The sequence below is a fragment of the Stegostoma tigrinum genome, chromosome 48 (assembly GCF_030684315.1).
Source record: "Stegostoma tigrinum isolate sSteTig4 chromosome 48, sSteTig4.hap1, whole genome shotgun sequence".
Taxonomy (NCBI): Eukaryota; Metazoa; Chordata; class Chondrichthyes; order Orectolobiformes; family Stegostomatidae; genus Stegostoma; species Stegostoma tigrinum.
In genome coordinates, this window is record NC_081401.1 from 2,245,077 (window position 1) to 2,310,214 (window position 65,138).

Consider the following 65,138-nt stretch of genomic DNA (forward strand, 5'->3'; position numbering starts at 1 on the left):
GTGGTATTTGAGACAAGTTCAATCCAAGCCCCAGGGAGGTGGTTATATGAAAAGGAATGAGGAGGAGGCAGCAGAATGGCTCGAGGCAAACTGCCCATCTGGAGAGCTGGTAAGGTCACATTGGCTAAACAGAGTCCTTCTGCAACCTGAGTGATCCCAGGGCTTGCATTGCCACAAATCTTGATGTTATCTCCGTCTAAGCCTGTTTTATTCCCTCAGAAAGACAGCTGTGAACGTTAGCTTGATCAGATCATAAGACGTAAGGGGTAGAAGTGGACTGTTCATCTTATTGTATCTGCTGCAAGGAGATTGTAGCTGATGTGATCATCCTCAATTCCACTCTCAGGCCTTCTCCCCATAACGTTTGATTCCTTTCCTGATGAAAAATCTCCCAATGATGGTAAATGTGAGATGCTGCACTCTGGGGGATCAAAAGTTAGGAAAACATATGCAGTTAATGGCAGGACCCTAAAGAACATTGAGGTACAAAGGGACCTTAGGGCTCAAGTCCGTAGCTCCCTGAAAGTGGCCACACAAGTCAACAGGGTGGTAAAGAAGGTGTAAGGCATGCTTGCCTTTACTGGTCGGGGAATTGAGTACAAGAGTCGGGATGTCATATTGCAGCTTTGTAAGACTTTGGTTGGGCTACTCTTTGAATGCCGCATTCAGTTCTGATCACCACATTATAGGAAGAATGTGGAGGCTTTCGAGAGAGTGCAGAAATGGTCTACCGGGATGCTGCCTGGATTAGAGGGTATGAGCTAGAAGGAGATGCCAGAAAAAAAATACTTGGCTTGTATTCTCTGGTAGAAATCTATAGAATTATGAGATGCAGAGATAGGGTTGATGGTCAACATCTTTTTCCCAGAGATGAAGTGTCTAAAACTATGGGGCATGTGTTTAAGGTCAGAGGGGGGAAATTTAGAGGAGATGTGAGGGGCAAGTTTCTTAGACAGAGGGTATTAGTGGTCTGAAATGCACCACCAGAGATGTTGGTGGAGGCAGATATGTTAGAGGCATTTAAGAGGCTTTTAGATAAGCACATGAATGTGCAAGGAATGGAGGGTTATGGACCAAAGGCAGACAGAAAGTTTGTTTTTAATCTGGCATCATGTCCAGTACAACATCTGAAAGGCCTGTTGCTGTGCAGTATGTTTCTATGTTTTTTGTTCTATGTCCCAGCCTTGACAGCCCTTTGCAGCAAACGATTTCACAGATTTACTCCTCTCAGAAAGGAGAAATCCTTTTGTATCCTTCTGGTGGTAGTGGAAGGAAAATATTCAACATTTTCTCCAATGAAAAACGTCCAAGCTCAGTCAACCTCTCTTCATAAGATAAGCCCTCCAGTCCAGGCAGCATCCTGGTAAACCTCCTCTGAACCCTCTCCAAAGCATCCACATCTTTCCTATAATACGGCGACCAGAACTGGACGCAGTATTCCAAGTGCGGCCTGACCAAAGTTTTATAGAGCTGCAACAAGATCTCACGACTCTTAAACTCAATCCCCCTGTTAATGAAAGCCAAAACACCATATGCTTTCTTAACAACCCTGTCCACTTGGGTGGCCATTTTAAGGGATCTATGTATCTGCACACCAAGATCCCTCTGTTCCTCCACACTGCCAAGAATCCTATCCTTAATCCTGTACTCAGCTTTCAAATTCAACCTTCCAAAATGCATCACCTCGCATTTATCCAGGTTGAACTCCATCTGCCACCTCTCAGCCCATCTCTGCATCCTGTCAATGTCCCGCTGCAGCCTACAACAGCCCTCTATACTGTCAACAACACCTCCAACCTTTGTGTCGTCTGCAAACTTGCTGACCCATCCTTCAATCCCCTCATCCAAGTCATTAATAAAAATTACAAACAGTAGAGGCCCAAGGACAGAGCCCTGTGGAACACCACTCACCACTGACTTCCAGGCAGAATATTTTCCTTCTACTACCACTCGCTGCCTTCTGTTGGCCAGCCAATTCTGTATCCAGGCAGCTAAGTTCCCCTGTATCCCATTCCTCCTGACCTCCTGAATGAGCCTACCATGGGGAACCTTATCAAATGCCTTACTGAATTCCATATACACCACATCCACAGCTCGACCCTCGTCAACTTTTCTAGTCACATCCTCAAAGAACTTGATAAGGTTTGCGAGGCATGACCTGCCCCTCACAAAGCCGTGTTGACTGTATTTGATCAAGCCATGCTCTTCCAGATGGTCATAAATCCTCTCTCTCTCTCTGTTTCTCACTCTCTCTCTCTGTTTTACTGATTCTACCTCAATCCTTGTCTCTGTCTCTCTCATTCTCTCTCACTTCGTCTCTTTCTGTGTCTCTCTTTCTCTGTTGTTCTCTATCTCTGTTTCTCTGTCTCTTACTGTCTATTTCTCCATCTCTCCTTTAAGACATTCCTCAAAACAAATTTTAAAAATTGAGCCACTTCCTGGTGACCTGTCCCATGAGCTGCTAATATGCCTCACAAACATTGTTGTCACATGCTTCTGTGAGGCACCCTGGGACATGTCTTGACATCCCTGTCTCAATATGAACTGGGTCAGGAATCACGCAACACCAAGTTATAGTCCAACAGGCTTAGCACCATTCTCCCAGCATTCTGGTTCCAATAGTTTGACCTCACTCAAATAACTGTGCACAGTTCTGGTCTCTAAATTGAAATGATCCCAGATTGTGGTCATATTGGAAAAGTAAGGTCTCAGACTGAAACCTGACTTGAAGGGCCATAATTGTTACTTTATTTTCTTTGTACTACCATTGAGAACTGTCAATGAACATATTCACATCACTGTGCGATTAACAAAAGAACAGGAAGGTAATTTTATAAGCAAAAAAATGGCAAATAACTATCTTACACAACACAAGGATCATTGGGAAGGTGTCATTTCAGTGATTAGAAAGTAAGTTCCGTCCCTTTGATGACAGAAATAATATGACAGATTATCACATCTCTGTGAAGAGTCAGCCCTGTCTCCACACTAAAGCTTCTCATTCACCTGACAGGTTGATTTGCATTTGGCATAATGGTGCATCTCCAGTTAATGTATCACTCCTGAAACCCTTAAAACAAGCTGCCAATGCGGCTCACTTATTCCTTAAGTTGGATTTCTGAAAGACCTTTTTTTCCAAAAGCATTTGATAAGGTGCCACTTATTAGGCTTCTAAATAAGGTTGGAGATCGTGGTGTTGTAGATCATACCTTAGAACAGATTGAGGATTGGCTAACTAACAAACAAAAACAGAATTGGAACAAAGGGGGCATTTTCAGGTTATACCTGTAACTAGTGGGAAGCCAAAGGATTAGCGCTGGGGCCAAATTATGTATTTTATATTAATGGCTTGAATGAAGGATGTGAACGCACCATAAACAAACAATTTTGTGAATGACATAAAAATAGGTGGGAAGGCACATGGTGAGGATCATGCAAAGAGCCTTCAGAGGGATGTAGAGAGGTCACCTGAATGGAAAAAAATGAGCAGATAGAACATAATGTGGGGAAATATGAAGTTACGCACTTTGACAGAAAGAATAGAGGAGCAGAATGTTATTTAAATAGAAAAAGATTGCAGAAAACTTTGGAATGGAGGAAGTTGAGAGTCTTTGCCTATGAACCTGAAAAAAAATCTAGCAACCAAGTATAATGGGTATGAGGAAAACACCTGGAACGTGGGCTTTATTTCAGTCGGAATGGAGTATAAAAGTGTGTGGTTTTGCTAAAATTATACCATACGCTAATCAGACTATAGCTGGATATTGTGAAAAATTTTGGCCCTCAACCAAAAAGTTATATATCCTGCCTTTGGAGGCAGCCCAGAGATCCCATATATGGAGGAACCATCTTATTAGGAGTGGTTGAGTAGATTAGGCATGTACTCTTTGGAGTTTAGAAGAGTGAGAGGAGACCTGCTTAAAGTATATAATACTCAGACAATTAGGAACACTTCCAGTTTCCATAGCCCCCCTTCGTAGAATCCCTACAGTGTGGAAATAGGCCCTTTGGCCCAACATGCCTGCACCGACCCTCAGAGCAATCCACCCAGACCTATTACCCTTTCCCTGTAACCCATCTACACAGCCCTGAATGCTATGGGACAATTTAGCATGGCCAGTCCACCTAGTCTGTGCATCTTTGGACTGTGCGAGAAAACTGGAGAACCCGGAGAAAACCTATGCAGACACGGGGAGAATGTGCAAACTCCACACACAGTCGCCCGAGGGTGGAATCAAACCCAGGTGCCTAGTGCTGTGAGGCAAAAGTGCTAACCACTGAGCCACCATGCACCCCCACACTTTGACCACACGTGGAGCTCTGTGCACAGTTCTTCACTCCATATCCATATTATAGACTATATTGCAAACTTCCCTAATCTATACCCCTTGGGTAGACCGGACTTGGAGCACTGACTGATGACAACAATGAGCTCTTGCTTTCTGTTTCACAGGTTTCTTCAGTGATTGTACAAGCTTGGGAGCAACTTGTAAACAAGCTCACTGTGACTCCAGTGAGATTACTCTCAATGGAATATGTGACAGGAACATGTTCTGCTGTTCGAAAAGCTGAGGAAGAGGAAACAGAATGTGTCGCAGAGCGAGGCATGTCTGAAGCCTGACTAATAACTCACTGCCATTTCTGAAATTCGGGCTCTGCTCGATTACGTAGACGCAATAGCAAATTGACCCACTGCTTTTTGAAAGGCGGGAATAAAACTCACTGCATGGATCACCGCCTCTTGTCCATCTCTTATTTCGCACTGGGGTCAGCGTGTGTGCACAGTGACTTGGAACTGGGAGGGGGGGGGGGAGAGGTCAGAAAGCAGAGGCGCGCATTGACATCTTGTTACTCCTACTCAGTCACAGCGTCATCTTCGAGCGCCAAAGTCCAAAGTTCAATCAATAGCATTGTTTGGTCTGTCCAGGTCCTACTGGGACAACAGGCTTAGACACAGCTCTCACCATGGCGATGTTCTGACCCGTCAGAGGGTCAGTGCTGAGGGACCTGCGCACTGTCGGAGAGTAAGTGCTTGGGGAGCATGCACTGGTGAAGTGTCAATCCAGAGGAAGCAGGCACTGTTGCAGGATCAGCGCTGACATGAACAAAAATAAAGTTGCTGGAAAAGCTCAGCAGGTCTGGCAGCATCTGTGGAGGAGAAAATAGTTACTGGATCGGGTCCGGTGACCCTTCCTCAGAACTGACACTGACAAGAGTGGGTACTGTCGGTCAGTCCTGAGGGAGCGCCGCACTGAGGGAGGGTCAGTGCTGTGGGAGCGCCGCACTGAGGAAGGGTCAGTGCTGTGGGAGCGCCGCACTGTCGGAGGGTCAGTGCTGAGGGAGCGCCGCACTGTCGGAGGGTCAGTGTTGAAGGAGTGGGCACTGTAGGATTGTCAGTGCTGAGGGAAATCGCACTGTCAAGTGGGTAGTGCTGAGGGAGTGCCACACCTTTGGAGGGACAATGTTGACGGAATGCCACACTGTTGGAGGGATTGTCCAATGAGGGGAATGAATCTATGGAACTTTTTTTACTGCAGGGGACTGTCGATGCTGAGTCATTCAGTATATTCAAGGCGAAGCAGGAGAGACAGATTTTTAACAAGGAAGGGAATGATGGGTTAGGGCGTAAAAGAGGAAAGTGGAATCAGATCATATTGAATGGCGTAACAGAGTTGATGGGCTGAATGGCCTACTGCTCCTGTGGTCTTAGACATTCCCCAGATCGCTTTCCCCAAGGAACACTTGTGGCATGGCGGTTCAGTGATTAGTAATGCTGCCACATTATGCCTGGGACCTGGGTTGGATTCTAGGCTCGGGTGACTGCGTGGAGATTGCACTTTCTCCCTATGTCTGCCGGGTTGTGTAAGCCTCGATCTGGCAGTCCGATGATGTGCAGGTTAGGGTGGGCTGGCCATACTAGATTGCCTCATAGTGTCACAGGGATGTGCAGTTGAGGCGGGTTAGCCATGGGAAATGCAGGGTTGGGGGTGGGTATGGGTGGGATGCTTTTTGGAGCATTAGTGTGGACTCGATGGACAGAATGGCCTGCTTCAATAGGGATTCCAAATACAAAGCTTTGGATAAACATCTCTCTGATGCAGTGTGGGAATGGGGAAAATGATCAGCAGTTTGACTCAGTGAAGGAGGTGGGAACATTTGGGCCACGAAATGCCAAGGCAGTGAGATGGGGCAAATACGGGTTGTTTCAGAGGTTGAGTACAGACACTAATGATTGAAACTGATCACGGTCTTCTGTGACTCAGGCCTGTTGAGCTCCACACTGCCAGGAATTCAGCCCATCAAGCCTGCTCCACTGTTCAGTCTGATCACGGCTGCCCCCCCTCCACGAGAGAAACAGACAGAGAGGCAGAACATCGAGACTCATAAACTAAGAGTAGAATTCGGCCATCTGGCCCATCCTGCCTGTTCCATCATTCAATATGATCAGAGTTGAACTTTTTTCCTTCAGATAGAGTGGGAGAGACGTACACCCACACAGCAACACAGACAGAGACATCAAAATGAATGAAGTTGTGGCAAGGAATAGGTCATTCAGCCCCTCACACCTGTACCTCACTTGAACATGATCAGGACTGATCATCTCCTTGAGGGACAGACAAACAATCAACTAGACTGACAGACAGATTGATACACAGACAGAAAGGGACAGGGAGAGAGACATGGAAGCTAGGAGCAGGAGTAGGTCGATCAGACCCTCGACCCTGTTGTGACATTCAATATGCTGCTAGTTGCTGATACCTCATACTCCTACTTGCTCCCCATACCCTGTGACGCCTTTAAAATAATTTTCAAAAGCTCCCTCTTTCTTGAATTATTGTGGCCCCAGCACTGATCCCTACAACATTACCGTGCTCACCCACGTTTGATGCCAGTCTGGGCAGCCCCCTTGTGAAGAGGTCAGAATCACTGAATTAGATATCTGGATGGAGGCTGGAGAACAGAACACGTGAGAGCCAGAGACTTGTTGGAGGATCTGTGGAGCAGTTTAGAGGTTCAATTTCTGGGTGTGGGGGCAGACCTATGATTCCTTGCCTCCTCATTCTGTCCTATTCCAGAAAGCCAGGTCCAGAGTTTAAAAACCTTTCACACATTCACCACCATTTGGATGTTCCAACCATGTGCCTTGTCGTAACCCAAGCACAGCTTTAAACACGGAAATGTAGGTAATAGGAGGAGGTCAATCAACCCTTCAAATTCCCTCTGTCATTCAAAAAGTTGATAGCCAATTGTCCAATTCAGTCCTTTGATCCCGTTTCCCCAGCAGCATCCTTTAATATCTTTAGCCCGAAGAACCATATTCTCACTCCTTGTAAACATTCATTGCTTTGGCCTCAACTGGTTTCTCTGGCAGAGAATTCCACAGGCTCATCCATTCTCTCAGGGTGAAGACATTTCTCCTCATTTCAGTCTTGCTCCATATTCATAGACTGTGATACATGGCTCTGGACTCCTGAGTCACCAGGAGCACCGTTCCTGCCCTTCCCCTGTCGAGTCCTGTTGGAATTTTACCATTTTCTGCAGGATTCCCCAACTGCCCCAAACAGTCTTCTAAACACTAATGAATATAACTCTAATCGATCCACTTTCTCTTCTTATGTCACTTCCATCATTCCAGAGAGCAGTCGAGTAAATCTTCACAGCACTCCCTGCATAGTCAGAACTTCATTCTTTAAATAAGGAGACAGAAAACTGCACACAATACTAGAGGTGTAGTCTCACCAAGGACTTGTACAATTGCAGCAAGACATGCCTGGTCCTGTATTCGAAACCTATGATGATGAAGACCAAGATAACAAAGTGTGGGGCTGGATGAACAGAGCAGATCAAGCAGCATCTTAGGAGCACAAAAGCTGATGTTTCAGACCTAGACCCTTCATCAGAAGCTTTTCTGATGAAGGGGCTAGGCCGGAAACATCAGCTTTTGTGCTGCTAAGATGCTGCTTGGCCTGCTGTGTTCATCCAGCTCCACACTTTGATATCTTGGATTCTCCAGCATCTGCAGTTCCCATTATCTTTGATGAAGACCAACATTTGTCTTTCTCAGTGACAAGTGTACCTGCATGCTTAGTTTCAGCAACTGGTTTATGAGGACACCTGGGTAGCATTGCACATCCCCCTTTCTACTTCTTCAATCTATTGCCGTTTACAAAATAATCTGGTCTCCCCTTTTGTTTTCAAAGTTAGTAACATCACATTTGTCCACATTATACTGTATCTGCCATGCGTTTGCCGACTCTCTTAGCTTGTCAAACTCCCACTGAAGCATCTGTACATCCTCCTCACGGTTCCTCCACCCTCCCCAGGTTTGTGTCATCCATCAACTTGGAGACATTACCTTTAGTTTGCTCAACTAAAACATTGCCATGGTTAATTCATGTACATTCATATATTCATTATCTTGTCCAACTCCAACCTGATTTAACTTTCCAAAATGCAACACCTCACAGGTCATTGAGTACATGTAAGACTGACTAACAAGGGGATCAAGGGTAAAGGGCAGAATGCTGGAGAATAGGGTTGAGCAACTTATCAGTCACGATTGAATGTTGGGGCAGAGTCGTAGGGCCAAATGGACTAATTTCTGCTCCAGCGTCCCATGGTCTTATGGCCTTATATTTATCGGTTTCTATGAGAATCCACCACACCCAATTCTTCCAAACTCCTGTGAATATAATCCTAAACAATCCAGTCTCTTTTCATAACAGCAGCCCAGTGAACCAAGGTATCAATTTGATCATCTTACAAAAGTCCAATTTTAGTGCTTGATTTCTCTGGGAATGACAGCTTTTTTTAAAAAAATAGCTTTGTTCATTGCTGACTGAATTTGGAGGATTTAAAAAGGGCCATTTTATAAAGGGAAAAGGACTGAGCAGGAAATTGCTGCCCTGTTAAAGCTAAATGACTGAAACTCATTGTGAGTTGTGTTTCCATAGTTGCTTTGCAAACAGTGTGTGGGGGTGCGGGTTGTGGGAGTGGAGGCGGGAAGATGGTTTGGAGTCGGCCTTGTGCATGTAGAGAGTGAGACTCATTCAGGCATAATGTACTCATTGGTTTGTACAATTTCGGCCAGTTAGTGATACAGGGTATCAGCCTAATAACAGCTCTCCGATTGAATCGTGGACAGCTAGATTAGATTAGATTAGATTCCTTACACTGTGGAAACAGGCCATTCAGACAAGTCCACACTGCCCCTTGAAGCATCCAACCCAGACCCATCCCCCTCTAACCCACACACCCCTGAACACTATGAGCAATTTAGCATGGCCGATTCACCCAAGCACTGCACATCTTTGGACTGTGGGAGGAAACCGAAGCACCCGGAGTAAATCCACGCAGACGCTGGGAGAATGTGCAAACTCCACACAGACAGTTACCCAAGGCTGGAATTGAACCCAGGTCCCTGGCGCTGTGAGGCTGCAGTGCTAACCACTGAGCCACCGTGCCACCCGTAATGTGTGAATGACACAGAGGCAGAAGACCTCCAGAGCGGAAGAAGCAGAGTCTATGTCTATCGCTCTGCTGGAAAATTACTCAAAGCCTGGCGTCATCCAGTTATTCTCATGTAGCATTTGCTATTAGCTGTTGACTGTGGCAAGGGACTGTGAAATCATGTGACTTCAAACAAACGACTCAACGAAACCACAAGAGCAGAAAGTCAGGAATGAAAGCTAACACCTCATTGAATCATGGGGGCTGGTGTAATTGAAATGCGATTCCCCAGTATTTTTCTCCATTAATCTTTTTCTTGTTTCTGACATTCTCTTTTCATAGAAATTTAATGTGTATGAGTCTGGGACTTCATCTAGTAAGAGTTGTAGGTTAATAGTTAAAGGGTTTGTATACTTGTAACAACAACTAACTCATTTGTAATAATTAGGAATTCTTGTTGTAGACCCTTACAGCACGGAAACAGACCCTTCGACCCAGAGTTAATTGTCATTGTTTTCTTTCAATGATGGGGGATTTCACGACTAGGGAGGCACATATTTAATGTGAGGGGAGAGGTTTTAAGAAGACATGAGTCATTTCTTTCTTTGCATAGACGTTGTTTGCGTGTGGAATGAACTTCCTGAGGAAGTGATGGATGCAAGTACAATTATAATGTTTAAAAGAGATTTGGATGGATATGTGAATAGGAAAGGTTTGGAAAGATATGGGCCAGGAGCAGGAAAGTGGCACTAATTTATTTTGGGATTATGTTTGGCAGGGCTGTTTAGACTGAAGGGTCTGTTTTCGTGCTATATGACTGTATAAAATAAATGAATGAGTTCATGAATCCAATTGGATCCAGATTTTCGATTCAATGACTGTGCTCTGTTTGTCGGGTTTTGTGTAAGTGAACGAATATATTTGCCCAGGAATCCTCGTAAGCCGACTGAAAACATCAAGAGCACAAAAATGATACAACTCACTGAGAAAAATACGCCCTGCTAATGTGAAGGACACCAGGTAAAGAAGAAAGTAAAAATTAATTTCTCCTCAACGGGCCACTGTGAGGAGTTGGGGCACCGTCTGGATATTCATGGTGATCTGAGAAGAAGAACCTAAAGAAAGGCAACTCAAACAGACACAGTGACCAGCCAGCTCGTCCCCGCCTCCCTAACCTGTTCTTCCTCTCACCTATCCCCTCCTCCCACCTCAAGCCGCCCCTCCATTTCCTACCTACTAACGTCATCCTGCGTCCTTGACCTGTCCGTCCTTCCCGGACTGACCTATCCCCTCCCCACCTCCCCACCAGTACCCTCCTCTCCACCTATCTTCTCCTCTATCCATCTTCGGTCCTCCTCCCCCTCTCTCCCTATTTATTTCAGAACCCTCTCCCCATCCCCCTCTCTGATGAAGGGTCTAGGCCCGAAAAGTCAGCTTTTGTAGTCCTGAGATGCTGCTTGGGCTGCTGTGTTCATCCAGCTTCATACTTTGTTATCTTGGATTCTCTAGCATTTGCAGTTCCCATTATCTCAGACACATTGAATGCCTGGCAGCATCTGTGGAGAGAGTACTGCGTAAACACTGCATATTCTGAAAAAAAAGTCAAATTATTGATGAAGCTTTAACTCTGGTTCTTTTGTCACTGATTCTGCCCGGCCTGCTAAGCTTCTCCAATATTCTGTTTTTCTGATGAAGGGTCTACGCCCGAAACGTCAGCTTTTGTGCTCCTAAGATGCTGCTTGGCCCGCTGTGTTCATCCAGGTCCACACTTTGTTATCTCAGTTTCTCCAACATTATGTTTGTTTCATTTCTGCAGTATTTCCATTGTTTTGTTTTTGGTGGAAATGTGACTGGGCTGCTCGAGGTGTTTCACAGGCAAGGGTATGCAATTTATGTTTCCCACAGCAATTAAAAAAAAATTACTTGGGCAGCTTCAGAAATTTACATTATAATGTGTGAATTATTACCAATAAGAATTGGGAGTGCGCTGTGCGTTCTGTTCCACAGAGACACGGCTCTCTCTTGCGTCACCTGGCTCTGCTTACAATCAGTTCACCAGATGGACCGCATAGAGTCGTCGAAGGCAGAGGGCAGAGGGGTCTCCTTCCTCATCAGCACCATGGAGTGCTTGAGTGTGATCACCCTGGCGAGTTACTGAACACCAGACCTAGAATATCTAACGGTGAAGTGCTGCCTCTACTACCTGCTGCAAGAATTTACTTCTGCTTTCCTGACAGCAGTTTACATACCACCTCATGCAAAGGAGGAATGCACTTGATGATACATGCCCCACCACAAACAGTTCTCAGATGGAATATCTTGAGGTCTTCTTTTTTGTAGCCGATGACCTCGGCCAGACCAACCTCAGGAGTGTGCTACCAAGATACCATTAACATGTCTCATCCACCACCAGAGGCCCGAACACCCTTGGCCATTGTTACACATTGTTCCACCTCCGCCACTCACATTATGGCGAATTAGACCACAAGGCTGTGCTCCTTCTCCCTGCCTACAAGCATAAACTGAAGCATGAGCAACCGGTACAGAAAGTCATACAGTGATGATCTGAGGTAATGTATGAGCTCCTATCTGACTGCTTGAAGTCACTGGATTGGCCCATATTCAAGGACTCAGTGGTCAACCTAAATGGCACTGCGACTACTGTCACAGACTTTATCAGTAAGTGTGTAGAGGAGCGTGTGCCAAAGTAGTTAATCCAAGTGTTTCTGAACTGGAAACCATGGGCGAACTGAGAGATCCACTCCCTACTGAATTCAGGTTGGAGGCATATGCGTCAAGTGACTTACACTGGAAATCTTGGTTTGATCTTCAGAAAGCTATCAGGGATGCTAAGAGACAATACCAGTCCCAGACTAACCACATGAACACACACTGGCAGTGGCCAGGTTCACACAATATTACACAATAAAGAAAAGTCGAGTAGAATCACTGACTGCAATGTATATCTCCCTGATGACCTCTATGCATTCTGTGCTCATTTTGAACAGAAGTGGAATGACGTTACCTGCCCTGACAGCCTCGGGTGTACCACAGTCACCGCTGCAGATGTCGGATTGGCCTTCTTGAGGACGAACCCCCAGAAAGCGATTGGTCCAGATGGAAGTCCCAGCCAATGCACGAAGATCCTGCGCTCGCCAGCTGGTAGGTGCATTCACAGACATCTTTACCCTCTCCTTATTCCAATGTGAGGTTTCTACCTGCTTCAGAAAGATCATTATCATCCAATTGCCAAAGAAAAATCAGGTAACGTGCTTTAATTACGTCTGCCCAGCGGCACGGGCATCCAGCATGATGAAATGCTTCAAGAGGTTAGTAATGGGACACAATGACTCCTGATACTCGTAATACATTTGCAACTGTGAGGCCTAACTCAATTTACAAAGATGCTGATGACACCACAACAGAAAACCGAACATAGAACATAGAACACAGGACATAGAATGGTACAATGCTGTGCCAACCTATTAACCTACTCTAAGATCAAACTACGCTGCATACCCTAAATTTTACTGTCATCCATGTGCCTGCCTAAGAGTCATTTGAATGTTCCTAATGTATCTGATGCAACTATCACTGCCTGCAGTGCATTCCACACACCCACTACTCTCTGTATAAAGAACTTTCCTCTGACATTTCCCCTGAACCTTCCTCCAATCGCCTTAAAATTATGCCCCCTCATAATAATCATTTCCGCCCTGGGATAAAGTCTCTGGCTATCCAATCTATGCCTCTCATCTGCTTGTACACCTCCATCAAGTCACCTCTCATCTTTCTTTGCTCCAACGAGAAAAGCCCTAGCTCCCTCAGCTTTTCCTCATTAGATCTGCTCTCTAGTCCAGGCAGCATCCTGGTAAATCTCCTCTTCACAATCTCTAAACCTCCCACATCATTCCTATAATGAGGCAACCCAAACTGAATGTAATAGTCCAAGTATAGTCTAGACAATTTTTTATAGACCTGAAGCACAACCTCACAGCTCCGATATGCAATTCCTCTGCCAATGAAAGACAACACACCATATGCCTTCTTCACAACCCTATCAACTTAGGTAGAAACTTTGAGGAATCTATGGACATGGACTCCAAGATCCGACTGTTCCTCCACAATGCCAAAAACTCCTGCCATTAACCCTGGAATCTGCATTCAAATTTGACCTTCCAAAATGAATCACCTTACACTTTTCTGGATTGAATTCCATCTGCCACTTCTTTGCCCAGCTCTGCACCCTGCCAATGTCCCGTAGCAACCAATAACAGCCCTCCACGCTGTCTACAACTCCATCAACCTTTGTTTGATCAGCAAGAGTGCTAACTGACCCTTCCACATCCTCATCCAAGTCATTTATAAAGATCAAAAAGAGCAAAGGTCCTAGACGAGATCCCTGTGGAAAACCACTGGTTACCAAGCTCCAGGGATGAATACTTTCCATCTAGTACTCCCCTCTGTGTTCTGTTGGGCAGCCAATTCTGCATCCAGAAGTTTAAATGTCCCCGATTCCTGTGTCTCCTTACTTTTTGATAACTTATCAAATGCCTGGCTAAAATCCACGTACACTGCATCCACTGCTCTACCCTCATCAATGTGTTTTGTCACATCCTCAAATATTGCAATAAAGCTGGTCAGGCACGACCTGGCCCTCACAAATGTTCTAGAACATGCTCTAGAATTAATGGAATTTATCCCCCAAATGCAACATGTAAAAAGGAAATGCTAAGAATGGATCAGTGGAGGGCAGTCATTTTGGCTACTCCATTGAAAATTGTAATATCATTTATTTTATCAAAATGATAAACATTCAGATTGATAGCTTTCCATTTGGAAGAGGCCTTTTTTTGGGCCAGATTCTGGAACAAAGATTTGCTGACAATATGAAGGCACAAATCAGCCATTATCCTGTTCAATGTCAGAAGCAATTTGGCAGGCTGAATAGACACCCCCATATCTAATCAATATTTTAGCAGGTTGATCACTGACAGACCGTCAGGAAAAACAAAACAAAACATGATCGCTTTTGTTGATAATGAAAGATGCTACCAGCATCAAGGTTGTGAGGTTCAAGAGCAGTGCTTTGAGCTCCTCAGAGGTGCAGTGAGATGGTACATGGACATCTTTTATATGTATCTCAAATGAATCTCTCATGACTAATCACGCAGGCACTGTGCAGATTGGACTCCAACCTTGGTCATATGAATAGAATAGTTCACTGGGTTACTTTTCAGGAGAGTCATTCTTCTTTGCTGCAAGCCATTCAGCTCATCATGACCATGTGGGGTGTGAAAAAGAGTTACAGATGCCCATACAATCTCTTCTTACTGATTGCCTCACGCCTAGTATTGCAGTCACAGAGTTCTCACTGCTACCCTGGGACCAATAGTTAACCAGTGACAAGCAATGTAAGCATAGTTCTTTCCAAATATTACAATTTTGATGCTTGTGAGTGCCTGCTGTGTGCAAATTGGTTGCCATGAGCAATGATCACACTTTGTCAAAAGTTTTCCTGATTAGAACTCTGGTGTCCTGGGGCTGTGTTAGATACCAAGCCAATTTCTACCTTCTGTTCTTTATCTTTTCTGACAGATTTCTCTCTACCTCTTTCTCTTTTCATTTTATGCACTCTCTCACTCTTAATACTGGTTCTGTCTCTCTCTATCTCTCAATTTCTGATTGTTCCTTTTCTTCCCCCTCTTTCTTAAATCCCCCATCTCCTCCTCTCACCTAATCTGTCATGTCGCTTTCTCTATTTGCTATCTTCCTTGGTTTCTCTAGTTGTGTCTTTTCCTTCCTCCCTCTCTTGCTCCATTTTCTACTCACACTTTCACCATATACTCTTGTGTGCGTATTGTGAGTGTAAGTGTACGTAAGTCTGAGAGTGTACATGTGCAAGTCTGCTTTCTCTTCCCATAGCAACACATAATGCAGTGGATTGAACCTTGAAAGTGGAGTCGAAGGTAGATAGGATAGTGAAGAAGCTGTTTGGTATGTTTACCTTTCTTGGTCATTGCACTGAGCATAGGAGTTGGGAGGTTATTGCTCGGCTAAACAAAACATTGGCTAGGCCACTTTTGGAACACTTCATGCAATTCTGGTCTCTCTCCTATGGGAATGATGTTGTGAAAGTTGAAAGGGTTCAGAGAAGGTTTACAAAGATGCTGCCAGGGCTGGAGGTTTTGAACTATAGGGAAAGGCTGAATAGGCTGCGGGGAGCTATTCTCCCTTGAATGTTGGAGCCTGAGGGGTAACCTCATAGAGATTTCTCAAATGATGAGTGACATGGATAAGGTAAATGGGGACAGTCTTTTCCCTGGGATGGGGTTGTCCCAGAAAAAGGCATAGGTTTAAGGTGAGAGGGATTTAAAAGGGATCTAAGGGGTAACTTTTTTTTATGCTGAAGGTGATGTGCATATGGAAGGAGATGCTAGAGGAAGTGGTAGCGGCTGGTACAATTACAATGTTTAAAAGGCATCTGGATGTGCATGTGAATAGGCACGGTTTAGAGGGATATGCACGAAATGCTGGCAATTAGAACTAGATATATTAAGCCTATCTGGTCTGCATGGACAAGTTGGACTGAAAGATTTGCTTCTGTGCTGTACATCTCTATGATTCTATAACACTCAACACCAAGAGCTTATGCACTGTCCCTGTAAACAGGCAGTGAGCTCTTGGCTCATATTCAGCACCAACACATCCTTTGCAACTTAATTGAAGGGTGTCAGACAGGTTGGTGATCGGCAACAGGACAGTTTTGCTTCTCAGGTAAATATTTAACAAACCAGGAATTGACTGTAAACAAGAAGCTTGGGCTGAAACTGGCAAGGAACATTTGCACTATACAAATGCCTGGCAATGTCCATCTTGATAAGAGACTATAGAACTGCCACTTGGTACTCAATGGCATCACCACCATTGAATGCCCCCACAAGCAACATCCTCAAGGATACCTTTGAGACAGAACCTAATCATCACGTCTTAGGATTCAGTGGCATTATCATATTTGAAATCCCTCATGATTAACATCTTGGGAATTACCATTGAGAGGGAATGTAATGTTGCTCCTTGACATTCAGTGGCATCACCATTACTGAAACCCCCACTTTCAACATGGTGGGGGCTTCCATTGAGAGAAAATCAAACCATAACCCATTGACATTCAATGGCATTACCATCATTGAACTCTATCACGGTTAAAAACCTAGAGTTTACCATTGACCAGAAATTGGACTCACCAAATTAGTGCAATTCCTACGAGTGCAGGTCGGAGGCTGGAAATCCTGCAGTGAGTAACTCACCTCCTGACTCTCTCCCTAAAGCTTGTCCAGCAAGGTGCAAGTCAGGAAGGTGATGGAATCTCTCCATTTGCCTGGATGACTGCAGCTCCAACAATACTCAGAAAGCTCAACACTATCCAGGAGAAGTCAAACTGCCTGAAGGACTCCACATCCAACAAGCGTCCTTAAAACCAAGCCTGTTGGTTAGCAACAAACACAAAGTGAAATTGCTGGAGAACTGTGCCAGTCTGGCACCATCTGTGAAGGGAAAACAGAGTGTATGTTTCTGGTCCACATCCCTAAGTATCCATCTATAAAATACAGTGCATAAATTCACCAAATATCCTCAGACAGTGTCTTCCAACCCAACAACCACTTCCATCTAGAAGGACAAAGGCAGCAGATACATTCGAACAGCAAGTTAGAACATAGAACATAGAACAGTACAGCACAGAACAGGCCCTTCAGCCCACAATGTTGTGCCGACCATTGATCCTCATGTATGCACCCTCAAATTTCTGTGACCATACACATGTCCAGCAGTCTCTTAAATGACCCCAATGACCTTGCTTCCACAACTGCTGCTGGCAACGCATTCCATGCTCTCACAACTCTCTGCGTAAAGAACCTGCCTCTGACATCCCCTCTATACTTTCCACCAACCAGCTTAAAACTATGACCCCTCGTGCTAGCCATTTCTGCCCTGGGAAATAGTCTCTGGCTATCAACTCTATCTATGCCTCTCATTATCTTGTATACCTCAATTAGGTCCCCTCTCCTCCTCCTTTTCTCCAATGAAAAGAGACCGAGCTCAGTCAACCTCTCTTCATAAGATAAGCCCTCCAGTCCAGGCAGCATCCTGGTAAACCTCCTCTGAACCCTCTCCAAAGCATCCACATCTTTCCTATAATAGGGCGCCCAGAACTGGACGCAGTATTCCAAGTGCGGTCTAACCAAAGTTTTATAGAGCTGCAACAAGATCTCACGACTCTTAAACTCAATCCCCCTGTTAATGAAAGCCAAAACACCATATGCTTTCTTAACAACCCTGTCCACTTGGGTGGTCATTTTAAGGGATCTATGTATCTGCACACCAAGATCCCTCTGTTCCTCCACGCTGCCAAGTTCTACAGATTCCCCTCCAAGCCACTCGCCATTCTGACTTGGAAATATTTCACTGATCCTTCATGTTTGCTGGGTCAGAATCCTGGAATTTCCTCTGTAATGACATTATGGATCTACCTATATGAGCATGAAATGCAGTGGTTCAAGAAGGCAGCTGCCTATGATCTTCTCAAGGGGCCATTAGGAATCGGTGATAAATGCTGGATCCACACATTTAAACATCTGAGGCAGCTGGATATCTCAGGGAGAGAGAGGGGGATGGAGAGAGAGAAAAATTTTGAGGGACAACATGAGGAGAAGACGGCGAAGCAGAGAGAGAATCAACTTGTGAAACTGCAGAAGATTTCAGGAAGGAGAAAGATAGGTATAGTCGAAAAACAGATAGGGAGGGTGCAGATGTGGGAGGGAGGAGAGAGGAAGAGAGATTCTGAGAGAAGGATGTGAGCATAGATAGAAACAGGTAGGGAGAGAAATAGAGATAGGTAAATGTAAGGATGGGCCGAAGGGTTAAATGTTAATGATGATATTCGAGAGCTGCATGGGATAATAAATTGTACAGGATGGGAAACTAGGCTGAGAAAGTTTAGAATCATGCGTGACAAGCTGTGTGACCTTGAATAAGACCTGTGAGCATTCCTTTATGAGCCAAAGATGACACCTGCACTTGTTTCGCCATCTTGTGTTGTCTGTGCCAGTCAGCAGTTTTGTCTATCGTATCTGGTGTTTTCTTGACTGTTTGTGATATTGTTCGAGTGAGAGAGTTTTGTCCCAAACTGCTGCTGCTACTATTAATGCTGGACTTCACCTCGGCTCAGAATTGTGAACAATATCAAAATGATAAGATTCTTGGTAGTGTGAATGAACAAAGAGATCTCGGTGTCCATGTGCATAGATCCCTGAAAGTTGCCACCCAGGTTGACAGGGTTGTTAAGAAGTTATACGGTGTGTTCGGTTTTATTGGTAGAGGGATGGAGTTTCGGAGCCATGAGGTTATGCTGCAGCTGTACAAAACTCTGGTGCGGCCGGACTTGGAGTATTGTGTACAATTCTGGTCGCCCCATTATCGGAGGGATGCGGAAGCATTGGAAAGGGTGCAGAGGAGATTTACCAACATGTTGCCTGGTATGGAGGGAAGGTCTTATGAGGAAAGGCTGAGGGACTTGAGGCTGTTTCTGTTAGAGAGAAGGAGGTTAAGAGGCAACTTAATAGCAACATACAAGATGATCAGAAGGTTAGACAGGCTGGACAGTGAGAAGCCTCTTTTCCTCAGATGGTGATGGCTAGCAGGAGTGGACATAGCTTTAAATTGTGGGGTGATAGATATAGGACAGAAGTCAGAGGTAGGTTCTTTACTCAGAGAGTAGTAAGGGCGCGAAATGCTCTGCCTGCAACAGTAGTAAACTCGTCAACTTTAAGGGCATGTAAAGGGTCATTGGATAAACATACGGATGCTAATGGAATAGCATAAGTGAGATGGGCTTCAGATTGGTTGCACAGGTTGGCGCAACATTGAGGACCGAAGGGCCTGTAATGTTCTCTGTTCTATGTTCCAGGCCAGCCACCGATTGAAGTGTCCCTGAGAGACAGAAGAACATGAGACTTGTTGATTTTTCTAGAAAGGTGTGAGAAATGTTGCTTCTTTTACCCCTCTTTTCCATTTATTGTTACCAATATAAAAATTTATTATTGTCATTGTAACTATTTATTATTCTTTAATAGACATTTATATCTAAGCACATTGCAGTTGTTGATTTGTCTCTTAATTATATTTACCTAAATCCACTCTGAGCACTTTTGTCGAGCTCTGACAGCCAGACTCTGCCTATGGCATCTGGTGTCAAAACCTCTTCCTCCACCAAGTTTCTTCCTCCACCCAACAACACAATCCAAAATGAAGGGTTCAAGCTTGTTTTGAAATGCATAAATTCAGGGGGATCAGCCAGAACACACAAAGGTTGGGCTCAGCCACATCAACCTAATGAATGTGGAAGGAAATTATCTTTCTGATCTGGATGGGCAACAAACATGGGGGTCTTTGGTCTCAGAGTTGAGGTGTTGGTCAGTGAGTGACTGGTGGCTCTTGTTGGTGACCCACATCTTTGACTGGGCCTTGCCAACGGGCACAGAAAAGGACAAAGTGATACACTTGGAGATGTGTGTATCTTTGGGGCACAGATTAGATTCCCTACAATGTGGAAACAGGCCCTTCAGCCCAACAAATCCACACTGCCCCTTGGGCATCCCACCCAGACCCATCCCCCTGTAACGCACACACCCCTGAACACTACGGGCAATTTAGCATGGCTAATCCACCTAGCCTGCACATCTTTGGACTGCGGGAGGAAACTGAAGCACCCAAAGGAAACCCAAGCCGACGCGGAGAGAATGTGTAAACTCCACACAGACAGTTGCCTGAGGCTGGAATCAAACCTGGGTCCCTGGCGCTGTGAGGCTGCAGTGCTAACCACTGAGCCACCGTGCCGCCACTAAAAGATAGATAAACCCATAGATTCACAGTTGAGTAAAAACAACATTTGCTTTTCTCTCCTGCAGCCTCAATGAACCTGTTCCCCTCTGGCTGGCAGGGAAGAATGAAGGAGGATCGGCAAAGGGGTGTCCTCTTCCCATTCAATCCAACCTTTAGAATGGAAACTGGTTCACCTCCTGCCACTGTGGGATGTTCACACTCTCCGCATGGACCTCAACACCGTCTCCATGATAGAAGCCTTTCAAAGTCGCATGGGATATTGGGAGGAGAGACTGTCATTGTTCCATCCACTGTGTGGCCCCCTCCATCACCTAGATATATTAGGAGACACCTCTAGACTAAATTGAATTTAAAATAGGACCTCCTGGCTCAGAGATTAACAAAATGGGAAATCGCTGGAGAAACTCTGCAAGTCTGGCAGAAAACAGAGTTAATGTCTTAAGTCCACATTCAAAATCAATCTACTCCCACCACCACTGATGTACAGTACCAACATTATTAACCGATATTATGCACTGCAGAAAATCACCAAATCTCTTTAGAGATCTCCTTACAAAGCCAAGATAAGATGAATTGTCAGAGGCCTGTCAAGGAATATAGGATGGTCTGAGAGGATTATGCATGAGGAATATGCCACACTCTGATTTTAGAAATTGCAGTTAAATTAAATGCCAACTGCACCACATAGGTGCCCAGATTGGAGATTCCAGATTGGTTCGGACTCTTTCTCATTTGGCCCAATGACTGTACCCAACAAGAGAAGTTTGTCCTTCAAAATGAAGGCAACATTTCATCTTCACCAGGACTGAACAGTGTTCACTTCTACCAATGATGATGTGGGCAGATGTATCCAAGGCAGGAGGATTTGTAAGAAGGAAGGCAGGGGTATTTTTCCCTTTCTGCTGCTTTCCTCACCAGGAACCGCAGGAAGACTTAGTCTTTCAAACCTCGATCAATTCAACCAGTCGCGGAACTGCTGAGACTTCCATGGTGATGGAGATTCAAGACCAAAAACGGGAATGGATTCGGTGTGCTGGGTCCTCTCCTCCAGTTTATCACTGCTGTTTAATATTGAAGAGGACAAGAACTTCAGCTGAAGGAGGGTGGTAGGTGGGAATTAGCAGGAAGATTTCTTTACCACATCTTGTCTCAGGGCAGGGCATCCCTGGGGATGGTGACAGATGGATCTGACTGATAGGTATGATGCTGTCAGGGTGGCAATTTTGGAGCTACAAGATATGGATGATTCTGCCTGTTTCTGACCTTCCCTCCCTCCGATCAAATGAATGAAAAATGTGTGTCATGGACAAGAGGCAATGCAATGAATTTTATTGACATGGTTCAGAAAGCAATAGGGCAGGGGTCATTTGATCCACACAAGGAAACACAGATGACCTACAGAAATGATGGTTAGCATCAGTTGGTGTCTCAGATGGGTCTCATTTTAGAATTTTTTCGCTGTACATCCATTTTCTCTTGCAGCAGTATAGCCCAATGGTACAAATCGCATTGTAAGGGATTTCATGCGGATCACAAGGTGATCGCTTGCAAATTCCTCCGCGGAATCCACAAGAGTTGAGTAGGCCTGTGAAACAGAAAAGAATAGTTCAATGATGTCCCCAGACAGCATGCCATCATACCACTGTGCACAATGCTTCCAGTGTGACTTAACCAGTGGAGTTGGAGACGAGCTCTGTGCATGGTGTTCCATGTATGTTGTAACTAATTGATATGGAGATAGAAACTATGGGTTGTGTTTCAAATGGGCTCTAATGGAGAGATAAAGAGAGAAGAGCTTCTTGAGCTCCTCCAAATGTGCTTGATCTATGCTCTCTTAGCACAAGCACTGTGAACATCAGAATGACACAACTGAAATCAGTCTCTGAATGTGTATATCCCACCTTGCAGCACAGGAACACAACGGAAAATTTCAGACAAAAATAAGCAAGGAATGTATGAACAGATTTACAAACACTCTTTAAAGTGTTTCGGTTCAAGGACTGTTTAAAGTACAAAAGAATTGACTGTGTTTATACAGAGATAATTCCACAGCTCTTAGTCCAGGCAGCTAAAGAAATTCCCAATAACGGCAGACTGTTTGATCTCTTGGAATTCATCAGAATTAGAAGGGTGTGGGTATCTGGAATTGTTACCGGGGACTGGATAAGATTGCAGAGATCAGGAGGGGCGAGTCAAAGGGAAATTTGAAAATTTGTCCCTGTTCAATGTGTGAATGAACCAATTAAGGACAGCTCCATTGTGGATAGTTTTCAAGTGTGGATAATTAGAAAATTAAACTGAACACTCTTCAAAACCTCTCTGAAATGAGGTGATAACTCTTCATTTGGAACTGGCAGGAATGGGTTCAGCCCCAAACGGGAGTGATTGCATGAAGGTAAAAGAAATCAGTCAAAATTCAGTTGTAAAACATCATATGCTTGAGGAGTTGAATGGCCTCTTCCTGTACCTGTGAATGGTTCTACAGTTAGCTTTCACAGAGATGTACTAACCAGAAAAAAACCTTGGCCTCGATTCTCCATCGGCAGTGATAGGCTCGACGAGTACCAGGTTGATTAGCAGCAAAAGCAGTGCTTTCATCTCTCTCTGCACAGTCCTTCAGAGTCTTGGTGAGATGACTGGAACATGGGAGGCTCTTTATAGGAAATAAGAGACTACCTGTAGTTAATAATTACAGATGAACATTGAGGATTGGATCCATCTTGTGCCTATTATAAAGACATTTCACTAACTGACACCAAATGTAACTGGAATCAAAAGTAAGCGTTTCTGTTAATCAGTTATTTATCAGTGAACAGAAAGGCCTAACTGGTTGAAGTGGTGAAGGTTTAAAGAAAATGTTCACACAAGCTAAGTAGGTATTGCTTTGTAGTTAAGAAACCCACTTGGTCTGCAGTTCCTCTGCTGGCTCTTTAAGTTTTGTCACAAAGAGCTAGCAGTGGCATACTGGGCTGTATAACCAGGTATTCCTCTGTTTTAATGCTTCTTCCACCTCATAAATTTGAATTTAATTCTTAAATTCAAATTGTCAGCACTGCGTGCTGATGCTTCAGTGCAAAATGCTCCGTTACATTGAACTAACACAAAATGGTGTGCATCAAGCCATTTCAGCCTGGGATCTGACTTGTCCTGTGTGAACTGAAGCTAAAAATGAGAGCTGTCCCTTCAGCCATTCCAAGTTGGGGCCAATCTCAGTGAGCCTGGGGTGATTACTATCTACAGTGTACTCTGTGCATTTCTCATGAGCTTCTGTGCTCCAGGATCCCATTGTGGCAGTGATAAGAGAAAAGAATGAGGAAGGTGAGGTCTGTTCTCCTTGGGTGCCTGACCCTGAGGTGCCGGTGTGGCTCATCATTGCTGATTGAGTTGTGCCTTTGGTTGATTTTCTGGATGTGAGTATATCTCTGTGCACTATCGATAAGAACATCCTGAGAAATGCAGGAGGCCATTCAGGCCTTCATACCTGTGCAATATAGAATATTATTATGGTTAATACACTTTAAAAACCTCAATGACCTCTCTCCTTTGTCTCCATTGTTAACTGCAGCTCAAAACTCCTCCCTGATATCGGTACTCCTCCAATTCTGGCTTCTTGACCATGCCCAGATTTTCCCCAATTCACCATTGGTGGCCATACCTTCAGCTCCCTGGGACATAATCTGCAGATCTCCCACCATCACACTATCACCCTCTCTCTCCTCTGTCAAGCCTATCCGTAATTCCTTCCTCTGTAATAAAGTATTTGGTCTCTTGCCCCTAATATCTGCTTTAGTGATTCAGTATGAAATTAATTTTCATTATTTTCCCAGTATGAATCATTTTGAGACAGTGTAACTTAATCAATAATGATCTGATTTGTCTCAATCCCCTTTTTGGCACCTATGTCTCATGTAACTTGAGTACAGCACACTTGGAGCACCCATCTGCGCCTGATATATTTTTGGTAGACCCAAGGAGAAGCACTATGTACTCTTATGGTCCCATTCTAGCTTGGGTAGACAATACTAGGAGCACTGTGCACTCCTCAGAACCCAATCTACATGAGGCAGACTACATTGGGAGCACTAGGCAGGCCTCATGTCCCAATCTACCTTCGGTAGACTATACTGGGAACACTATTCATTTGTTTGGATCACAACCTGCCTTGGGAAGACTACACTGGCGACACTGTTCTATCCCCTGGTCGCAAGCTACCTAAGATAGACTACATGTGGGGAACTGTGCACTTTTCAGGTTCCAATTTACCTTGGATAGATCACAGTGGGAGCACTACACAAACATTTGTCTCCTAAATACATGGGCAAGACCACACTGGGAGCACTAGATCCAATACATCAACATATTTCATAGCCAGATGGGAGTGTACTGAAATGCTCCTTGCTGTTCTCTTTAATGTGCTTTTCATTTCTGTCCACCAGCATTAATTATGAGCACTTGTGAGGAGAATAGAGGAAGCTTTTCTTTTCGCTACAAGTAACGACAATGAGAAACCAAGTAATCTGCAATGTTAGGATTGTGACGATCATTTCACCAAATAATGAGTGGCACAACACAGAATGTGAGACCCTATGTGATCCCTCTAACCGTCTGAATTACCCTGACAGTAGATTTTGTCATTCAGGCACTGCTAGATTGGGTGGATCCCTTGGTCCTTGAATGATGTGCATCAAGCTTGCTGCAATGAATATTGCCTCTCATCTGTGCCTGCTTTATAAAGGGGACTGACATGTCTCTATACAAACAGAGAGGGAGCTCAGAAATTCTCAGGTTCCCGTTGCCACATTACAGCTCCAATTCATGATTGTTACAGAATCACACTTTACTGCTGATGTATTAGCCTTGCCCATCACCATCCCTGGGGATGTCCTGTCATTAGTGCAAACTTGATTGATTAGAAATAGTCAGCACGATTTAGTGAGAGGCAGGTCATGCCTCATAAGCCTTACTGAATTCTTTGAGGATGTGACGAAACACATCAGTGAAGGTCGAGCAGTGGGCGTGGTGCATATGGGTTTTAGCAAGGTATTTGATAATGTTTCACATGCTAGGCTCATTCAGAAAGTAAGGAGACATGGGATTCAGCGAAATTTGGCTGTCTGGACACAAAACTAGCTGTCCAATAGAAGACAGAGGGTGGTAGTAGATGGAAAGTATTCAGAGTGGAGCTCGGTGACCAGAGGTGTTCCACGGGGATCTGTTCTGGGACCTCTGCTCTTTGTGATCTTTATAAATACCCTTGGATGAGGAAGTGGAAGGGTGGGTTAGTGAGTTTGCTGATGACACAAAGGTTGGTGGAGTTGTGGACAACATGGAGGATGTTGTAGGTTGCAATGGGACATAGACAGGGTGCCGAGCTGGGCAAAAAAAAAGTGGCAGATGGAATTCAACACAGAAAAGTGCAAAGTGATTCATTTTGGAAGGTCAAATTTGAATGCAGAATACAGGGTTAATGGCAGGATTCTCAGCAGTGTGGAGGAACAGAGGGATCTTGGGGTCCACATCTATAGATTCCTCAAAGTTGCTACCCAAGTTGATCGAGCTGTAAGGAAGGCGTATGGTGTGTTGGCTTTCATTGGCAGGGGAATTGAGTTTAAGAGCTGTGACATTATGCTGCAGCTCTATCAAACTCTGGTTAGACCCCATTCAGAATATTGTGTTCGGTTCTGGTCACCTCATTAAAGGAAAGATGTGGCAGCTTCAGAGAGGGTGCAGAGCAGATTTACCAGGATGCTGCCTGGATTGGAGGGCAGGTCTTATGAGGAAAATTTGAAGGAGCTCGGGCTTTTCTTATTTGAGTGAAGAAAGATGAGAGGTGACTTGTGGGAGGTGTACAAGATGATGAGAGGCATAGATAGAGTGTATAGTCTGGGACTTTTTCCCAGGGCAGAAATGAGTATTATGAGGGGCCATAATTTTAAGGTGACTGGAAGAAGGTATAGGGGAGATAACAGAGGTAGGTACTTCACACAGAGAGTGATGGGCGTGTGGAATGCGCTGCCGGCAGTGGTAGTGGAGTCAGATACTTTAGAAACTTTTAAGCAACTCTAGGCACATGAAGGATAGTAAAATGTAGGGTGTGCAGTGTACATTGATCTTAGTAGGATAATAGGTCGGCACAACATCTTGGGCCAAAGACCCTGTACTGTGCTGTACTGTTCTATGTTCTTTTCCCACTGAGTACCAACTGCCTCGCTCCCACAGGCGAGAAACATCCTCCTGATAAACATCACTCAGAACAAGTACTGAGTTTTATCAAGGGCATTGGCTAAAGGGTTATTATTGTGCCTGTGTCAGAGCACAGTCTGCTGAGGTCTGAGGGAGTAACACTGCCTGTGTCAGTTTTGAGTGAGGACCAGCAGGAGGCAGAGACCTATTTGACATCGTCCTGCCTTCATACCTTTGTTAATGTCAGCACTGGCAAGGATGGACTTCTTGAAGTCTTGGTGAAGGTAAAGTCTCATTGTCTTCACAGGGAGAATGCACTCATTGTGCTGTGTGGAAATGCCAAGCAGGACGGGTTCATGGCACATCTCAGAGGTGGGACATTCAGTAACCGGAAGAAACAGAGTCAAGAGAATTGAAGGGAGAATTCATCTGGAGTTGAGGAGAATTTCTTCTGACCTGTAGAATCATAGGAGTGTAGGACCATCCAGAATACGTCCATCAACCCATTGAATCTGTACTATCTAAATACCCCATGACTTACACAGATCCCGGACTAGGCTCACAGACAGTTGTGTCATCTGGAATGTGATGCTTGGAAGGACAATGGATACAAATTCAACAAAAACTTAAAAATAAAAGAATTGTATTAATAATTGATAGGGAAAAGAACATCCAGATTTATCCAATTCCACTTTTCTTTTGATTTTAGTTATTGCCGGTCAAAGTGAGTGAACTGCCTGTGTGTGTGTGTGTGTGTGTGTGTGTGTGTGTGTGTGTGTGTGTGTGTGTGTGTGTGTGTATGTGTGCGTGTGTGCCAGTATGTGTGTATGTGTGTGTGCGCATTTGTGCATGTGTCTGTGTGTATGTGAGAGTGTGTGTGATTGTGCATGCGTGTGTGCATGTATGTGTGCGTGTTTTTGTGTGCGTGTGCATGTGGGAGAGTGTGTCTGTGTGTGCGTCAGTGTGCATGTGTGTGTTTGCGTGCATGTGTGTGTGCATGTGTGCGTGTGTGTATGTGTCTGTCTGTGTGTATGTGTCTGTGTGTGCGCGTCTGTGTGTGCGTGTGTGTATGTGTGTATCAGTATGCATGTCTATGTGTGTGTGCGTGTGTCTGTGTGTGTGTGTCTGTGTATGTGTGTGTGTGAGAGAGAGAGAGATAAAGAGAAAGAGGGAGAGAAACTTCTAATGACAGAATATAAAGAGCTGTCTTTCAGCGAGCACATGCAGCAATGAAGACTTCAGCAGAGAATGACGAAAGACCTGCTTATTCTCCTTCGAATCCTGGTGTTGTTGCAGCCCCATCACTGTTGGAGGAATGCGTGCAAGATACTTTATCTGATGTGACTGTATCTCTGTATCCACGGGGATGCTCAGTAGAAGAGGTGGGGACCATCCAACATTCTCACATCCTATGGTGACTTCCATGTAAATTGAGTCTAAATATGCGTCCTAATCTGACCCGCAATCTTTGTCAAGTAATCCCTACAAAGTGAGCTTTATGCAAGTCATCAATCACAGTGTTGCAAGTTCCCATATGATTGTTAATCATACGGCTCCACTTCATACACACCAAGGAGTTAGACTTACCTGTCAAGAATTCCCATCTCCTGGTGATATTGGGGATGAATCAAATACATCTTTTCAAATCCCTTCACGGCCACTCTCTCCTGTCTTTTTAATTCCCTCCATCGCAGGTAACCACTTTCCGAAAAGCTCTGTGTTCCCATACCTGGGAGTTTTATGTCCCATCTGAGACCGAATCTACTCACAATCAGTGGCCATGCCCTCCAGCTGCTTTGGCCTTCACTGAATCATCCTCTCCATCCTTCCTTCCTCCTTTATGTTTGTCCATTAAACCCCCTCCTCCCATGGAGCAAGCTTTTGGTTGCTCCTCCAGAACTCCTATTCCTTATGATCTTAAAAGCTCACTGGGCCCCGATTGGCAAAAAGAAATTGGACTTCCTCCCAAGTGATTTGGAAATTATATTTGCCCATCTAACTGTGAGAGAGGGAGTTTCGGAACCCCAGAAATTATGAGGACATCAATGATGGATGGAAGATGATGGAAATTTATTTTTAAATGATGAGTTGCTAAGAGTGGGAAAGTGCTGACTGAAAGGTCACTCAGCACAGAGTTTAGTTGCTGAATGTGACCCTGGGGACTTAGGGGTGGAGTGGGTTAGAATTGCCAGGGTGAGGATGGTGGTAAAAAAGCCAAGATTTGAGTTTCAGAGTTGGAGATTCCTCCCTGCGTCTTATCATTTAACAAATTCACCCAATCATGTGGTGGGGTCTGTCATCAGTATCCTTAGCTGCTCTCTGAACATCCTCTTGGACCATGGCATAATTACAGACATTGGAGCAGCAACTTGTGAGCTGCATCATGAAGCCCATTTCACTTAGAAAATGATGCAGGTATAGAGGTCAGTTTCTGAAATGGAACATTCAGTACCAAATAATATACACAATTGATATTGACCACAGCAGGATGAAATTCTCTGAGATCAGAAACAATAAAATGATGGATTTCCTTTGATTCTCTGGTTCTGGTTTTCTGTAACCCCTTACACCACTATGAAAACAAAGTGCTCCTAAGATGCTGCTTGGCCTGCTGTGTTCATCCAGCTCCACACTTTGTTATCTCGGATTCTCCAGCATCTGCAGTTCCCATTATCTCGGTCCTGAGGGCTCTGTTGGCCACAATGAAGTGTTTCACTGATTAAACATTCAGCAACGGAATCAAAATAAATGGAATGCTGAGTGTTAAAACATGATGAAGAAATTCTATTGAAGGTCAAACACTGGATAACAGAACGTACATTGTAATTCCACAAAATCAAGGGTTATTCTTAATCAGGTATTAAGTTTTTAACCTGAAACATGAGAAAATGTTCTCTAAGTAGCTCAGAGCAGTCACTGCTCTCAGAACCACAGCTGTCATTTTCGCTCTGCAATATTTACGTTTCAGCTTCTGGAAACAACTGGCTGTAAGTCAATGAAAGCTGAAAGCAACGGTGTACTAGATAGATTCTTCAGTGGCTGCATAAGGCAGATGGCATGGGGATTTCCCTCAGGAAAAGAAAGTGTGGCAAACAATTGGCATGTACCACATGACAAGATCACCAACAATGACTGGCAGGTCTACTGCTGTCATGGACACCAGTCAGCAGGTAACATATTTAGACAGACCACACTCACCCAGAGAAAGGATCACAATTGTCTGCCTTTTTGCCAAGGAGAGTCTTTGTGGGATGCAACTATATTGGAACAATTAATAATCAATGGGTATTACATGCATTACTCTGTTAAATTTTACAATAGAGTTGAGCTTTTTTAATTTTGTCATTCTGTTGTTGTAGTTTAACTATATTATTTGAATAAATTGAGCAGTTTGACCACCTGAAGTGGATTTGGAACATTACACTTTACATTTGCATTTGAAAGAAGAAAACATTCAGGTTTAGGTTACCACCTTAAAATATTTTGAGAGGGCCTGATCTGATCCAAAATAATCTCCTTGTAAAAAGGCCAGGCAAGAATAGCTCGAGGCAAGAACAGAGACAAAGGCACTGCTTCAAATGCACCATCCACCATCATTTCTCTATCTACAGGAACAGACCTGGAGGCAGTGAAACATCTTCATCATCACATCAGATCTAAACTCCTCAACAACCTGATGGAAAATTGTTTCACATTTGTGATTACTTCTGTTTGGAAGTTGTGAAGGCAAAATATCTCCCATCCCTCGAAAAAAAAACAACAGCATCATGGAAATCAGGCCAATGATCTCAGGCTTTGGACATTAATAGAATGGTGTAGAAATCCTAGATTGAGTATACTGCAAACCACAACAGAAAGACAGCACTTATCTCAAAAGAACAATCTCTTCTACATTGGCCATTGAGGGGATGGAATGTTCCAAAACTTGCAAACGCAAAGGACGTATTGTTTGATTCAGTCACAGTGACTTCCTTTGCAAAAGATACCCAAGAGATCGAAGGGTTCTCTGGCACAGACAGTATTCACAGCACAATCAAAGTCAGACTGAGAATCATGGTCAACCATCCAAGGAAAGGGAAATTTGGAAGAATTCGGAGACTCATGAAGCCCTGGAACTTGTGACTTCAGACAGATGGTGGTAAGTAGGTCATGTTGATGTAAAATTTAGGCATATGCACCCAAATGTGCAGGTGTTATCTCTGGTATCAAACCAAAGCTTGTGTGGAGTTCTTGTATCATGTCACAGGTCCGAAAGCGTAAGTCAGACACCAGATTAAACATAACCAGCTGAAAGCTGTCATAAAGTCATGGATTGAGGAGTTCAGCTCAAGATCTAGTGAGGTGTGTTATATTATCCCTGGTTTCCGAAAGTCTAACAATTATTAGTGAGTTAAAAAAAGCAACACATAACATCCTAGTATCATTCAATAAAACATAGCTTCTGGGGAACATAGGAACAGGGGAGGCCATTCAGCCCCTCAAGCATATTCCAACATTCAATGGTATCAGTGCTGATTCTATTGGCCCATATCCCTTCATATTTTTGGTCAAAAAAAATCTAAAAACTCACCCAGAATTCACTGTGGTTTCAAATATCCATCATCCTTTTCATGTCAAAGTACTTCTTAATACCCCTCCTGAACAGGCTGGCCCTGATTTTCAGACCATACCCACTAGTTCCAGAATACTCAACTAATGGAATCAGTTTATATTTATTTGTCCTTAACCCCCACCCCACCGCTGTGATAGCTTGAAGATTTCTATCAGATTGCCCTTTAGCCTTCTAAATTCTGGAGATAAAAGGCTCCATTTGTATAATCTATCCTCACAACTTAACTCCGAAGTACAGGCATCAATCTTGTAAACCTGTGCTGTACTTCCTCCATGGCTCATGTATCCTTCCTAAAGTGAGGTGAGCAGATCTCTTCACAGTGCTTGAAGGAGAAAGACAAGGAATGTGCTATTATAAAAGGTTTAGGTGCACCCAGATATTCATACATTTATTTGAAAATGAAACGTCCCTGCCCTTCTTTGTAAATGGAATGCATGTTTTGTAAGATGATGGTTGAGAAAGTCAGACAGATTTTGACAGGTTGTCTGTCTGTCCAGCTGTTCCTTCTGTGTTTTAGATTTAGAGGCATCAGGAGTCTAGTAGATTACGCTTCTCCTCTATTGCTTTCAGCACACAGGAACATTGGAAGAGCACATTGCTGTTCTGTGGCCTAACTCATATACCTGCTTTTGGCCCATAACCTTTAAATCATAGAGTCATAGAGTAACGCAGTGTGAAAACAGGTCCCTCAGCCCAAATTGGTCCATGCTAACACTCAGCTAGTTCCAATTGCCCACATTTGGTCCACATCCCTCTAAATCCTTCATATTAATGTGCCAATCCAATATTGCTCTTGTATAAGCCTCAACTACTTTCTCTGGCAGTCCATTCCATATATGTACCACTGTCTGTGTGAAGAAGCTGCCCCTCAGGTCCTTCTTAAATTTTACCCCTCTCATTTTAAACCTATGTCCTTGAGTTTTCAATTCCCTATCGTTTGGAAAAAGACTGCATACATTAATCCTCTCTATGCCCCTCATGATTTTACATACCGCAATAAGATCACCCCTCAATCTTCTATGTTCCAAGGAATAAAGCTCTGGCCAACCTCTCCCTGTAACTCAGGTCTACTAGTCTGGTTAACATGCTCGTAAATCTTCTTTGCACATTTTCTAGTGAAACTGTGACTTTCCTATAAAAAGGGTGACCAAAGCCGTACACAATAACCCAAGTGCGGACTCACCAACAACTTATACAGCTGCAACATAATGTCACAACTCCTTTACCCAATGCCTCGATTGATGAAGGCCAGCATGCTAAGTGCCTTCCTCACCACCCTGTCCACCTGTGACGCTGCTTTCAAAGAACTATGAATTTGTACTCCTGGGTCCCTCTGTGCCACAACACTCCTCAGGACCTTCCAATTTACTGTAAAAGTCCTACTATGGTTTGACTTTCTAAAGTGCAACATCTCACACTTATCCGTATGGAACTACATTTGCCACTTCCCCATCTGATCAAGATCCCTTGTTAATTATTGATAACCTTTCTCGCTACCAATAAAACCTCCTACTTTTGTTTCATCCGCAGACTTACTATTCATGCCTTGTACATTCACATACAGATCATTTTACTAAGTAACAAATGACAAAGGTCCCAGCATTGCCCCCTGTGGCACATCAACAGTCACAGGGCTCCAGTCTGAGAAGCAAGCTTCACCCATCACCCCCTGCTTCCTATCATCGAGCTAGTTTTGAATCCAATTAGCTAGCTCTCCCTGGATCCCATGCAACCTTACCATCATGACCAGCCTGCAGTGCGGGATCTTATCAAAGGCCTTACTAACATCCATATAGACAACATTCACTGCCCTGCCTTCATCAAACCTCTTGAAAACCCCTTTGAAAAACTCTAAAAGATTTGTCAGACATGACTTCCCGTGCCCAAATCCACACTGACTATCCCTAATCAGACCTTGTCTGTCCAAATATTAGTTGGTCCTGTCCCTCAGTGTCCTCTCCAATAATTTGCCTACCACTGACTTCAGGCTCACTGGAATGTAGTTCCCCAGCTTGTCTTTGCAACCTCTCTTAAACAGTGAAACAACATTAGCCACCCTCCAGTCTACCGGAACTTCACTTGTGGCTAGAGATGATGCAAAAATCTCTGCAAGGGCCTCTGCAATTTTTATCCCAGCTTCCACAAAACCAGAGGATGGGCTTGATCAGGTGAAGGGACTTATCCACCTCAATGTGAACTGAGGCAGCAAACACTTCCTCTCTGGTAATGTATATGTGCTCCAAAATATCCCCACTTGTTGTCTTATTTCCTTAGCAATCATAATTCTCTCCGCAGTAAACACTGAGGAGAAATATTTATTAAAAATCTCCCCCATCTCCTGTGTTCCACACTTAACCAGGCATGTTGATCTTTAGATAATAAAATGTGAGGCTGGATGAACACAGCAGGCCCAGCAACATCTCAGGAGCACAAAAGCTGACGTTTCGGGCCTAGACCCTTCATCAGAGCTTTAAGCAGCCAGAAGATTGGAGGATAGCAAATGTGGTTCCCCTGTTCAAGAAGGGGAGTAGAGACAACGCTGGTAATTATAGACCAGTGAGCCTTACCAGTTGTTGGTAAAATGTTGGAAAAAGTTATAAGAGATAGGATTTAAAATCAGCTAGAAAAGAATAAATTGATTAAGGATAGTCAGCACAGTTTTGTGAAGGGTAGGTCATGCCTCACAAACCTTATTGAGTTCTTTGAGAAGGTGACCAAACAAGTAGATGAGAGCAAACCAGTTGATGTGGTGTATATGGATTTCAGCAAGGCGTTCGATAAGGTTCTCCACGATAGGCTATTGTACAAAATGCAGAGGAATGGAATTGTGGGAGATATAGCAGTTTGGATCAGAAATTGGCTTGCTGAAAGAAGACAGAGGGTGGTAGCTGATGGGAAACGTTCATCCTGGAGACCAGTTACTGGTGGTGTACCGCAAGGGTCGGTGTCGGGTCCACTGCTGTTTTTAATTTTTTAATGACCTGGATGAGGGCGTAGAAGGATGGGTTAGTAAATTTGCAGACGACACTAAGATCGGTGGAGTTGTGGATAGTGACGAAGGATGTTGTAGGTTACAGAGAGACATAGATAAGCTGCAGAGCTGGGCTGAGAGGTGGCAAATGGAGTTTAATGCGGACAAGTGTGAGGTGATGCATTTTGGTAGGAGTAACCGAAATGCAAAGTACTGGGCTAATGGTAAGATTCTTGGTAGTGTTGATGAGCAGCGAGATCTCGGTGTCCATGTACACAGATCCTTGAAAGTTGCCACCCAGGTTGACAGGGTTGTTAAGAAGGCATACAGTGTTTTAGCTTTTATTAATAGAGGGATCGAGTTCCGGAACCAAGAGGTTATGCTGCAGCTGTACAAAACTCTGGTGCGGCCGCAGTTGGAGTATTGTGTACAGTTCTGGTCACCGCATTATAAGAAGGATGTGGAATCTTTGGAAAAGGTGCAGAGGAGATTTACGAGGATATTGCCTGGTATGGAGGGAAGGTCTTATGAGGAAAGGCTGAGGGATTTGAGGCTGTTTTTGTTCGAGAGAAGAAGGTTGAGAGGTGACTTAACTGAGACATATAAGATAATCAGAGGGTTAGATACGGTGGATAGGGAGAACCTTTTTCCTAGGATGGTGACAGAGAGCATGAGGGGGCATAGCTTTAAATTGAGGGGTGAAAGATATGAGACAGATGTCAGAGGTAGTTTTTTTACTCAGAGAGTAGTAAGGGAATGGAACGCTTTGCCTGCACGGTAGTAGATTCACCAACTTTAGGTACATTTAAGTCATCATTGGTCAAGCATATGGACGTACATGGAATAGTGTAGGTTAGATGGGCTTCAGATCGGTATGACAGGTCGGCACAACATCGAGGGCCGAAGGGCCTGTACTGTGCTGTAATGTTCTATGTCCTATGTTTGATGTTCTATTCTCTCCCACCCTTAATATAGCTATAGGATCCCTTGAGGTTATCTTTAACCTTATCTGCCAGATGCACCTCACATCCTCTTTCCACTTTTCTGATTTCACTCTAAGGTGTGCTCCTACACTTGTTATAGTCATTTAGAGATTCACTTGACCCCGACAGCTTAAACCCAATGTACACCTTCTTCTTTATCCTGACCAGAACATCAATATCTCTCGTCAGCCAGGGATCCCTAAACCTGCCAGCTTTTCCCTTCATCCTCACAGGTACTGTCCCTGGGCTCTTGATATCACACTTTTAAAAGCCTTCCATTTGCCAGTCCTTGCTTGACCTTCAAACAGGCACATCCAGACGACTGCTGCTAGATCCTGCCTAATGGCCCCAAAATTGGCCCTGCCCCAGTTTACAATCTTAACCTGTGGATGTGTCTTATCTTTTTGCCACAACTACATTGAAACTGAGAGAGTCAGGGTCATGAGACCGAAGGTACTCAGAGATAATGGGAACTGCAGATGCTGGAGAATCCAAGATAATGAAGTGTGAAGCTGGATCAACACAGCAGGCCAAGCAGCATCTCAGGAGCACCTGAGATGCTGCTTGGCCTGCTGTGTTCACCCAGCTTCACATTTTGTTTTCTTAGACTGAAGGTGCTGTCTGATTGACACTTGAGTCACTTGTCTGACCTCATTTTGCAAGAGGAGGTCCGGCGTTGCACCCTCTCAAGTACGATTTTCTACCTATTGATTTAGGAAACTTTCTTGGACATATTTGACAATTTCCACTCCAATCCAGGCCTTTTACACTCTGGGTGTCCCAGTCAGTACATGGGAAATCATGACCTTCGACTAATACAATCTGTTCTTTCTTCAATAGGTAAACAGGGTACACACATGGTCCCAAGCTATGCCTGCCTCTTTGTAGGATATGTGGAACAGTCCCTCTTGCGAAGCTACACTGGCCGTATCCCCCACCTCTTCCTCCGTTACATTGATTACTGTATTGGCGCCGCCTCATGGAGGAGCTCAAACAGTTCAGCCACTTCACTAACACCTTCCACCCCAAAATTAAGTTCACCTGGGCTGTTTTGGATACCTTCCTGGACTTCTCTTTTTCCACCTCTGCAACCACCTGGAAACTGATATCCATTTCAAGCCCACTGACTCCCACAGCTACCTAGAGTACACCTCCTCTCACCCACCTTCCTGCAAAAATGCCATCCCCTATTCCCAATTCCTTCGCTTCTGCCACATCTGCTCCCAAAATGAGGCATTCCACTCCCAGGCATCCCAGATGTCATGTTTTTCAAGGACTGCAACTTCCCCTCCACAGTGGTTGAAAACACCCTCTACCATGTCTCCCGCATTTCCTGCACCTCATCCTTCACACCCTGTCCCTGCAATAACAACCAAAACACAATCCCCCTCATCCTCACATACCACCCCACCAACCTCCGGATCCAATGCATCATCCTCTGACACTTCAGTTATCTGCAATCCAACCCCACCATCAAAGACATTTTCCCCTCCCTGTCCTTATCTGCCTTCCGGAGGGACCACTCTCTCTATGACTCCCTTGTCCGCTCCACACTCCCCTCCAGCCCCACCAGCCCTGGCACTTTCCCCTGCAACCGCAGGAAGTGCTACACTTGCCCCTACACCTCCTCCCTCACCCCCATCACAGGCCCCAAGAAGACTTTCCACATCAAGCAAATGTTCACCTGCACATCTGCTAATGTGGTATACTGCATCTGTTGTTCCCATTGTGGCTTCCTCTACATCGGGGAAGCCAAGCGGAGGCTTGGGGACCGCTTTGCAGAACACCCACTCACGACAAAAGACTGCACCTCCCAGTCACGAACCATTTCAACTCCCCCTCCCACTCCTTGGACAACGTGACATCCTGGGCCTCCTGCAGTGCCACAATGATGACACCCGAAGGTTGCAGGAACAGCAACTCATATTCTGCTTGGGAAACCTGCAGCTCAATGGTATCAATGTGGACTTCACAAGCTTCAAAATCTCCCCTCCCCTTACCGCATCCCAAAACCAGCCCAGCTTCTTAACCTGTCCATCCTTCCTCCCACCTATCCCCTCCTCCCACATCAAACCCCACGCCCACCTCCGACCTACAAGCCTCATCCCCTTGACATGTCCGTCCTCCCTGGACTTATGTATCCCTTCCCTAACTCCCCACCTACACTCACCTTTACTGGCTCCATCCCTGCCTCTTTAACTTGTCTGACTCCACTCCACCTATCTTCTCCTCTATGCATCTTCAATCCGCCTCCCTCTCTCTCCCTATTTATTTCAGAACACCCTTCCCCTCTTTCATTTCTGAAGAACGTTCCAGACCCGAAATGTCAGCCTTCCTGCTCGTCTGGTGCTGCTTGGCCTGCTGTGTTCGTCCAGCTCTACACCTTGTGATCTCAGATTCTCCAGCATCTGCAGTTCCTATTCTCTCTGTTATTCATATAGTTATCTACAATCTCTACACACCTGCTCCTCCAGTACTCATTGGTTATTTCAGGTGTACAATACAGTTCCAAATTAGTGGCCATCCTCTTGTTGTTTTGAAGTTGTAAACATATGGCTTCATTTGATCAGAGATAATGGCAACTGCACATGCTGGAGAATCCGAGATAACAAAGTGTGGGGCTGGATGGACCTGGCAGGCCAAGCAGCATCTTAGGAGCACAAAAGCTGATGTTCGAGGCCCAAAACGTCAACTTTTGTGCTCCTAAGATGCTGCTTGGCCCGCTGTGCTCATCCAGCCCCACACTTTGTTATCTTGGCTTCATTTGATGGCCCTTTAAGAATATCAATCATTCACGCACTGTTGTCATACCCTCCCTTCTCAAAAGGGCAACTCCCCCTCCTCACTTACTTGTACTTCAGTCATGCCTGTAACTTCTGTATCCTGGAACATTGAGCTGCCAGTCCTGCCATTCTCTCAGCCATGTTTCTGTTATGGCTGTGATATCCCAGTCCCTGGAGCCAATCCATGCTCTGAGTTCATCTGCCTTAACAGTCAGACCTTGAACCAGAAGTCTTTCCCTCTTTTTACTATACCCCTGGCTATCCTGAGTAGTAAACTTGCTCTCATTGGTGAATGTATTTTGTCTGACTTCTCAATGGCCTCCCTCTTTGTCAGAGTCTGACTACCCTGCCAAACTAGATTAAACCTTGCTGGGTTAAACTAGCAAATCTCCCAGCAATGATATCAGACTCCCTCCGGTTCAAGTGCAACTCAACCCTCTTGTACAGGTCACCTTTAGCCGAGGAGAAATTGCAGTGATGCAAAAACTGAAAACACTGCCCCCGACACAAGCTCCTCAGCCCACACATTCATCTGGCCTATTGCTCTATTTCTATCCTCACTGGCATGTGGCACTGGGAGCAATTCGGAGATCGCTGCCCTTGAGGTCCTGCTTTTTCACTTCTAACCTAACTCCCTATACTCGTTTCTCAGAAGCCATCCCTTTGTCTACCTATGTCATTTATACTGATGCGTGCAATGACCTCTGGTTGTTCACCTTCTCCCTTCAGAATGTTCTGCAACTGCTCAGAGTCATCCTTGACCCTGGCACCTGGGAGGCAATACACCATCCTGGTATCTCTGCTGCGGCTGCAGAATCTACAGTGTTTCCTCTTCACAACTGAGTCTGCTATTAGTATTAGTCTGTCTGACTGCACCATTTCCCCTCTGAGTCTCAGAGCTAGTCATGGTGCCACTGACCTGACTGCTGTTGCTAGTCCCTGACAGATCATCAGCCCCAACAGTATCCAAAGTAACATGCCTAGTATTGAGGGTAATGACCACAGGGGAAACCTGCACTATCTGCCTTCCCCATTTACATCTTTTGGTGGTCACCCCGCTGCCTGCAGCCTGTGTTTTAGAAGTGATCACTTCACTATAGTTCTTATTAATGATGTTCTCTACATATTGGATTATCCTGAGTGCATCCAGTTCCCTCACACTGTCTGTCAGGAGCTGCAGCCGGGAACACTTCTCATAGGTGGCACAGATCAGGGACACTGGAAGTCTCCCTGATCGCCCACATCTTGCAAGAGGAGCATTCCACTGCCCTAACTGTCTTCGCTACAGCTTTCAGTCAAGACAGAAAGAAAATAGGATTAACTTAGCTGGCCCTCTGCTAAGCCTCCTCATTCCGAAACCTCTTCAGCAATGGCTGAAGCATTTAATTCTAACGCTGACCCACTCTTCTAATGGCTGCCTCCTTCTACACCTTTAAACAAAAATTTCCTTGAGCTCATTTGACAAATTCTTCACCATCAAAACTTTTAACACGATAGTTCAGTCAGTGTTTGGAAAATCAAAGTCCCCCATTATTACAATCTTATTACGCTCACGTCTATCTCAGATCTCCCGACATATTTGTTTGTTAATTTTTCTCTTATTATTGGGGGACCTTTCGTACAATCCCATCAAAATGATTTTTCCTTTCTTATTTGTAATTCTACCCATCTATTTTCACTGAACAATTTGTCAGAAATATATTCCCTAATTACAGCAGTAATGTATTCCTTAATCAACAAAGCCATCCCCCACGTTTCTTGCCTCCTTTCCTAACCTCCTGATGGTATTGAACTGTCAGCCCTGTCCATCTCTCAGCCAAATTTCTGTAACAGCTATGACTTCCCCAATCCCAATGTTTTTAAACACGCCTTGGGTTCATCAGCCTCACTTGTAAGGCCCTTTGCATTGAAATCAGTGAGATTCAGTTCTTCAGAGTAATCTGACTCTCTCATGTCTTTCTTTTCTAATTGACATGCTCTCCTCACATTCAGAAACTATCCCATCAATGCTTCCATTTGTACTGCGACTTAGAATTTCTCCACTCACCTTGTCTATTAGTGTAAACTCTCCCTTAGGAGAATGAGCAAATCTCCCTGCTAAGATCATAGGATCCCTACAACGTGGAAACAGGCACTTCGGACAAGTCCACGCTAACCCCCAGAGCATCCCACGCCGACCCATCCCCTTTTCGCCCACCTAATCTAAACATCCCGGGACACCACGGAAAATTTAACATGGCCAATCCACCTAGCCTGCGCATCTTTGGACTGCGGGAGGGAACCCACGCAGACTCGGGATGAATGTGCAAGCTCCACGCAGACTGTCTCCAGAGGGAGGAATTGAACCCGGGTCCCTCGTCCCTTTTCAGTTTAGGTTAGATCCACCCTTTTTGAACAGGTCTTTCCTGACACAAAATGCCTAACATGCACTTCACCATTAACAGCGATGAGCAGAGCCAGCACCAAAATATCCAGGTAAATAACGCAGTGTTTTCCCCTTTTTTTTAACCGAGCTCCTCAGAGTCTCAGTGTGGTAACTGGAGAGTGGATTCTCTGGGTCTTAACTCAGAGTGCGTCCGCTTGTTCATAATGTCACAAAAAAACTTACGCATAGTCATTCATACACACTCAGAAAACACGTACACACATGCATACCGATTCACTCACATGCACATTCACAAACACAGTGTCGGACCTACACAAACATATTCGCACAGATTATTTACCCGAGGGACTCTTCGGTGAGATTAGTGAATGCAAAACCTGCACGGGAAGAACTGTACGATCTTCGAATCTATTGAGAGTCAACTGACCGTTTTAACCAGCAAGACGAAGCCAATTAATAATCAGCTCGAGTGATGATGAACGCTGGGATCGCGCCCCGTATTCACACAGAGGGCAGCACCTCCTCCTCTTCCGGAGGAGCGCAGGGAATGATGAGGAACGCGCTGCTCCTGGTGCTCGGAGCCCTGCTCCCGCTGCAGCCACTCAGCGCCGAAGAGGAGACAACGACCATTCTGTACGGAGGTGTGTCCACTCTCTGAGTCGCCGGCCTGTGGAATGCTTTCTGCCAAAGGAGATGGTTACGGATAGTGAAGCGGCATTTTCTGATGAAGGCTCTTGGCCCGAAACGTCAGCTTTTGTGCTCCTAAGATGCTGCTTGGCCTGCTGTGTTCATCCAGCTCCACACTTTGTTATCTTGGTTAGATAGCTGATATATTATTTATTATTTATTTATAAATATTTATTTATTTATTTATTCCAGTTCCCTTCTCCCCATCCCCGTCTCTGATGAAGGGTCTAGGCCCGAAACGTCAGCTTTTGTGCTCCTGAGATGCTGCTTGGCCTGCTGTGTTCATCCAGCTCCACACTTTGTTAATAAAATGTGAGGCTGGATGAACATAACAGGCCAAGCAGCATCTCAGGAGCACAAAAGCTGACGTTTCGGGCCTAGACCCTTCATCAGAGAGGGGGATGGGGAGAGGGAACTGGAATAAATAGGGAGAGAGGGGGAGGCGGACCGAAGATGGAGAGTAAAGAAGATAGGTGGAGAGAGTGTAGGTGGGGATGTAGGGAGGGGATAGGTCAGTCCAGGGAAGACGGACAGGTCAAGGAGGTGGGATGAGGTTAGTATGTAGCTGGGGGTGCGGCTTGGGTTGGGAGGAAGGGATGGGTGAGAGGAAGAACCGGTTAGGGAGGCAGAGACAGGTTGGACTGGTTTTGGGATGCAGTGGGTGGAGGGGAAGAGCTGGGCTGGTTGTGTGGTGCAGTGGGGGGAGGGGACGAACTGGGCTGGTTTAGGGATGCAGTAGGGGAAGGGGAGATTTGGAACTCCCTCCCCCCATCCCCCTCTCTGATGAAGGGTCTAGGCCCGAAACGTCAGCTTTTGTGCTCCTGAGATGCTGCTTGGCCTGCTGTGTTCATCCAGCCTCACATTTTATTATCTTGGAATCTTCAGCATCTGCAGTTCCCATTATCTCTCCACACTTTGTTATCTCTTTTAACTCTGCGCGCTTTGCCTGCAACACCGTTCTCCCCCCTCCCCCACCGCTAAATAACCCTGCCCCGATGGAAAGCCCCTCAGAGTCACATCAATGAGGTCGCGGGGCGGGGAGGTGTTGAGGGGTTGCGGGGGGGGCATCTATTCCTCCTTGTGTCAAGCCGTGGTTTCGAACGACCCTCCTCCCCTGATGTGTCTCGCTGGAAACAGACTGGTCACACTTCCATCATGAGTTCTGACTTCTCCCTTCAGACGAATATTCTGGGTTTTTCCAATGGCCTGACTGCCATGATTCCAGCTGGGAAAAGAGCTGGACGTGGGGACGCTCTGGAATCCCCGGGTTGGAGGATAATCCAAAGGGATTACTAGAGAATTTGAATGCTCCTCTATCACCCTCTCGAAGTCTCCAAGGACGTCGGAGGCTGGTTCCAATGAAGTGGTGAATAGGTATTCCTCAGGGAATGGATAACAGAACTGCGTACAGCGCTCTATGTATGGTCTAACTGGAGACCATGCAGATGGGCATTTTTGTGCCCAGGGTCGTCTCTGACTGAGGAATATGGAGATGGGAGCTCTGCACGGGGTTCCCAGTGTAGTCTGAGGGATAGGGAGATAGGAGCTGTGCACAGGCCTCTCAGAGGGCTGCTCTAACTGTTGATATGGAGATGGAAGCTGAGTATAGAGCTCCCAGTGTGGGCCTAACCGAAGGATATAGAAGGGGGAGAGAGATAATGGGAACTGCAGGTGCTGGAGAATCCAAGATAACAAAGTGTGGAGCTGGATCAACACAGCAGGCCAAGCAGCATCTCAGGAGCACAAAAGCTGACGTTTCGGGCCAAGACCCTTCATTAGATGGCATGAAGGGTCTAGGCCCGAAACGTCAGCTTTTGTGCACCTAAGATGCTACCTGGCCTGCTGTGTTCATCCAGCGCTACACTTTAATATAGAAGGGGGAACTGTGCACAATGCTCCCAGTACGGTCCAACAGAGGCATTTGGATAATAAAACCGCACACACAGTGCTTCCCAGCCAACAGACATCGGAACGATAAAACGCAAGATGCAGATTAGTTGATGGGAGAGGCAGGATGAAAAACAGGCCAGGAGGCCATTCTGTCATGAATCTCCACTGAGGATCACACGCCAATGACCTCTCCCTCTCTGCATTTCAGGGGAAACATTCGGATGCCAAAAAATCGGAGGGAAGTGTCGGATGGATGGCTGTGGGCCGGGGGAGATCCGCATAAGCGACCTGTGCGTCTGGATTTATGGCTGCTGCGTCCGTTTGCGCAATAGCTGAGATTGGGTAGGGTCGGCGGGGCTGCTTCTTGGGGAGGGGTGTTGGAAATGACCTAGACAAAAGCTGTGTCAGAGGGTATGACCGCCACTCCCGTTGGTTCCAGTAAATTCAGCTCGTCAAATAACGGAGAGCCCTCAGAAATAAATTCACAGCACTGACAACCACCTCAGGTCTGTCTCTTTTTTTCCTCAATGCAACAAACGTTGGGTGGGTGGGTCATTGCGAAAGTGCCGAATAAATGCCGCACTGCCGGAGGGTCAGGGCTGAGAGAGTGGGCACTGTTGCAGGGTCAGGGCTGAGAGAGTGGCCTCTGCTGCAGGGTCAGCGCTGAGGGAGTGGGCACGGCTGCAGGGTCAGGGCTGAGAGATTGGGCACTACAGCAGAGTCAGTACTGAGGGAGTGGGCACGGCTGCAGGGTCAGGGCTGAGAGAGTGGGCACGGCTGCAGGGTCAGTGCTGAGGGAGTGGGCACTGCTGCAGAGTGAGGGTTGACGGAGTGGGCACTGTTGCAGGGACAGGGCTGAGGGAGTGGGCACTGCAGCAGGGACAGGGCTGAGGGAGTGGTCACTGTTGCAGGGCCAGGGCTGACGGAGTGGGCACTGCTGCAGGGTCAGGGCTGAGGGAGTGGGCACGGATGTAGAGTCAGTGCTGAGGAAGTGGGCACTGCAGCAGTGTCAGTGCTGTGGGAATGGGCACTGCTGCAGGGTCAGCGCTGATGGAGTGGCCTCTGCTGCAGGGTCAGGGCTGAGAGAGTGGGCACGGCTGCAGGGTCAGGGCTGTGAGAGTGGGCACGGCTGCAGGGTCAGGACTGAGAGATTGGGCACTACAGCAGGGTCAGCACTGAGGGAGTGGGCACGGCTGCAGGGTCAGCGCTGAGGGAGTGGGCACTGCTGAAGTATCAGGGCTGGGGGAGTGGGCACTGCTGCAGGGTCAGTGCTGAGGGAGTGGGCACTGCTGCAGGGTCAGTGCTGAGGGAGTGGGCACTGCAGCAGGGCCAGTGTTGCGGGAGTGGGCACTGCTGCAGGGTCAGGGCTGAGGGGCTGGGCACTGCTGCAGAGTCAGTGCTGTGGGACTGGGCACTGCTGCAGGCTCAGCGCTGAGGTAGTGGACACTATTGCAGGGTCAGGGCTGAGCGAGTGGGCACTGATGCAGGGTCAGCACTGAGGGAGTGGGCACATCTGCAGGGACAGTGCTGCGGGTGTGGGCCGTGCAGCATGGTCAGTGCTGAGAGAGTGGGCAATGCTGCAGGGTCAGGGCTGAGGGAGTCGGCACTCCTGCACGGACAGGGCTGAGAGAGGCCGCACTGTTGCAGGTTTATGTCTGAGGGCGTGGACACTGCTGCAGGCTCAGCGCTGAGGAAGTGGGCACTGCAGCAGGGTCAGGGCTGACGGAGTGGGCATGGCTGCAGGGTCAGTGCTGAGGGAGTGGGCATTGCTGCAGGGTCAGCGCTGAGTGAGTGGGCACAGCTGCAGGCACAGGGCTGAGGGAGTGGGCACTGTTGCAGAGTCAGGGCTGAGTGAGTGGGCACTGATGCAGGCACAGGGCTGAGGGAGTGGGCACTGTTGCAGGGTCAGAGCTGAGGGAGTGGGCAGTGCAGCAGGGTCAGCGCTGAGTGAGTGGGCACTGCTGCAGGCACAGGGCTGAGGGAGTCAGCACTGTTGCAGAGTCAGGGCTGAGTGAGTGGGCACTGATGCAGGCACAGGGCTGAGGGAGTGGGCACTGTTGCAGGGTCAGAGCTGAGGGAGTGGGCAGTGCAGCAGGGTCAGGGCTGAGGGAGTGGGCACTGCTGCAGGGCCAGGACTGAGGGAGTGGGCGGTGCAGCAGTGTCAGGGCTGAGGGATTGGGCACTGCTGCAGGGTCAGAGCTGAGGGAGTGGGCAGTGCAGCAGGGTCAGGGCTGAGGGAGTGGGCAGTGCAGCAGGGTCAGGGCTGAGGGAGTGGTCACTGCTGCAGGGTCAGGGCCGAGAGAGTCGGCACTCCTGCACGGACAGGGCTGAGAGAGGGTGCACTGTTGCAGGTTTATGTCTGAGGGCGTGGACACTGCTGCAGGCTCAGCGCTGAGGAAGTGGGCACTGCAGCAGGGTCAGGGCTGACGGAGTGGGCATGGCTGCAGGGTCAGTGCTGAGGGAGTGGGCATTGCTGCAGGGTCAGCGCTGAGTGAGTGGGCACAGCTGCAGGCACAGGGCTGAGGGAGTCGGCACTGTTGCAGAGTCAGGGCTGAGTGAGTGGGCACTGATGCAGGCTCAGGGCTGAGTGAGTGGGCACTGATGCAGGCACAGGGCTGAGGGAGTGGGCACTGTTGCAGGGTCAGGGCTGAGGGAATGGGCAGTGCAGCAGGCTCAGTGCTGTGGGAGTGGGCAGTGCAGCAGGCTCAGCGCTGAGGGAGTGGGCACTGCAGCAGGGTCAGGGCTGACGGAGTGGGCATGGCTGCAGGGTCAGTGCTGAGGGAGTGGGCATTGCTGCAGGGTCAGCGCTGAGTGAGTGGGCACAGCTGCAGGCACAGGGCTGAGGGAGTGGGCACTGTTGCAGAGTCAGGGCTGAGTGAGTGGGCACTGATGCAGGCACAGGGCTGAGGGAGTGGGCACTGTTGCAGGGTCAGGGCTGAGGGAGTCGGCAGTGTTGCAGGGTCAGGGCTGAGTGAGTGGGCACTGCAACAAGGAACAGGGCTGAGGGAGTGAGCACTGTTGCAGGGTCAGGGCCGAGGGAGTGGGCAATGCTGCACGGACAGGGCTGAGAGAGGGCGCACTGTTGCAGGTTTATGTCTGAGGGCGTGGACACTGCTGCAGGCTCAGCGCTGAGGAAGTGGGCAGTGCAGCAGGGTCAGGGCTGACGGAGTGGGCATTGCTGCAGGGTCAGCGCTGAGTGAGTTGGCACTGCTGCAGGCACAGGGCTGAGGGAGTCGGCACTGTTGCAGAGTCAGGGCTGAGTGAGTGGGCACTGATGCAGGCACAGGGCTGAGGGAGTGGGCACTGTTGCAGGGTCAGGGCTGAGGGAGTCGGCAGTGTTGCAGGCTCAGGGCTGAGTGAGTGGGCACTGATGCAGGCACAGGGCTGAGGGAGTGGGCACTGTTGCAGGGTCAGGGCTGAGGGAGTCGGCAGTGTTGCAGGCTCAGGGCTGAGTGAGTGGGCACTGATGCAGGCACAGGGCTGAGGGAGTGGGCACTGTTGCAGGGTCAGGGCTGAGGGAGTCGGCAGTGTTGCAGGGCCAGGGCTGAGTGAGTGGGCACTGATGCAGGCACAGGGCTGAGGGAGTGAGCACTGTTGTAGGATCAGGGCTGAGGGAGTGGGCACTGCTGCAGGGTCAGAGCAGAGGGAGTGGGCAGTGCAGCAGGGTCAGGGCTGAGGGAGTGGGCAGTGCAGCAGGGTCAGGGCTGAGGGAGTGGGCACTGCTGCAGGGTCAGAGCTGAGGGAGTGGGCAGTGCAGCAGGGTCAGGGCTGAGGGAGTGGGCACTGCTGCAGGGTCAGGACTGAGGGAGTGGGCAGTGCAGCAGTGTCAGGGCTGAGGGAGTGGGCTCTGCTGCAGGGTCAGAGCTGAGGGAGTGGGCAGTGCAGCAGGGTCAGGGCTGAGGGAGTGGGCACTGCTGCAGGGTCAGGGCTGAGGGAGTGGGCAGTGCAGCAGGGTCAATGCTGTGGGAGTGGGCACTGCTGCAGGGTCAGGGCTGAGGGAGTGGGTCAGCTGCAGGGTCAGCGCTGAGGGAGTGGGCATTGCAGCAGGGTCAGGGCTGAGGGAATGGGCAGTGCAGCAGGCTCAGTGCTGTGGGAGTGGGCACAGCTGCAGGGTCAGGGCTGAGGGAGTGGGCACTGTTGCAGGGTCAGGGCTGAGGGATTCGGCACTGTTGCTGGGTCAGCACTGAGGGAGTGGGCACTGCAGCAGTGACAGGGCTGAGGGAGTGGGCACTGTTGCAGGGTCAGGGCTGAGGGAGTGGGCACTGTTGCAGGGTCAGAGCTGAGTGAGTGGGCAGTGCAGCAGGGTCAGGGCTGAGGGAGTGGGCACTGCTGCAGAGTGAGGGTTGAGGGAGTGGGCACTGCTGCAGTGTCAGTGCTGAGTGAGTGGGCACTGCTGCAGGGTCAGGGCTGAGGGAGTGGGCACTGTTGCAGGGTCAGGGCTGAGGGAGTGGGCACTGCAGCAGGGACAGGGCTGAGGGATTGGGCACTGTTGCAGGGTCAGCACTGAGGGAGTGGGCACTGCAGCAGGGACAGGGCTGAGGGAGTGGGCACTGTTGCAGGGTCAGTGCTGAGGGAGTGGGCACTGTTGCAGGGTCAGAGCTGAGGGAGTGGGCAGTGCAGCAGGGTCAGGGCTGAGGGAGTGGGCACTGCTGCAGGGTCAGGGCTGAGGGAGTGGGCAGTGCAGCAGGGTCAGGGCTGAGGGAGTGGGCACTGCTGCAGGGTCAGGGCTGAGGGAGTGGGCACTGTTGCAGGGTCAGAGCTGAGGGATTGGGCAGTGCAGCAGGGTCAGGACTGAGGGAGTGGGCACTGCTGCAGGGTCAGGGCTGAGGGAGTGGGCACTGCTGCAGGGTCAGCGCTGTTGGAGTGACCTCTGCTGCAGGGTCAGGGCTGAGAGAGTGGGCAATGCTGCAGGGTCAGCACTGAGGGAGTGGGCACAGCTGCAGGGTCTGGGCTGAGAGTGGGGGCACGGCTGCAGGGTCAGGGCTGAGAGATTGGGCACTACAGAAGGGTCAGCACTGAGGGAGTGGGCACGGCTGCAGGGTCAGCGCTGAGGGAGTGGGCACTGCTGCAGGGTCAGTGCTGAGGGAGTGGGCACTGCTGCAGGGTCAGCGCTGAGGGAGTGGGCACTGCTGCAGGGTCAGCGCTGAGGGAGTGGGCACTGCTGCAGGATCAGGGCTGAGGGAGTGGGCACTGCTGCAGGATCAGGGCTGAGGTAGTGGGCACTATTGCAGGGTCAGGGCTGAGGGAGTGGGCACTGATGCAGGGTCCCGACTGAGGGAATGGGCACATGTGCAGGGTCAGTGCTGCGGGTGTGGGCCGTGCTGCAGGGTCAGTGCTGAGAGAGTGGGCAATGCTGTCGGGCCAGGCCCGAGGGAGTGGGCACTGCTGCAGGGTCAGGGTTGTGGGAGTGGGCACTGCTGCAGGGTCAGGGCTGACGGAGTGGGCACTGCTGCAGGGTCAGCGCTGAGGAAGTGGGCACTGCAGCAGGGTCAGCGCTGAGGGAGTGGGCACTGCTGTAGGGTCTGTGCTAAGTGGGTGGGCACGGCTGCAGGGTCAGGGCTGAGAGATTGGGCACTACAGCAGGGTCAGCGGTGAGGGGGTGGGCACAGCTTCAGGGTCAGTGCTGAGGGAGTGGTCACTGCTGCAGGGTCAGGGCTGAGGGAGTGGGCACAGCTGCAGGGCCAGCACTGAGCGAGGGGGCACTGCTGCAGGGTCAGGGCTGAGGGAGTGGGCACGGATGTAGAGTCAGCGCTGAGGAAGTGGGCACTGCAGCAGTGTCAGTGCTGACGGAGTGGGCACTGCTGCAGGGTCAGTGCTGAGTGAGTGGGCACTGCTGCAGGCAAAGGGCTGAGGGAGTGGGCACTGTTGCAGGGTCAGGGCTGAGAGAGTGCGCATGGCTGCAGGTTCAGTGCTGAGGGAGTGGGCACTGCTGCAGGGTCAGTGCTGAGTGAGTGGGCACTGCTGCAGGCAAAGGGCTGAGGGAGTGGGCACTGTTGCAGGCAAAGGGCTGAGGGAGTGCGCATGGCTGCAGGTTCAGTGCTGAGGGAGTGGGCACGGCTGCAGAGTCAGGGCTGAGAGATTGGGCACTACAGCAGGGTCAGTACTGAGGGAGTGGGCACGGCTGCAGGGTCAGGGCTGAGAGAGTGGGCACGGCTGCAGGGTCAGGGCTGTGAGATTGGGCACTGCAGCATGGTCAGGTAAGAGGGAATGTGCACTGCTATAAGGTCAGCGCTGAGTGAGTGGGCACTGCTGCAGGGTCAGCGCTGAGTGAGTGGGAACTCCTGCAGGATCAGCGCGGAGTGAGTGGTCACTGCAGCAGGGTCAGTGATGAGGGAGTGGGCACTGCAGCAGGGATAGGGGTGTGGTAGTTGGCACTGCTGCAGGCTCAGCGCTGAGGGAGTGTGCACATATGAAGGGGCAGCGCTGAGGAAGTGGGCACTGCAGCAGTGTCAGTGCTGAGGGAGTGGGCACTGCTGAAGGGTCAGCGCTGACGGAGTGGGCACTGCTGAAGGGTCAGTGCTGAGTGAGTGGGCACTGCTGCAGGCAAAGGGCTGAGGGAGTGGGCACTGCTGCAGGCAAAGGGCTGAGGGAGTGCGCATGGCTGCAGGTTCAGTGCTGAGGGAGTGGGCACTGCTGCAGGGTCAGTGCTGAGTGAGTGGGCACTGCTGCAGGCAAAGGGCTGAGGGAGTGGGCACTGCTGCAGGCAAAGGGCTGAGAGAGTGCGCATGGCTGCAGGTTCAGTGCTGAGGGAGTGGGCACGGCTGCAGAGTCAGGGCTGAGAGATTGGGCACTACAGCAGGGTCAGTACTGAGGGAGTGGGCACGGCTGCAGGGTCAGGGCTGAGAGAGTGGGCACGGCTGCAGGGTCAGGGCTGTGAGATTGGGCACTGCAGCATGGTCAGGTAAGAGGGAATGTGCACTGCTATAAGGTCAGCGCTGAGTGAGTGGGCACTGCTGCAGGGTCAGCGCTGAGTGAGTGGGAACTCCTGCAGGATCAGCGCGGAGTGAGTGGTCACTGCAGCAGGGTCAGTGATGAGGGAGTGGGCACTGCAGCAGGGATAGGGGTGTGGTAGTTGGCACTGCTGCAGGCTCAGCGCTGAGGGAGTGGGAACTCCTGCAGGATCAGCGCGGAGTGAGTGGTCACTGCAGCAGGGTCAGTGATGAGGGAGTGGGCACTGCAGCAGGGATAGGGGTGTGGTAGTTGGCACTGCTGCAGGCTCAGCGCTGAGGGAGTGTGCACATATGAAGGGGCAGCGCTGAGGGAGTGGGCACTGCAGCAGTGTCAGGGCTCTAGGGATTGTTCACTGCAGCATGGTATGGGCTGAGGAAGTGGGCACTGCTGCATGGTCAGGGCTGAGGGAGTGGGCACTGCTGGAGGGTCAGGGCTGAGAGAGTGGGCACTGCTGCAGGGTCAGGTCTGAGGGAGTTGGCAGTGCAGCATGGTCAATGCTGAGTGAGTGGGAACTCCTGCAGGATCAGTGAGGAGCGAATGGGCACTGCAGCAGAGACAGTGCTGAGGGAGGTGGCACAGCTGCAGGGTCAGGGCTGAGGGAGTGGGCACGGCTGCAGATTCAGCACTGACGAATTGGGCATTGCTTCAAGATCAGTGCTGAAGGAGTGGGCACTTCTGCAGGATCAGGGCTGAGAGAGGGGGTACTGCTACAGGGTCAGAGGTGAGAGATTGGGCACTGATATAAGGTCAGTGCTGAGGGAGTGGACACTGCTGAAGAGTCAGCGCGGAGCGAGTGTGCACTTCTGCTGGATCAGCGTGGAGCGAGGGGGCTCTGCAGCAGGGACCAGGCTAAGGGAGTGAGCACTGTTGCAGCGTCAGCGCTGAGGGAGTGGGCACGGCTGCAGATTCAGCACTGAGGGAGTGGGCACAGCGAAAGGGTCACTGCTCTGGGACTGTGCACTGCTACAGGGTCAGGGCTGAGGGAACGGGCACTGCTGCAGGGTCAGCGCTGAGGGAGTGGGCACTGCTGCAGGATCAGGGCTGAGAGAGTGGGCACTTCAGCAGGATCAGCACTGAGGGAGTGGGCACTGCTGCAGTGTCAGTGCTGAGGGAGTGGGCACTGCTGCCGGGCCAGGGCTGAGGGAATGGACCCTCTTGCCGGTTCCGCGCTGAGGGAGTGGGCACTGCTGCAGACTCAGCGCTGAGGGAGTGGGCACTGCTGCAGGGTCAGGGCTGAGGGAGTGGGCACTGCTGCAGGGTCAGGGCTGAGGGAGTGGGCACTGTTGCAGGGTCAGGGCTGAGAGAGTGGGCACTTCAGCAGGATCAGCACTGAGGGAGTGGGCACTGCTGCAGTGTCAGTGCTGAGGGAGTGGGCACTGCTGCCGGGCCAGGGCTGAGGGAATGGACCCTCTTGCCGGTTCCGCGCTGAGGGAGTGGGCACTGCTGCAGACTCAGCGCTGAGGGCGTGGGCACTGCTGCAGGGTCAGGGCTGAGGGAGTGGGCACTGTTGCAGGGTCAGGGCTGAGAGAGTGGGCACTTCAGCAGGATCAGCACTGAGGGAGTGGGCACTGCTGCAGTGTCAGTGCTGAGGGAGTGGGCACTGCTGCCGGGCCAGGGCTGAGGGAATGGACCCTCTTGCCGGTTCCGCGCTGAGGGAGTGGGCACTGCTGCAGACTCAGCGCTGAGGGAGTGGGCACTGCTGCAGGGTCAGGGCTGAGGGAGTGGGCACTGCTGCAGGGTCAGGGCTGAGGGAGTGGGCACTGTTGCAGGGTCAGCGCTGAGGGAGTGGGATCTGCAGCAGGGATAGGGCTGAGGGAGTGGGAACTCGTGCAGGATCAGCGCGGAGCGAGTGGTCACTGCAGCAGGGTCAGCGATGAGGGAGTGGGCACTGCAGCAGGGATAGGGGTCTGGTAGTTGGCACTGCTGCCGGCTCAGCGCTGAGGGAGTGTGCACATATGAAGGGGCAGCGCTGAGGGAGTGGGCACTGCAGCAGGGTCAGGGCTCAGGGATTGTTCACTGCAGCATGGTCTGGGCTGATGGAGTGGGCACACTGCTACATGGTCAGGGCTGAGGGAGTGGGCACTGCAGCAGGGTCAGGGCTCAGGGATTGTTCACTGCAGCATGGTCTGGGCTGATGGAGTGGGCACACTGCTACATGGTCAGGGCTGAGGGAGTGGGCACTGCTGCAGGGTCAGGGCTGAGAGAGTGGGCACTGCTGCAGGGTCAATGCTGAGTGAGTGGGAACTCCTTCAGGATCAGTGAGGAGCGAATGGGCACTGCAGCAGGGACAGTGCTGAGGGCGTGGGCACTGCTGCACGGTCAAGGCTGAGGATGTGGGCACTGCTGCACGGTCAAGGCTGAGGATGTGGGCACTGCTGCTGGGTCAGGGCTGTGGGAGTGGGCACGGCTGCAGGGTCATCGCTGAGGGAGCGGACACTGCTGCAGGGTCAGTGCTGAGGGAGTGGGCACTGCTGCAGAGTTAGGTCTGAGGGATTGGGCACTGCTGCAGGGTCAGCGCTGAAGGAGTGGGCAAGGCTGCAGGGTCAGTGCTGAGAGAGTGGTTACTGCAGCAGGGTCAGGGCTGAGGGAGTGGGCACTGCTGCAAGGTTAGCGCTGAGGGACTGGGCACTGCCGCAGGATCAGGGCTAAAGCAGTGGGCCCTGTTGCAGGGTCAGCACTGAGGGAGTGGGGATGGCTGCAGGGTCACCGCTGAGGGAGTGGGGATGGCTGCAGGGTCACCGCTGAGGGAGTTTGCACTGCTGCAGGGTCCATGCTGAAGGGGTGGGCACTGCTGCAGGGTCAGAGCTCAGAGAGTTGGCACTGCTGCAGGGTCAGGTCTGAGGGAGTTGGCAGTGCAGCAGGGTCAATGCTGAGTGAGTGGGAACTCCTGCAGGATCAGTGCGGAGCGAATGGGCACTGCAGCAGGGACAGTGCTGAGGGAGGTGGCACAGCTGCAGGGTCAGGGCTGAGGCAGTGGGCACAGCTGCATGGTCAGCGCTGAGGGAGTGGGCACTTCTGCAGGGTCAGGGCTGAGGGACTGGGCACTGCTGTGGGGTCAGTCCTGAGGGTGTGGGCACTGCTGCAGGCTCAGCGCTGAGGAAGTGGGCACAGCTGCAGTGTCAGTGCTGAGGGAGTGGGCACTGCAACAGTGTCAGGTCTAAGGGTGTGGGCACTGCTGCTGGGTCAGGGCTGAGGGAGTGGGCACTGCTGCAGGGTCAGGTCTGAGGGAGTTGGCAGTGCAGCAGGGTCAATGCTGAGGGAGTGGGCACTGCTGCAGGGTCAGCGCTGAGTGAGTGGGAACTGCAGCAGGGAATGGGTTGAGGGAGTGGGGTCTGCTGCAAAGTCAGTGCTGAGGCATTGGGCACTGCGGCAGGGACAGGTTCTGAGGGAGTGGTCACTGCAGCAAGGTCAGGCCTGAGGGAGTGGGCCCTGCAGCAGGGTCAGGGTTGAGGGAGTGGGCACTGCAGCAGGGTCAGCGCTGAGGGAGCGGGCACTGCTGCAGGATCTGGGCTGAGCGAATGGGCACTGCTCCAAGATCAGGGCTGAGGGAGTGGACACTGATGCAGGATCTGGGCTGAGAGAAGGGGAACTGCAGCAGGGTCAGCGCTGAGGGAGTGGGCACTGCTGCTGGGTCAGAGCTGAGTGAGTGGGCACTGCAGCAGGGTCAATGCTGATTGAGTGGACACTGCCGCAGGGACAGGGCTGAGGGAATGGGCACTGCAGCAGGTTCAGGGCTGAGGGAGAGGGTACTGCTGCATGGTCAGGTCTGAGGGAATGGGCGCTGCAGCAGGGTCAGGGCTGGGATAGTGGTCACTTCAGCAGGCTCGGGCCTGAAGGAGTGGGCACTGCTGCAGCGTCAGAGCTGAGAGAGTGGACACTGATGCAAGGTCAGCACTGAGAGAGTGGGCACTGTTGCAAGGTCAGCGCTGAGAGAGTGGGCACTGTTGCAAGGTCAGCGCTGAGGGAGTGGGCACTGTTGCAGGTTCAGCGCTGACGTACCACTGCACTGCTGGAAGCCTCTCACTTGTCGGAGGTTCATTAATGAAGGAGATCCACACTGTCGGAGGGTCAGTGCTGAGCGAGGTCCGCACTGTCCGAGGGTCAGTGTCGAGGGAGTTCTGTGCTGTCTGAGGGTCACCTCTCGGGTGGGGGTGGGTCTGCACTGTGCAATGGTCAGTGTTGAAGGAGTTCTGCACTGTCCAAAGGCCAATGTGGAGGGAGCTCTGCATTGTCCGAGGGTCAGTACTGAGGGAATTCTGCACTGTTTGAGGGCCAGTGTTGGGGGAGTTCTGCGCCGTCCGAGGGTCAGTTTTGGGGGAGTTCTGCACTGTCTGAGGTCTATACTGAGAGTGCTCTGCACTGTCCGAGGGTCAGGAACTGGAGTTTGTGCTCAGTTGACAGTGACAAATTTTCCTTCAATAATATTTTGACGAAGGGACATTTTTAAAACCAGAAACACTTATGGGGGATCCTCATCACTCTGACAAGGCCTCTGTCAACAGGCCTCTGATTGGATTCTGTCACACCCAAAGCTCGCATCTGAAAGGAAAACAATAACAGACCAGTTGCAGGCCGAGTACTGGGCTCCCAATGTGATCCATTTGGGGAGATGGAAGCAGGCACTATGCACAGTGTAGTCAGAACAGGCGAGAATGTGCAGAATAGGAGCAAATTACTGCAGGTGCTGGAATCTGTACTGAAAACAACAAATGCTGGAGATCACAGCAGGTCAGGCGGCATCCATGGAGAGAGACAGAGAGAGAGAGCAAGCTAATGTTTCATGTCTGGATGACTCTTCATCAGAAGCTTATCACTGTGCTCTCAGTGTGTTCTGCTAAGGAAGATGCAGGCAGAAACTGTATACTGTGTTCCCAGTGCCGTCCAAACAATGTCGATGGAAGCAGAGACTGCACAGTACTGCCAGCGTAGTCAGAAAAAGGAGAATGTGTACTCAGGTACTGAGCACTGTGCTCCCAGTGTGGTTTGTTAGCGATATGAGTTAGACTCTGTGCTCTCATAGTGTTGGTTGGAAGCGAGAATGGAACACAGACTGAGGGTAGTGCTCCCATTGACATCAAAGTATTGTAGATGAAGAGAGGACTGTAAACTTCTTTAAAGTGCTGCCCATCCAGGTGAGATAGACGTGGTGACTATGCACTGTGTTCCCAGTGTGGTCTGTTGGGGGAGTTTTACTGTACTAATCCTCCTCTGAAATTGCTCAGCAGCATCATAGTTGCTCAGGAGCATCACCCCACAATTCGCTATTCTCCCTAACTACTGTCATCTGCAAAGTTAGGGATTTTGCCTTCAACACCTAGCTCCAAATTGTTTATCCAAGTCAGAAGAAGTGAGGGTCTCAAAACCGATCCCTGGGGAACACCACTTTAGATCATCTCCAATCTGAGAAATGCCCATCTACACATACCCTTTATTTCCTATCTTTTCCTAACTGGTAATCCATGCTGACAGAGATGCATCAACCCCAAATATTCCTGATTTGTTAACCAATTTGCCACATGGTGCCATACAAAATGCTTCTGAAAGTCCAAACATGCAATATTTGCAGCACTCCTTCATCTACTGTCAATGTCACTTATCAAAGAATTCAGTCAGCTTTGTCAAACATGACCTGACCTTGGCAAAGCAATATTGCTTGTCTGGTATTGACTTTTGTTTTTCGAAGTGAATATTCACCTTTTCCTGAATTATGGCCAGCTTCAGTTTTCCCATTATTGGCATCAATCTGACAGATCTATAGTTTGCTGGGTTACCCATTTCTTAAACAACAATGTCACATTATCAACATCTTGTGTTTGAGAAACTCACTGAGATTAAAAAGCTGAATGTAGTTGGATCCTATCGAGACCTGGGGCTGAGATGATCAGATGCCAACAGCAGTACCATCTTCTTTTGTGATAAATACAACACCAACTAGTAGGGAGTTCTTCTCCTGATTGCCATGGTCTCCATTGTATTCGGGGTGCCTTGCAGCCACACTTAACAAATGCTGCCTTGCTGTGAAGAGCAGTCTCTCTCACCTTTTACTTTTATCCCAAATCCTCACCACTCACAGAATCACAGCATAGTCAGGGAATAGTAGAAGGCAGTGCAGTCCATTCTTTCTCCACTGGCTCTTTGAAAGAGCAACATGGCTGAAAGACAATCTCCTTGCATTTCACAATCACTTGCATATCCATTCTGTTCAAAAATTCATCTAAGGCCTCTCTCGAGTGCCTCAATATAACCTGCCTTCACCGTACGTCCAGGCACTACATTCCAGAACAAAACTCCATGGTTTGAGAAATGGATTGTGTTCTCACTTCATGTTTCATGTTTTTCAAAATCACTTTAAATCTGCATGTGACCCCACACCCCCACACCCCCCCTCCACATTATTTACAAGCTGCAAAAAGTTTATCCTGCTCTCCTCTGCCCAGCTCCCTCATGAAGTTGGAGCTCCTCGACCCTCCCCACCCGAATCAAATCAGCCCCTTATCCTTCGCCTGTCCAAGGAGAAAAGACCCACATTCTCCAGTATTCAGAACTGAGACTTATTACCCAGAAACCATATTTGCAAAGCTCTTTTGCACTCTCTGTCTCCAGTATTCTCATTACCAGGCCAGAGTGTGGTGCCCAGAACTGTAGATGATACTCCAGCTGAGAATGGAGCCTTCAGTGCAGCCAAGTAATAATAAATAAAAGATAGGAGTAACTGGGGAGTGTTACAAGTATTGGATTCACTCAGTGTCACTCACAATCCATGATGAGAAATCTGTACATCCCTAATGATGATGGATGTAGAATTTGAGTGTGTGAAGTTTCTGTTTCCATATAATCTATTCAGACAAAATCAACACAGATTTTACAATATTAACAAATCAAGCTGGTGATCACTGGATCGTCAATCACGCAGATCTGTGCATTGTTCCCACAGATAGACAGTGATCTGGCTGGCTCATGTTCTGGGACAGCTCATACCTTTCAACTTACCTAAATGTTTTCAGACTTGCTGGCAATCAGTGAGAAAGTATTTTGCTTCAGAGGCAAGTCTTTTTAAAAAAGAAATCGATGGTTCTGTATTATTTAACGTTCTGGGCAGATGAATAAGGCAGGCACAAAGAGATAGCATGAGACAAAATGGATAAAGGAGAGACAGAGAGAGAGGAATGAGGACAGATTGCTGATGATGTAAAGGAGCGAAATGGGTTCGAGAAGAGAAGACAACATAGGAAGGGACATGGAGAGAGTGGTAGAGCGAGAAGGGAGAAAGACTGAAAGAGAATAGAGCGAAGGAAAAATTGGAGGAAGGCAGAGCTGCAGATAGAGCAATTAGAGACAGAAAGGAGGAGAGAAAGAAAGAGAGAAAAGAAGGAAATAAGACAGAAAGAGAATCAAGAGAATGTTTGAAACAGAAGAAAGGGTAAGAAAGCAAGATGGAATCACACAAGGAAAGAATCATACAGAACCGAAGAGCATATTTGTCCCATCGAATCTGTATTGCCAAAAATATTGGAGACAGTCAGAATGGTTGAAAGACAATGATGCGGAGGAAGATTGTGGGAAATATACAGGCTAACATCATTTTCTATCTCACTTTCCCAGCCTCAGAATATGCCATAATTCTGCGCAGGTAGTAAATACCTGGAGAAGTGTTGTCAATGTTACAAGCTTGCACTATCATTGTCCATCTCTTTCTCTCTGTCTCTTTCTCTCTCTGTCCTCCTTCATGATAGGCCTTTAAACTGAACAGGTTGGGCAAGTTCCTGGTGTCCTGCCCCATCTTGGGGATTAGTGTACGTTTATTTCGGCTGCTGCTGTGCAGCATCTTGGGCAGCTTGGTGATAAGATCATCATCAATAAAATTCACTTCAAAATGAAGCTAGCAGCTCAAAGCCTGGGCACCCATGTGGGCCAAGAGCAGCAGAAGATTTGACTGCCTCCTTCTCAAAGGCAGCATGGGCTGGGCAATGAGTAGTGGCTCAGACAGAGACGTCCAGCTCACGTCAATGTTGAGCTGAAAAGCCTGGATATTTGCTCCAATCTCCAACTCCCACTGACAGTGTTTCAAATGAGAGTGTGGGGTGGATGTGAGGAGTGGCACTCGACACACCTAAAGGATTGAATGGCCATCCTGCTGAAAGTTAAAGAAAGAAACATATGTGAGCTGAACAGCACCGATGAATTAAACAATATGCCGCTAGTAGGAGCTCTGTGATATTCACACCCACTGGCTCAGATCCCCAGTCCATCCACACCTAGTGGTGAGGTTTGATTTAAAAATGGGCAGAGAATCAGCCTCCTTGCATTTGCCCTTCCTGAACGCTGCGTGATCCCAAAGATACAGGTGAAGGACTTCCCAATATAGCCTTAAACAAAAGTGTTTCTCCATCATCCACTTGCTCCCACAAACAATTTTGTGATGGATGAAAATGTTGAGTGCGTACATTTAACTGTTCAAATACAATCCTCCAGAAATACACCTCCCTACACAATTTCTCAGTGTAAAATGACTTTAATTTAAATGGGCAATCTGGCTGCTGGTTGGAGTCAGAGCTGGCATATAGGAAGACAGTTATAGTTTATGGAACTAAGCCATCTCAGCTCCAGCACACCCTTGCAGCAGTTCCTCAGGCTTGTGCCCAAGGCCTAACATATTTCAGCTGCTTCGCCAATGATCTTTCCTCCATCGTAAGTTGAGAAATGGGATGTACAACATTTAGAACTCCCCAGAAGTTGAAACAGTCCCTGCCAAAAATTCAGCAAAACCTAAACAATATCCAGGCTTGGTCTGACAAGAGAAAAGTAACATTCATGCCAAACAAATGCCAGACGCTGACCATGTCCAAAAAGAGAGAATCTAACCATCACCCCTGTACATTCAATGGCATCACAATAATTGTCAACGCACTGGGGGAGGGAGGGGTGGCATAGCGTTCCTTAGAGCACAAAATCACTGGATTTACCATATAAATGCTGTGGCAGGTCAAAGATGAGGAATCCTGTGGTGAGTACTGCACATCCTGAGTCCACAAATTCTGTTCACCATTGACAAGGCACAAATCAGGAGTGTGACGGCTACAGCTCCAACAACATTTGAGAAGCTCAACACTACCCAAGAAAAAAAGTTCTCTTGATTGTCAACACATCCAAAGACATTTGCTCCCTCCACAACCAAAGCTCAGCATAATGTCATCAAGATGCACTGCAGAAATTCAACAAACATCCTTCCCCAGCACCTTCCAAATGCATAACAACTTCCATCTCGAAGACAAGGGTAGCAGATACATGGGAAATCATCACCTGCAAATTCCTCTCAAAGACATACGCATTGTAACTTGGAAAATATCACCATTCCTTCAATGTCACTGGGTCAAAGTGCTGGAATTCCCTTCTGCATGGCATTGTGGGTCAGCCTGCAGCACATGGACTATAGTAGTTCAAAAGGCAGCTCACCCACCACACTCTCAATGGATAGTTAAGGGAACAGCACTGAATGCAGGCCCAGTGAGCGAACTGTCAGGTCCCAGGAGAGAACTTTAAATATCTAAACTCATGACAATTGGATACTCAATATTTCGGGGTTCATGCACATGACCTGCCAATAGACATTGAGCTGTTGCTACATGTTCAGGGACATCTCCTTCCTTGTAACTTTGTTGAAGGTTCTCAGACATGAGGCAATTTTTGACAGCACCACAGGGTTTGGAAAGGCAAATATTTAACAAGCTAATAAAACGCTTAGAATCAGAAATATTTCATCATCTGGACAGAGATGCCGTATGCCTACAAGGCATATGGCATGCTTGCCTTCATCAGCAGGAGCATTGAGTTTAAGAATTGGCAGGTAATGTTGCAGCTTTATAGGCCCTTAGTTAGGCCGCATTTTGAATAGCGTGCTTAATTCTGGTCACCACACTACCAGAAGGATGTGGTGACTTTGGAGAGGGAACAGAAAAGATTTACCAGGATGTTGCCTGGAATGGAGGACATTAGCTATGAGGAGAGGTTGGAGAAGCTTTGGCTGTTCTCACTGGAACGACAGAGGTTGAAGGGAAACCTGATAGAAGTCAACAAGATTATGAAGGGCATGGACAGACTGGACTTCAAAATCTTTATCCCAGGGTGGAAGAGTCAGTTACCAGGGATCATAGGTTTAAGGTATGAGGGGCAAAGTTTAAAGGTGATGTACGAGGAAAGTGTTTTACAGAGGGTGGTGGGTGCCTAGAACTCTCTGCTGGGGAATGTAGTGGAAGCAGATGCTATAGTGGCTTTTAAAGGGCGTCTTGACAAATATATGAACAGAATGGGAATAGAGGGATGTGGTCCCCAGAAGGGTGGGGCGGTTTTAGTTGTGATGAGCAGCAAATCAGTGCAAGCTCAGAGGGCCGAAGGGCCTGTTCCTGTACTGTAATTTTTTTTGTTCTTTGTTTGCTTGAAAGATGTCGAAGGGTGATAGAGGCATAGAGAGATTGTGTGACAGATGGAGAGCTGGGGAGGAAGATAGAATGATAATAACGCAGAAGTGCAGTGCAAGGTAGAGCAAAAGAAAACAACGAAGGAGCAGATGTGGAAAGGGGGAGGGAGGATGGAGACGGAGGTTTGGAGTCAGAAGAAGAAATTTAATAATGACAAAGAGACAAGGATACACCTGGAGCACTGTGTACAGTCTTGTCTGCATATACTTGAGATTGTCCACACTTGGAGGAATCTGCACAGTTATGAGCTTCATATCCCTTGGTTAGACCACACTCATAGTGCCGTGCACAGTTTTGGTCTCTGCATTTCTTGGTCAGACCATACTTGGAGCACCTTGTGCAGTTCTCAGCTCCATACCCCTCAATTAGACAACAGTCAGATAGCCATGCACCATTCTGGACTCCATATCTCTCCCCAAAATCACAATTGGATCACTGTGCACTGTTTGGGTCTCATTATCCTTTGGTTCGACCACAGTTGGAGCACTATGCCGAGCTCTGGTACCTAGGTACCATGATAAGAACAAAATGGGAGCACTCAGTGCACATCTACTCGTTATATCCCTCAGTTAGATCCAATTTGGGGCACTGCACTCAGTTGAGATTTTATTCATCAGTTAACTGACTTGAAAGCATTGTTCCCAGTTCTGTTCTCCATATTCCTTGGATGTACATTACTCTGAACTCTCTGTACTCTTCTGGTCCCTGTAATATTTGTTTAGATCCCAATTAGAACAATGTGCACTGCTCCAGTCTCCATAATGCTAGTTTAGACCACACTTCAAGCAGTGGGCACAGTTCTGGTTCCCATGTGCCTCAGTTGGACCTCACGTGGAGCAAGTGTTCTGATCTCTTTATTTAGTAGTTATATCACATCTGGAGTACCGTGCACAGTTCTAGTCTCCATATCTTTCAGTTAGATTACACTAGGAGCTTTGTGAACTGTTCTGATTCTACACCCCTTGGTAAACCAACGCTTAGTACCCTTTCCACAATCTTAACCTTCACGAGCCTCAATTAGACCACATTTTGTAGACCTGCACACTCTTCTGGTCTGCACATCCCTCAGTTGACTGCATTTGGAGCACTGTTCCAGTCTTCATAATGTTAGCTTTGATGGCACCTCAAGCACTGCATGCGTTTTCAGTCTCCACATCCCTCAGTTAGACCAAACTTGGAGCACTGTGCACAGTTCTGATCTCTGCATTCTTTGGTTGGAATGTATCATACCACCTATTACACACAATGGGCCCATTTTGGTTCATGTTATTTGCCTGGAAGACAGGCTGATTCTAACTCCTCTCCTGCCTGACAGCCTTGCACAAGAGGAGTGACAGAAATGAATCATCCCAGTTGAAAAATTAGCAGATTCCTCAACATCACCCTCCACCCTCACGAACTGTCCCAACTTGAACGATGATGGTATGAGGACCGTGGGAAAACCATGATGTGAATTCATCCCACTGAACCTCACACACTACTACTCAAGTTGAGCTCTTTCCTTCACTGTCACTCCATTTTATTTTCATTTTTAAAATACAATTTGTTTTTTATTTCCCTCTAATGGGCCTGCCTGCCATGGGACAGCTTGTCCCTAGGGACAGTGAGAGACAAGATGAAGACATTGGCAGTAAAGAATGATGCTCTGAAGATGTCTGTATAGCATTGAAAAAATATCAATCAGGCCCTGCCTTTTTCTGGCCTCCCCTCCCTTCCTGGCTGCAGAGGGACAAATGGATTCCAGCAAGAAATGAGAGATGGGCAAGAGAAGGTAATCAATTCAGTGAGTTTAATCCCCATGTTGCAGAAAGCAGAGGGCCAAAGGGGGCCTGGTACTCATCAGTGAAGCACCTAAATTTGAGAAATGAAAGTGAGCATCATTCAGAGTCTCAGGCAGGTCTCTCACTGGTACATGTTCCCTTTATGGGACTCATATCGGCTGGCAGCACTTGAACATCTGAAAGTGAGGGTCTTCTCACCTCCATTGCATTGGCGCAGCCTACAGGTCCATACGTGACATCCTGTGAAAAAGAAAGGAAGATTTCATCAATGCCATCATTCAGGATCCTCAAATACCCAGAGCTGATTGTGAGACCGGAATCATGTTGAGTGCTCCCGTGGGGAGATGTCAAACTAATGTTTGTGGTGATCGTGACTGAGCCCGCAGTTTGTTAGGTGTTGAGCAGACCAAAGTGGGGACGTGTATAACAGAACCTGACAGTGGATAGGCCTCCAAGCTCATCATCACCAAGTAATGTGAGGGTAAAGCTGTGTGCACTACTCCAAGAGTGACCTCTCGTATGTGTGTGGGAGCTTTAACTGTGTGCATTGCTGCAAGTGAGACCCAACCAGAAATGTATGCGGCAACCAGGACATGCATCATGATGCCTTAAGGGGCTCTGTGTCCTCCTCCTGCTCTTCATTGGAATAATTCTGTACATTGTTCACTGAGAAATGTACTCCCCTATTGGACTGCAAGAAATAGGAATAGGAGTAAGCTGCTTGAACTCTCGCGCCTGCTTCTTCATTCAACTGCATCATCCTCAATCCAACATATCTCCTGGCCACTTTCCATCCCTTTCCACATAGCCCTTCATTCCCTGACTGATCAAGAATGCATCTATCTCAGCCTTAAGTATAAACGTGGACTCTGCCTCCAGCTCTTCGTGGTGAGGAGCTCCACCCCTGGGAGAGAAGATACTCCTCCTAACCTCATTTTAAATTGGCGTCCCTTTATTCTGAGACTATGCCCTCTGGTCCTGGGCTCTCCCATAAGAGGAAGCATCCTCTCGGCATTTGCACTCAAGATCCTAAATAATTCCACCTGTTTCAAGGAGATCATTTCACATTCTTCTAAATTCCAGTGAGTAGAGAGCCAGCATGTCAAACATTCATGCAAGAGACAAGTTGCTCATATCAGGGATCATCCCAGTAAATCTTCTCTGAATTGCCTGTAAAGGAATTATATATATTTTTTCCAATAAATGAACCTCTGAATACAGAACATGTACTCACTGTAGAATTAGCAGGAGAATTCGGGGTTACAAGGACTAAGAGTAGGAATTTCCTCGTCCTCATCCTCATCCTCTACCTCATCCTCATCACAGTTACAGTTACAGTGTGTAAACCAATGTTTTCATCATTCTCCTCTGAGTCATGGAGAGATGACTGGAACACGAAGATTCTTTATTGGAAAGGAGATGCCATTCTAGAACATAGAACTGTACAGCTCAGGAATGGGCCCTTCGGCCAATGATGTTGCGCTGAACATGACACCAAATGAAACTAATCACTCCGCCTGCCATTGGTCCATATCTTTCCATTCCTTGCATAGTCATGTGCTTATCTAAAAGTCCCTAAATACTCCGATTGTATCGGCCACCACCAGCGCATTCCAGGCTCCTACCACTCTCTTTGGAAAAACTTGCCCCTCATGTCTCCTTTGAACTTTCCCCATCTCACCTCAATGCATGCCTGTTGTGTTAAACATTTCAGCTCTGGGGAAAAGATCTTGACCGTCAACCCTATATATGCCTCTCATAATTTTATAGATTTGTATCTCCCCTGAGTCTCTGCCTGTCGAGAGAAAACAATCTGAGTTTTTCTAGCCTCTCCTTATAGCACATACACTCTAATCAGGCCTGCATCCTGGTAAACCCCTTCTGCACCCTCTCCAAAGTCTCCACATCCTTCCTGTAATGTCACAAGCAGACATGAGTGCAATACTCTAAGTGTGGCCTAACAAAAGTCTTATAAAGCTGCAACATGACACCTGACTCTTGTACTCAATTCCCCGAACAATAAAAGCACGTGTGCCCGATGCTTTTGTTTTTAATCACCCTATCTATTTGCATATAGTTAATAATCTGTAGTTAGTAATCATCATTGAACGTTGAAGTTTTCATTCACCTTGTGCTTATTATAAAAATACTTCACGAACTGAGAACAAATATAATTGGAATCAAAAATTATTTGGTCCTGCAAAACCAGTTATTTATCAGTGTTCAGAGACACCTAACTGTATAACGGTTGAAGTGGTGAAAGTTTAAACAAAGTCTCTGTTGTGACTGAAGGAAGTATCATTCTGTAGTTATGGAGACTGTTTGGCCCATCATTCCGCTGCTGTCTTTCTGAATAATTGATCAAGCTATGCCAACACAATTGCTCCCTTTGCCCCATCATTCCCTTGTCTTTATTTTCACTCTCAATTATTGATCAGCTCCCATTATGAAAGTTGAATCAGCTTCCCTTGTCTTTTCAGGCAGCTCATTCAGGATCACAACAGCTCCCTTTGTGTCAAGAGAATACCACTTCATCTTCCATTAGATTCTTTCCAGGATTATCTTTGATGTGTTTGTCCTGGTTCCCAAATGGCTGAATCACAAAAATACCCCACGGATCATTCTGGGAAAAGAGTTCCAAGGGTCTCTTTGGTGCTTCAAATGAATAGTTATCCATCCACTCATATTATTAACTTACATTATCTTGTCAGTCTCTTCGTGTTGATTGTGAGATCTTGCTGTGCCCACACCGGTGCATATCTTTCCTTTGCAAAAATAGACTTGATGTTTCAACAATGATGCATTGTCACTAGGGAACAAAGGATGTCTTTGGAATGGGATGGAATACTCTGCACTTGCCTAGATGCGTGCAGCTCTGCCAAAAATTGAAACACTTGACACCATCCTGGTCAAAGTGACTGGCAGTCTATTGATACACCTTCAGCGTTCACTCCACCACTGACATACCATGCTTAACATTACCAGCCTCCTCTTGTTCCTCCACCAAACCAAGTGGGGCATCCCACAATGCACAAGTAAACAGGAACTTCATCTGCCTTGGAAAGTCCTCAGAAGTGTTCCGTC

The 65,138-nt window shown here is 48.0% G+C and overlaps 2 long non-coding RNA genes across 2 annotated transcripts in view; one reads left to right on the top strand and one right to left on the bottom strand.

Moving 5' to 3' along the window:
* The window catches only part of LOC125450168 (uncharacterized), a 7,286-nt gene extending 2,555 nt beyond the window's left edge, over positions 1–4,731 (top strand). Inside the window, exon 2 of the long non-coding RNA XR_007247028.1 lies at positions 4,454–4,731. This is a non-coding gene — a long non-coding RNA (uncharacterized LOC125450168). The remainder of the gene's footprint in view (positions 1–4,453) is intronic.
* Positions 4,732–21,664: 16,933 nt separating this feature from the next.
* Positions 21,665–41,010, bottom strand: LOC125450156 (uncharacterized). Its single transcript, XR_007247022.2, has 3 exons — positions 40,611–41,010; positions 22,863–23,005; positions 21,665–21,937 (listed from the first exon to the last, which is right to left on the bottom strand). It is a non-coding gene; the product is annotated as an uncharacterized LOC125450156 (long non-coding RNA).
* Positions 41,011–65,138: the final 24,128 nt, after the last annotated feature.